This window comes from Lolium perenne, chromosome 6 (assembly GCF_019359855.2).
Source record: "Lolium perenne isolate Kyuss_39 chromosome 6, Kyuss_2.0, whole genome shotgun sequence".
In the NCBI taxonomy this organism is placed as follows: domain Eukaryota; kingdom Viridiplantae; phylum Streptophyta; class Magnoliopsida; order Poales; family Poaceae; genus Lolium; species Lolium perenne.
In genome coordinates this window covers 51,034,389-51,106,477 of record NC_067249.2, presented here as the reverse complement: position 1 = coordinate 51,106,477, position 72,089 = coordinate 51,034,389, and the positions used below count along the sequence as shown (strand labels likewise).

Below are 72,089 nucleotides of genomic sequence, written 5' to 3'. Positions count from 1 at the left end.
ATCAGAACGGGGGTGTGCAGAACGGGGGCGGAAGCTCCCGGCCGCGTCACGAGCTGCCGGTCTTCAGCAGCGCGCGAAATGGGTGCCCTCCAAGGCCGCCCAACTTGGGGCCTCGTGCTACCGGAAGCTCGCCTCGTACGCTATTTCTGGTGAGGGCTTGTCATCCTCCGTCCCCCGTGATTATTCACGGCGTCAGATCCATCCACCCAGTTCTTCATCTGTTAATTAGCTTTGCAATTACGATTCTACGCCATGGACGAGGGTACTCCATGATATTAGCAGGTAGTAGTCGGTGGTACTCTGTAATTGTTGTCATGGAGTGCGGGCTAAATCTATCCATTATATTATAATCGAGATGCACAATAACGAAGAACGAAAAGTAAAACACTGCAGGGGACACGAGATTTTAACGTGGAAAACCCTTGCAACACACAAGGGAAAAACCACGGGCGTCAGCCAGCAAAACTTCACTATTTTGGTGGTGTTTACAAACGCCGTGGGTGTACAATGATGCGACAAAACCCTAGCGGCGGCTTACAGGGAAATATATATAGACGGTGGCAACGCTTCGGCCCAAGCCTCCGGCGACGGGCCTCGCTCCGCTCGTCAGAAGTTAGCCTCCCTTTAGTATATGAATTTGGATCACAATATAACAAACTCCACCTTGAGACAAATTCCTTGTAACATAAACTTCAACAATCACCTGAATCAACAAAGAAAACACTTGCTGGCGCCAATAGCCACTTGGGCTAAACAGTTATACCAACCAAGCTTGAGCAAAGCTCAAACTTGGACACAGGGACAGGCTTAGTCATCATATCAGCAGGATTATCTTGAGTACTAATCTTGCATACCTTCACTTTACCTTTTGCAACCACATCTCTGATTGCGTGGTACTTAATATCAATGTGCTTTGTCCTCTCATGGAACATCTGATCTTTAGTAAGATAAATAGCACTTTGACTGTCACTGAACAACTTAATGCAAGAATTATCTCCACAAAGCTCAGCATATAAACCTTTCAGCCAAACAGCCTCTTTACCGCCTCAAGCAATAGCCATGTACTCAGCCTCGCAGTAGATTGTGCAACAGCATCCTGCAAAGTAGCCTTCCAGCTAACAGCACATCCACCAACAGTAAACACATAACCTGTGAGGGACCATCTCTTATCCAAATCGCCAGCATAATCTGAATCCACATATCCGGCGAGCCCCTCACCAATCCTGCCAAACCTCAAGCAAGCTTTTGATGTGCCGCGAAGGTACCTGAAAATCCACTGAACAGCTTTCCAATGTTCTTTACCAGGATTAGCCATGTATCGACTGACCAAACTCATAGCATATGACAGATCAGGACGTGAACAAACCATGGCATACATCAAGGAACCAATAGCACTAGAATAGGGAACTCGAGACATGTACTCAATATAATCTTCAGAGCTAGGACATTGCAAAGCTGACAACTTGAAATGAGAAGCAATAGGAGTAGTAACTGACTTTGCATCATGCATATTAAAACGATGAAGAACTTTCTCAATGTACTTTTCCTGACTAAGAAACAACAAACTAGACTTTCTATCCCTTTTAATTTCCATGCCTAGTATTTTCTTAGCAGGACCAAGATCCTTCATCTCAAACTCACTACTTAATTGATTCTTTAAAATAGTGATCTCTTTCATGCTCTTGGCAGCAATCAACATATCATCAACATATAGCAGCAAATAAATAGGTGATCCATTAACAAACTTGATATACACACAACTATCATACTGAGATCTCTCAAAACCATGTGTAAGCATAAATGAATCAAACCTTTTATACCACTGTCGTGGCGACTGTTTCAGACCATAAAGAGACCTCTTTAATTTGCAAACAAGATCCTCCTTGCCAGGCACAACATAACCTTCAGGTTGGTCCATATATATCTCCTCCTCCAACTCACCATGCAGAAAAGCAGTCTTTACATCTAGCTGCTCAAGCTCAAGATCATGCATAGCAACAATACCAAAGAAAGCACGAATAGAACTATGCTTCACAACCGGGGAGAATACATCATTATAATCAACACCTGGAATTTGACTGAATCCTTTTGCTACTAACCTTGCCTTAAACCGCGGAGGCTCATTAGGAGACAAACCTTCCTTTCTTTTAAATATCCACTTGCAGCGGACAGCCTTCTTTTGTTTAGGCAAGTGCACAACATCCCATGTGCCATTCTTCTCAAGCGATTGCATCTCTTCTTGCATCGCACCTACCCACTTCTCTTTATCAACCGAAGCAATGGCTTCAGTATATGTAGCTGGTTCAATATCATGCTCCACCTTTTCAGCACAACTCAAAGCATAATCAACAATATCACATTCTTGAATTAATCGGGTAGGAGGTGTAATATTTCTCTTAGGGCGGTCAGTAGCAATAGACCGTCCTTGTCGCTGAACTAAAGGTGGTGAAGGTGGAACATCATTATCACCATTGTTGGTTTCAGGAACCACATTTTCATTCTCCTTTGCGTGCTCCACCTGCACGCCAATTCTGTGCTGCTCATCATCAGAAACATCAGGAGAATCAATAGCATCAGAAATATCAGTAGACGGACTATCATTAAACATAACCGCCTCATTAAAAACGACATTCCTGCTCAACACAATTTTCTTAGTTTCATGATTCCATAATCTATATGCCTTAACTCCTGAACCATAACCAAGGAAGATGCACTTAACAGCCCTTGGCTCCAACTTTCCATTATCAACATGAGCGTAAGCAGTGCAACCAAAAACTCTCAAATCTGAATAATCAGTAGGCGAACCAGACCATACCTCAATTGGAGTTTTCTTATCAAGTGGAACAGAAGGTGACCTGTTGATGAGATAACATGCGGTGGAGGCTGCTTCAGCCCAAAAACTTCTATGCATCTTTGCATTAGACAACATGCAGCGAGCCCTCGAAATAATAGTCTTGTTCATGCGTTCAGCCACGCCATTCTGTTGAGGGGTGTACGGAATGGTATGATGTCTTACCATCCCATCATTGCTGCAAAACTCATCAAATTCATTTGAACAAAATTCCATACCATTGTCGATTTAGTATCTTAACCTTCTTTTCAGTTTGGGTTTCTACCATAACTTTCCACTTCTTAAAAGCATTAAAAACATCAGATTTATGTTTCAGGAAATATGGCCACACTTTCCTTGAGTAATCATCAATAATAGTAAGCATGTAATTAGCACCACCATTAGAAGTTCTACGGGACGGACCCCAAACATCAGCGTGTACATAATCTAAAATGCCTTTGGTGGTATGAACGGAAGCATTAAATTTTACTCTTTTATGCTTACCAAAGATGCAGTGCTCACAGAACTCAAGATTACCTAAATCGCAGCCATCAATTAGCTCTCTCTTTGCCAATTCTGCCATGCCAAGCTCACTCATATGTCCAAGGCGCTTATGCCAAAGGTTAGTCTTACTAGTTTCATCAGAACTAACAGCAGCAGCAATACCAGGCAAAGTGCTACCTCTAAGGACATATAATTTCGCAGAATTCATATCACCAATCATAATAATGAGAGAACCTGATGATACCTTCAAAAGTTTGTTCCCACCTTTGTACTTGTACCCGTCACAATCAAGGGTACTCAAAGAGATCAAATTCCTTGCCATGGAGGGTATGTGTTTCACTCATGTCAACGTGCGTGTCATCCCATCATGGGTCTTGATCTGAACAGAACCAATGCCAACAATGCTGCACTGGTTGTCATTCCCCACACGTACAAAATCTCCACTCTGCACAGACTCATAAGAACTGAACCAATCTTTGTTACAACAAATATGAAACGAACATGCAGTATCAAGAATCCATTCATCATCACGTGAAACACATGCAGCCAAGACAGCTAAGCAATCTCCATCAGAACTATCACTACCAGCAACAACAGCAGCCTCACCCTTACCGGTGACAACGGCAGCCTTACCATTACCATCATTATTTTTCGGTTGGTAAGTTCCGTTCCTTTTCTCCTTGTTCTGCAGCTTCCAACAATCATCAATATTGTGGTTAGATTTCTTACAATACCTGCAGAACTTGTCACGTCCTTTGGACTTTGAGCGACCTCTGTCGCCCTTGCTCTTATCTCTGTTGTTGTGGTAGTAGTTATCTCGCCGCTCAGGTCTGCCACGGACCTCTAATGCCTCCGCCTTGGAGGACGAACTTTCAGCCTGCACCATAGATTTCATTTTCTCCTTTTGTTGGAGAGCATCATAAACTTCCGCGAGAGTTAGTTTGTCATGGCTCAATAATATGGTGTCACGAAAATTACTGAAAGAATTAGGCAGCGAGCATAAAAGAAGAAGACCTAAATCCTCATCCTCATACTTAACTTCTATAGACTGCAAATCAGAAACAATCTCTTTCCAGGAAGATAGGTGATTCATTACCGAACCTCCCTCTTGCAACTTATGCGAGAACAGCTTCATCTTCACGTGCAATCTGCCCGTGAGATCCTTGGACAAACATATCTCCTCTAGTTTGACCCATAACTCGGCGGTGGTTTTCTCCTGCAGCACTTCCTGCAGAATATTATTAGACAGATGGAGTTGAATCAACGATAAAGCCTTATGGTCTTTCCGCTTCTCCGCATCAGTCCAGGTATCCTTTGCTTTCTCGCCGAAAGCATCGATCGCTTCATCCAGATCTGAAGATTGGGCGAGAATCGCCCTCATCTTCACTTGCCACAAAGCAAATCTCGTGGTGTAGTCCAGCTGCGGTAGATCGAACTTCAGTGGCGACATCTCGTAAACCCTAGATCCAAAGAACACGGGCTCTGATACCACTTGTTATAATCGAGATGCACAATAACGAAGAACGAAAAGTAAAACACTGCAGGGGACACGAGATTTTAACGTGGAAAACCCTTGCAACACATAAGGAAAAACCACGGGCACCAGCCAGCAAAACTTCACTATTTCGGTGGTGTTTACAAATGCCGTGGGTGTACAATGATGCGACAAAACCCTAGCGGCGGCTTACAAGGAAATATATATAGACGCTTCGGCCCAAGCCTCCGGCGACGGGCCTCGCTCCGCTCGTCAGAAGTTAGCCTCCCTTTAGTATATGAATTGGGATCACAATATAACACATTAGATCAGAAGAAATAGACGGTTTGTATTAAATTGTGGGTACTGTAAAACTCCTCGCGGCTGGAGCTACTACCCGAGAACGAGAAGTTCAGCGATGTGCTGAGAATTGTGATATGCCTACTGGAATCGATTCTGATATTGATGGATGATGATGGATTTCAACTGTGAGAGGATAAATGGGTCTTAGAAGATTATATGGTGTTAAGAAGAATCGGCCAAGGTTATCAGCAAAAATCAACAGGTTGATTTGAGGAGATATTCATCAGAGGAAGAAGAAAAACAGTGTAAATTAATGGTTTTTATTTTTACGTTATCATGCAGTCCTGGGTTCCTATAGACATCTCAAAGGACGACCCCATGCAGGAGCAGTCTTTTTGCCTGTGTGTAGATGGCATGGAGCAGCATTGCAGACAGCTGTCTAAACCATTGAACACACCCTTACGCAATGCACTATGTGGTATCGGTTCAGATTTAGAAACCGATGGTGTTTGGCTGCTATGCTACGATCCGCGTTGGCCCGTACTACTTGCATGCAGATATGTGCCAACTTCTCTCTCACTACGGGAGAAGTCGTGGTTGCCGTGCGGCACTTTGCACGGCAAAGGCTGCTATATGCACGGCAAAGGCTTTACCGTACGTGCACGCACGGCAAAGGCTGCCCTGTAAAGCGAGCGACGGCAAAGGCAACATTGCCGTGCGCACCGCCTATTTGCACGGCAAAGACCGTTGCCGTGCGCCCTATTCTTTGCCGTGCGTGCGGTACTTTGCCGTGCGGCAGAGCGTTGCCGTGCGTGCGGTACTTTGCCGTGCGCGGTAATATTGCCGTGCGGCGCCTCCTTTGCCGTGCGTAGCAATGTTGCCGTGCGCTATTTCTGTGCCGTGCCGTTGGCTTTGCCGTGCGGCAGAAGGCCAGCCCACACGGCAAAGGCCTTGCCAGCAGACCCTCCAGGACCTCCCAGGCGCACAGGTGAGCGCCACGTGGCCCCTTTGCCGTGCGTGTGTGCACACACACGGCAAAGGGGCCTGATTTTTTCATTTTTTTGCTGTTTTTCATTTATCCCTGCAGTTCAAATATTGCATTTCACAAATATAGCATATATATCAACATATGATAACCAAACACATCAACAACACCACAAATACGTCGAGCACACATAGTTCATGCATACAATCCGTTACATAGAGTCCATAGTCCATCCACACAAGTTACATAGAGTCCATAGTGCAATGTCTAATATTACAATCCATTACAAGCATACAATCCGACAAAGTGCACGAAGACCATGCCATCAACCATGTCCTCCTCCATTGCTAGCGCCCGCCTCATCGTCATTGCCTTGTGACACATAATCTACAAGGTTTGATGGAATTGACATTTGTCATTTGCATAATGATCACTTGAACACGCACAAGTAGCGGGTTGGGCACAAGTGTAGGAGGACTCACCGCGGTTCATGCTCCGGATGATGTTCAAGTTGTTCACGGTGACAGGTGTCCCCGGGCTCTGAGTGGGCGGTGGCGACATCCACGGCATGGAGTAAGGTGGAGGAGCAGGAATACTCCCCGGTGGAGAAGACAGAGCCGTCTGGCTCATCAGCCAGCTCATCTATGCCTGTTGCTGCTGCATCATCTGCTGCTGCTGTTGCATCTGCAGCATCATCTGTGTCTGCTGCTGCTGATACTCCAGAATCTGCCGCTCCATGTTCCGTGCGTGCTCCTGGGCCGCCTGCTCCTTTGCTGCCATCTCCGCCTACGATGTGTTGTCGCGATGTCATTAACATTTCAATGGAAAGCATGTAAAGGAAAGGTAGAGGCCACTTGTAGGAACATACCCGTAACCGCTCGACAGCTAGATCCGAAGCCCGTGGCCGGGACTCTACCTCAGGCTGGCCGCTCTTACGACCACGACGGATCTGGCGGAGAGAGGGAACCTTCGCTGGGTCGACAACCTCGTCACCAAGCCATAGGCGGCCATGCTTCAAGCCTTCTCCCGCAAGCACCGCAACCTCAGGGTCAAAGTCCTCGGCCTCTGGGTTGGCGTCCTCGCCGTACTTCTGCTTGAACTTGGAGACATACGACGTGCACTGGGTATCGGATTGCGGGTTAACCCACACGGACCCCGTCTCAGGATGCGGCGTCTTCCTTTGCTTCATCTTCTTTAGCACGGCAAAGACGTTAGGCTTCGCTCCTGTCCTCACTTCCTGCAAAAGAGAACATGTAATAAAGTGAAGTGGCACACCCTTGCAGAGTTAGCAAATATATAACATGAATTCAAAGAATGAAGGAACCATTAATTTGCTCACCTCGTTCTGCAGGTGAAGAGAGATGGGGATGCTGCCTTGGATATGCGATCCACCTCGCATCTCTGCCCGCTTCTTCTTGCCCTCCTCGTGCTTCTTGAGGTACTGGGGGCATGTCCACCACATGACCATCGCAAGAAAGCACCTGTCGTCTGCGCCGACGTATTGAGGAGGGTTCTACATGCACAAGATAAACCCATTATGGTAAAATAAACTACATGGCGATAAAGAAATCAATAACACACAAATGCAAATACCTGCATGTACTGCCACGGTTGCATGAGCGTGTCGCGAGCGTCCTCCTTAGTCATGTGGACGAAGCGGTCGGCGTGCCAGTCGCGGACGCACTGAACACGTGCCTCGTAGTGCATGCCAGTCACCCTCTTCCTTGCAAGCTGGTGAAGGACATCATCGCACATATTTTCCTTGCCCTCGGCCTTCTTGAAGTATTTCTGCAACCATGCACATAGGTAAAACAAGGGGCATTAGTGCAATTATTGTCAACTAATGAGAGTGTATGAATGGTAAGAAGTCAAAAGTCACGTACCCAAAATTTGCCAACAATGCAGTCCACCAAGGTGCCGCGGCCAAGAGCATGTTCCGCGAGGCTGTACTGCGCTCACCTCCAAGCTACGTCGCAGCCACCAGTAGGGAGATTGACTATCCCAGGGAAATACCTTCTAAGTAGGCCCCCAAGGATGTTCGAGTACCCACGTGGCGGCTTCTGCGACGGGTCTTCATACCTGAACGAGCTGCACCATGAAACGACAACATCAATATGTATGTGATAATAATTTTGATAATGACAAAATTGCGATAACGAAATGCCAAAAATTAACATGTACCTCCTTCCATAGGGCTCTAGAACAACATGGCTGTAGCGCCAGTGCTTCAGCGCGGGGAGCTATGTTATCCCACGCCGATATGGCCTCCTATCACGTGGCCTCAGCATCTCCACAGCTGGAACGTACTCGTAATCTAGCGGCGCATTCCAAACTAGATTTGGATCAGGATCGAACGGTAAGTTCCCCAACCCCTCATCCTCCGAGAGGTCCTCCTCGTCCCCCTCCTCCTGGTCCTCCCCACCCCCTCCTCCTCCTGGTCCTCCCCACCCCCTCCTCCTCCTGGTCCTCCCCACCCCCGTGGTGCTCCTGGTCCTCCACCTCATCATCATCATCGGCTGCGGGAGGGGGGCTAGGACTAGGAGTGAGTACCCGCGTCGGATTCTTCCTACGCGGTCGCACGTGCACTGGGGGAGCGACGGGAGGGGGGCTAGGAGGGGGGGGGGGGTAGTAGCTCGGCCCCGCCTCGAAGTCCCTACCAAGTCCTTGAGCTTCTTTGTAAGACCGCCACCCCCTTTTTTTTGGCGGCATGCTTCAATCACCTGCAAACACACTATGTGCCAAAGGGTCCCAATCTTGGTTCTCCATGTGTATATGTCCTAAACAAACCTAAAAGAATGAAAAAGTACATTTGTGCACCCTCGCGCGGAGAAATCTAGGGGGGTAGACCCGCCGGGGCACACGTTCCGCTGTTTTGGGGGGAGGAGGGGGAGAACGACCGCCGGAACATCGGAACCCCACCAAATCTTGCATGTGGACCTATGATATGTGTCAAAGTGTGATGCAAGGTGTAATGGTGCAAAAGTAGCTCCCCTAAACCCTAAACCCTAGCCCTAACCCTACGCCTAACCCTAACCAGTAGATCAGGCACACCCTCGATCGTGTGATAATGGCTCGAGCTGCGGGTGTATGTGCCAAAGGGTACCAATCTTGGTTCTCCATGTGTATATGTCCTAAACAAACCTAAAAGAATGAAAAAGTACATTGGTGCACCCTCGCGCGGAGAAATCTAGGGGGGTAGACCCGCCGGGGCACACGTTCCGCTGTTTTGGGGGGAGGAGGGGGAGAACGACCGCCGGAACACCGGAACCCCACCAAATCTTGCATGTGGGCCTATGCTATGTGTCAAAGTGTGATGCAAGGTGTAATGGTGCAAAAGTAGCTCCCCTAAACCCTAAACCCTAGCCCTAACCCTACACCTAACCCTAACCAGTAGATCAGGCACACCCTCGATCGTGTGATAATGGCTCTAGCTGCAGGTGTACTATGTGCCAAAGGGTCCCAATCTTGGTTCTCCATGTGTATATGTCCTAAACAAACCTAAAAGAATGAAAAAGTACATTGGTGCACCCTCGCGCGGAGAAATCTAGGGGGTAGACCGGCACATGGGAACTGCGTTAAACTTTGGGGGAGGAGGGGGAGAACGACCGCCGGAACACCGGAACCCCACCAAATCTTGCATGTGGACCTATGATATGTGTCAAAGTGTGATGCAAGGTGTAATGGTGCAAAAGTAGCTCCCATAACCCCTAAACCCTAGCCCTAACCCTACACCTAACCCTACACCTAACCCTAACCAGTAGATCAGGCACACCCTCGATCGTGTGATAATGGCTCGAGCTGCGGGTGTATGTGCCAAAGGGTCTCAATCTTGGTTCTCCATGTGTATATGTCCTAAACAAACCTAAAAGAATGAAAAAGTACATGTGTGCACCCTCGCGCGGAGAAATCTAGGGGGGTAGACCCGCCGGGGCACACGTTCCGCTGTTTCGGGGGGAGGAGGGGGAGAACGACCGCCGGAGCACCGGAACCCCACCAAATCTTGCATGTGGGCCTATGCTATGTGTCAAAGTGTGATGCAAGGTGTGATTCACCAAATGGTGCATGGCATGTATCCCCGGTCTGACATTCCTCACCTTCGGGCGATAACACTTAACAGATTCTTGGACGTGTAGTACGGTGAAGTGTCCCGCCGCGGGTATATCAGGGGCTAGACTGTGCCAAAGGGTGCCACACATGGTTTTCCATATGTCCATGGACTAAACAAACCTAAACCTATGAAAAGGTATATTGGTGGAACCTCGCGCGGAGAAATCTAGGGGGTAGATCATCCGGGGCCCACAGACAGCCGTTTTTAGGGGGGAATGACCCCCGGAGCACCGGAATGGCACCAAAACTTGCAAGTGGACCTAAAACCTAACCCTAACAAACTAAAAGAATGAAAAAGTACATTGTGCACCCTCGCGCGGAGAAATCTACGAGGGTAGACCCGCCGTCCCGCTGTTTTTGGGGGAAGGAGGTGGACGGCCGCCGGAGCACCGGAACCCTGATATATGTGGGGGGATGAACATGGAGACTAATTTTGTATTGCACATTGTGTAATAAATAGTCATCAAAAAGAAAAACTAATTAACAAAATAAATATAAGTATTAGATGAAATAAAATAGTTAGGAAAACAAAAAAAATGTATATTGGCGCACGGCAAAGTGCGCAGCGCACGACAAAAGACCCTTTGCCGTGCAACTAGTCTGTCTGCACGGCAAAGGGGCGAGCCACGGCAATGCCCAGGCCTTTGCCGTGCATTGTTTCTTTGCCGTGTGGCTTGTAGGGACTTTGCCGCCCGCCTATCATTGCCGTGCGTTTTCTTTGGACTTTGCCGTAAGATATTGCTTTGCCGTGCGCCAAGTCTTTCTTTGCCGTGCTTGATTTCATTGCCGTGCGCTGCTCCCAGACTTTGCAGTGCGTATTGTCGTTGCCGTGCGTTCTGCCTGCTGCGCACGGCAAAGGGCAATGATAGGCTGCACGGCAGCGCCTGATTTTCCCGTAGTGTCTTCATTATCCTCTCTATGTCAGATTGTCAGGTGGGACATGCTTGCATATTGATTCATTTGAACCGAACCGATAAGTTGGTTCGTTGTTTGTGTTAGAACCTTTGGTACTCCACTATGTATAGAACCGGTTCAAAAGCCAAAATAAATCGCTTTTGACACACATAGTAGATGGTCTTAGCAGGATAGAAGGAGCCATCTCATCCCGATAGATAGTTGGAGATATATTGATCTCTCGCACGCTGTCCTGCAAATTATGGTTTCCTCACAGATCCCAGGAATGCAAAGGAGATGCCGCACATAAAATCAATGTACACCCTTGATGAACATAAACATACAATAGAAATAACTAGTAGTACATTCGTTCCAAAAAATTTCTCAACTTTTTCTAGATACGGATGTACCTATAGCTGAAACATGTCTATATACCTTCATGTCTAGACAACATTGAGAAGCTTTTTTAGAAATGAAAGGAGTATCAAATTGCAGTTCCAAATTTGTTCCCCCTACGGGAACAAATTCCGCCAATACAGTCCTGAAATGTTATTCCCTTTAGGGTCTGCTTGGATTATCGGTAAGTTTTCCAATCCTAATTTTTTTCTTCGAAATAGCAGCATAGCCTCTGCATCAATACTAACTGCCCCATTTTATTGTTCCCCGAGTATCAGTTGGATTTTCAGTGGAACCTCATGTGGTCCGTGAAATTCTATCCGCCCTCCATGCAGCAAAAAGTGAGAGGGAAAAAACAGGCCACCCGAAAAAAAAGGCTAACCAAGTGAGATTGCGGAAACAATTTTTTCTTGTGACGTAGAAATCGTATTCCATTACCCAAGGTGCACAGTGGCAACCAAATCGAAAATAAATTCTGGTGCTTCTCCCTTCCAACCAGCCGTTTTATATCCATCTAGCTTTGTACTTTCATAAATCTTTAAGTCTTAAAATAATGTAAACCCTCGAAAGGTATAGTGGTATCATTTAATCTGAGTCATCCTACCTCTAATCCAAAAAGGTATCATTTAATACTATTTGTTCTTGTGTTTCACCTAGAAAAACGTTTTAGTCTTCAGAATCTATGGAAGCACAAGCCATCTAACACTACGGGAAAAAGTCTCACTGCCGTGCGCGCCTCTTTGCCATGTGCCTTTGCGACCCTTTGCCGTGAGGCAGTTCTTTGCCGTGCGCCGCGCGCACGGCAATGACAGCTTTGCCGTGCAGCAGGGGAACGACGCACGGCAAACAAAAGGCGCACGGCAACGATACAGCTCGGCACTCGGCAAAGCATACCCGCACGGTAAAGCAGCCAGATGGCGCACGGCAAAGTAACCCCACACGGCAAAGAGGCCACGAAGGCGCACGGCAAAGATGCAGGCAGGCAACGACGGCTTTGCCGTGCAGGCCACCCCTTTGCCGTGCGTTTTTGCACGGCACAGAGTACAGTTTCATTTCTTTCCCCTCTTTTGTAGTATTCATATTTATATTAATACTTATATTTGTTGTAAAATTAGTTTTTACTTTTTGTAGACTATTTGTTAGTGTTACTTAATACAATCTGTATACCGATAAAACAAGTAATCTACATCTTCATCGACCCCTCCCCCCAACATATCAGGGTTTCGGAGCAAATTAACGGGGGCTCGGTGTCTGCTAAGTGTTATCGCCCCCACATATTTGGTGCAATTTCTTGCAGCTTTACACCTTACACGATCGACACTTCCAAACATATTCTAGGTCCACATGAAAGTTTGGCTGGGATTCAAGTGCTCCGGAGGTCTTCCCCCCCCCCAAAAGAGCGGTCTATATATGGGCCCCGGCGGTCTACCCCCCCTAGATTTCTCCGTGCGAGGTTCCACCAATGTACTTTTTCATATGTTTAGTTTTGTTTAGACCATATACACATGGAAAGCTAGGTTTGGCACACTTTGGCACATTATAGCCACTCGTTACCCGCAGCGGGACACTTCAGCCTACAAGTCGAGGAATCTTCCAAGTGTTATCGTCTGAAAGAGAGGAATGCCACACATGGGAGCTATGCCTTGCACCATTTGGTGAATCACACCTTCCAACACACTTTGACACATATCCTGGGTCCACATGGAAGTTTTGGTGGCATTCCGGTGCTCCGGCGGTCGTTCCCCCCCGATAACGGCGGTCTACGTGCCTCGGGGGGTCTACCCCCCTAGATTTCACCGCGCGAGGTTTCACAAACATACTTTTTGATAGGTTTAGTTTTGTTTAGGACATATACACATGGAAAGCTAGGTTTGGCACACTTTGGAACATTGTAGCCACCGGTATACCCGCAGCGGGACACTTCAGCCTACAGGTCGAGGAATCTTCCAAGTGCCGTCGCCCGAAAGAGAGGAATCTCACACATGGGAGCTATGCCTTGCACCATTTGGTGAATCACACCTTCCAACACACTTTCACACATATCCTGGGTCCACATGGAAGTTTTGGTGGCATTCCGGTGCTCCGGCGGTCGTTCCCCCCGAAAACGGCGGTCTGCGTGCCTCGGGGGGTCTACCCCCCTAGATTTCTCCGTGCGAGGTTCCACCAATGTACTTTTTCATAGGTTTAGTTTTGTTTAGACCATATACACATGGAAAGCTAGGTTTGGCACACTTTGGCACATTGTAGCCACCGGTATACCCGCAGCGGGACACTTCAGCCTACAAGTCGAGGAATCTTCCAAGTGCTGTCGCCCGAAAGATAGGAATCTCACACATGGGAGCAATGCCTTGCACCATTTGGTTAATCACACCTTCCAACACACTTTCACACATATCCTAGGTCCACATGCAAGTGTTGGTGGCATTCCGGTGCTGCGGCGGTAGTTCCCCCCCGAAAACGGCGGTCTGCGTGCCTCGGGGGGTCTACCCCCCTAGATTTCACCGCGCGAGGTTCCACCAACATACTTTTTGATAGGTTTGGTTTTGTTTAAGCCATATACACATGTAAAGGTAGGTTTGGCACACTTTGGAACATTGTAGCCACCGGTATACCCGCAGCGGGACACTTCAGCCTACAAGTCGAGGAATCTTCCAAGTGCTGTCGCCCGAAAGAGAGGAATCTGACACATGGGAGCAATGCCTTGCACCATTTGGTGAATCACACCTTCCAACACACTTTCACACATATCCTAGGTCCACATGCAAGTGTTGGTGGCATTCCGGTGCTCCGGCGGTAGTCCCCCCGAAACGGCGGTTCAAGGTGCCTCGGGGTCTACCCCCCTAGATTTCACCGCGCGAGGTTCCACCAACATACTTTTTGATAGGTTTAGTTTTGTTTAGGCCATATACACATGGAAAGCTAGGTTTGGCACACTTTGGAACATTGTAGCCACCGGTATACCCGCAGCGGGACACTTCAGCCTACAAGTCGAGGAATCTTCCAAGTGCCGACGCCCGAAAGAGAGGAATCTCACACATGGGAGCAATGCCTTGCACCATTTGGTGAATCACACCTTCCAACACACTTTCACACATATCCTAGGTCCACATGCAAGTGTTGGTGGCATTCCGGTGCTCCGGCGGTAGTTCCCCCCCGAAAACGGCGGTCTGCGTGCCTCGGGGGGTCTACCCCCCTAGATTTCACCGCGCGAGGTTCCACCAACATACTTTTTGATATGTTTAGTTTTGTTTAGGCCATATACACATGGAAAGCTAGGTTTGGCACACTTTGGAACATTGTAGCCACCGGTATACCCGCAGCGGGACACTTCAGCCTACAAGTCGAGGAATCTTCCAAGTGCTGTCGCCCGAAAGAGAGGAATCTCACACATGGGAGCAATGCCTTGCACCATTTGGTGAATCACACCTTCCAACACACTTTCACACATATCCTAGGTCCACATGAAAGTGTTGGTGGCATTCCGGTGCTCCGGCGGTAGTTCCCCCCCCGAAAACGGCGGTCTGCGTGCATCGGGGGGTCTACCCCCCTAGATTTCACCGCGCGAGGTTGCACCAACATACTTTTTGATAGGTTTAGTTTTGTTTAGGCCATATACACATGGAAAGCTAGGTTTGGCACACTTTGGAACATTGTAGCCACCGGTATACCCGCAGCGGGACACTTCAGCCTACAAGTCGAGGAATCTTCCAAGTTCCGTCGCCCGAAAGAGAGGAATCTCACACATGGGAGCAATGCCTTGCACCATTTGGTGAATCACACCTTCCAACACACTTTCACACATATCCTAGGTCCACATGCAAGTGTTGGTGGCATTCCGGTGCTCCGGCGGTAGTTCCCCCCCGAAAACGGCGGTCAGCGTGCCTCGGGGGGTCTACCCCCCTAGATTTCACCGCGCGAGGTTCCACCAACATACTTTTTGATAGGTTTAGTTTTGTTTAGGCCATATACACATGGAAAGCTAGGTTTGGCACACTTTGGAACATTGTAGCCACCGGTATACCCGCAGCGGGACACTTCAGCCTACAAGTCGAGGAATCTTCCAAGTGCTGTCGCCCGAAAGAGAGGAATCTCACACATGGGAGCAATGCCTTGCACCATTTGGTGAATCACACCTTCCAACACACTTTCACACATATCCTAGGTCCACATGCAAGTGTTGGTGGCATTCCGGTGCTCCGGCGGTAGTTCCCCCGAAACGGCGGTCTCCGTGCCTCTGGGTCTACCTAGATTTCACCGCGCGAGGTTCCACCAACGTACTTTTTGATAGGTTTAGTTTTGTTTAGGCCATATACACATGGAAAGCTAGGTTTGGCACACTTTGGAACATTGTAGCCACCGGTATACCCGCAGCGGGACACTTCAGCCTACAAGTCGAGGAATCTTCCAAGTGCCGTCGCCCGAAAGAGAGGAATCTCACACATGGGAGCAATGCCTTGCACCATTTGGTGAATCACACCTTCCAACACACTTTCACACATATCCTAGGTCCACATGCAAGTGTTGGTGGCATTCCGGTGCTCCGGCGGTAGTTGGCCCCCCCCCCCCGAAACGGCGGTTCATAGTGCCTCTGGGGTCTACCCCCCTAGATTTCACCGCGCGAGGTTCCACCAACATACTTTTTGATAGGTTTAGTTTTGTTTAGGCCATATACACATGGAAAGCTAGGTTTGGCACACTTTGGAACATTGTAGCCACCGGTATACCCGCAGCGGGACACTTCAGCCTACAAGTCGAGGAATCTTCCAAGTGTCTTGTCGCCGAAAGAGAGGAATCTCACACATGGGAGCAATGCCTTGCACCATTTGGTGAATCACACCTTCCAACACACTTTCACACATATCCTAGGTCCACATGCAAGTGTTGGTGGCATTCCGGTGCTCCGGCGGTAGTTCCCCCCCGAAAACGGCGGTCTGCGTGCATCGGGGGGTCTACCCCCCTAGATTTCACCGCGTGAGGTTCCACCAACATACTTTTTGATAGGTTTAGTTTTGTTTAGGCCATATACACATGGAAATCTAGGTTTGGCACACTTTGGAACATTGTAGCCACCGGTATACCCGCAGCGGGACACTTCAGCCTACAAGTCGAGGAATCTTCCAAGTGCTGTCGCCCGAAAGAGAGGAATCTCACACATGGGAGCAATGCCTTGCACCATTTGGTGAATCACACCTTCCAACACACTTTCACACATATCCTAGGTCCACATGCAAGTGTTGGTGGCATTCCGGTGCTCCGGCGGTAGTTCCCCCCCGAAAACGGCGGTCTGCGTGCCTCGGGGGGTCTACCCCCCTAGATTTCACCGCGCGAGGTTCCACCAACATACTTTTTGATAGGTTTGGTTTTGTTTAGGCCATATACACATGTAAAGGTAGGTTTGGCACACTTTGGAACATTGTAGCCACCGGTATACCCGCAGCGGGACACTTCAGCCTACAAGTCGAGGAATCTTCCAAGTGTCATTGCTTAGAAGAGAGGAATCTCACACATGGGAGCAATGCCTTGCACCATTTGGTGAATCACACCTTCCAACACACTTTCACACATATCCTAGGTCCACATGCAAGTGTTGGTGGCATTCCGGTGCTCCGGCGGTAGTTCCCCCCCGAAAACGGCGGTCTGCGTGCCTCGGGGTCTACCTAGATTTCACCGCGCGAGGTTCCACCAACATACTTTTTGATAGGTTTAGTTTTGTTTAGGCCATATACACATGGAAAGCTAGGTTTGGCACACTTTGGAACATTGTAGCCACCGGTATACCCGCAGCGGGACACTTCAGCCTACAAGTCGAGGAATCTTCCAAGTGCCGTCGCCCGAAAGAGAGGAATCTCACACATGGGAGCAATGCCTTGCACCATTTGGTGAATCACACCTTACAACACACTTTCACACATATCCTAGGTCCACATGCAAGTGTTGGTGGCATTCCGGTGCTCCGGCGGTAGTTCCCCCCCGAAAACGGCGGTCTGCGTGCCTCGGGGGGTCTACCCCCCTAGATTTCACCGCGCGAGGTTCCACCAACATACTTTTTGATAGGTTTAGTTTTGTTTAGGCCATATACACATGGAAAGCTAGGTTTGGCACACTTTGGAACATTGTAGCCACCGGTATACCCGCAGCGGGACACTTCAGCCTACAAGTCGAGGAATCTTCCAAGTGCTGTCGCCCGAAAGAGAGGAATCTCACACATGGGAGCAATGCCTTGCACCATTTGGTGAATCACACCTTCCAACACACTTTCACACATATCCTAGGTCCACATGCAAGTGTTGGTGGCATTCCGGTGCTCCGGCGGTAGTTCCCCCCCCCCGAAAACGGCGGTCTGCGTGCATCGGGGGGTCTACCCCCCTAGATTTCACCGCGCGAGGTTCCACCAACATACTTTTTGATAGGTTTAGTTTTGTTTAGGCCATATACACATGGAAAGCTAGGTTTGGCACACTTTGGAACATTGTAGCCACCGGTATACCCGCAGCGGGACACTTCAGCCTACAAGTCGAGGAATCTTCCAAGTGCTGTCGCCCGAAAGAGAGGAATCTCACACATGGGAGCAATGCCTTGCACCATTTGGTGAATCACACCTTCCAACACACTTTCACACATATCCTAGGTCCACATGCAAGTGTTGGTGGCATTCCGGTGCTCCGGCGGTAGTTCCCCCCCGAAAACGGCGGTCTGCGTGCATCGGGGGGTCTACCCCCCTAGATTTCACCGCGCGAGGTTCCACCAACATACTTTTTGATAGGTTTGGTTTTGGTTAGTCCATATACACATGGAAAGCAAGGTTTGGCACCATTTGGCACATTATAGCCTCCGGTATATATACCCGCAGCGGGTCACTACCCCCTAGATTTCACCGCGTGAGGCTTCATTCGTGTAGTTTTAAAATACCATGATAATTATATTATTAAATAATACACATGTTAAAATAAAGGTTTAATATAATTTTGAAATATATTTGAATCTTAACGATAATGAAAATGGTGAAGAAAAAATTTATATGTGCCAACGCACACGGCAAAGGTGAATCTGCACGGCAAAGAGCTGTTTGCCGTGCAAAGCCGCACGGCAAAGCCTAGTGCGCACGGCAAAGGCCGCAAAGCGCACGGCAAAGGCATTTTGCACGGCAAAGAGCTCTTTGCCGTGCACCTTGCACGGCAAAGCTGCGGGCATGGCAAAGGCTGGGCCTTATCCTTTGGCCCGCTCGACCGGCCACAGCCACACACACGACACACACACGCGCAGCTCCCTCTGTCCCCCGTGCGCACCGCCGCCGCCGCCGCCTCGCCGCCCCGGCTCGCGCGCCTTCTCGCCCGCCCGGTCGCGCCGCCGCCTCGCCTCCCGGCCACCGCTTCGCCTCCGCCTCGTAGCCACCGCCCGACGCCCCTCCCGGCCGCCTCGCAAGCCGCCTCGCCGCCCCGGCCCGTGCGCCGCCTCGCCGCGGCCGTGCGCCGCCTCGCGGCCCCGGCCCCGCGCGCCTCGCTGCCCGGCCCGCGCGCCTCGCCGCCCCGGCCCGCGCACCAGGCCCCTCCTCCGGCTCGCCGGCCGGCACCAAGGTGCGTGTGCGCCCCGGCCTGCCCTCCTCCGATTTGATCCCTGCATATGCATAGTGTAGAAATTAGTGTAGGATTTGTAGTGTAGGGATTTAGTGAGTAGTCTAGTAGTGTAGGGATTTAGTGTAGTAATTTAGTGTAGGATTTGTAAAATTGGATTTAGTGTAGGATTTTTTAAAATAAGATTTAGTGTAGGATTTGTAAGAATAGGTTAAAAATAGTCCAATGTAGGAAAAAAGATAATGTGCAGCAAGCAAATTATAAGTAATAGTTGTCAAATAAATTGTGTTCGCTTGCAATAATTAGTAATTCATTTTGTCGCTATGCAGGCGATGCTTACAGGAGGACACGGGGGGCGGCGTCGCGAGGGTCTCTGAGGGGGCGTCCCGGATCTTCTTCGAGGTGGTCACGGGGGGCGGCGTCGCGGTGGTCTTTGAGGGGGCGTCCCGGATCTTCTTCGCCGATTCGCTCACGCGTCAAGGGTAAAAATCTCACCCCTATGTACCTAGGTTTTTTTGTGGGTCTAGATCACCAAGTCTGTCGCGATACCTAGGCATCTCTTCCCGACCGTAAGGGTTACGCGGATAAATATGCATTAGTGGTCTCGCATATTATGAAGCGTAACTCTTACGGCATTTATCGGGACAGTCGGCGGATGCGTAGTTGGGTACGTTCTCCCTGCTCTACCCCGATCCGAGAAAGAATTTCGGCAGCGCCTCCCCGTTGTTCTCCGGATGCACACCCCTCTCGGCTTTTTGGCGAGACGTGTATCGGGAGAACAGCGGGGAGGTGCTGCCGAAATTCTGTCTCGGATCAGGGTAGAGCCGGGAGAACGTACTCAATCTACGGATCCGGCGGCTGCTAGGAGCCCACCTAGTAGAGATTCAGGTTGATGCATGCGTAAAAAAGGAAAAATTAAAATGCGGATCATGTTTGATATAAATTCTAAGTTTGTCAGTTTTGGTGCTTGTTAGAGGATGGATAATCGTGACTGGATGTACGATGGCAGAATTGGTCCGTGGAAATATACTGAGGAATGGGGAGAAAAGACCAAGCAGTTCGTGGACAGAGCGTTTGACATCCCTAGCAGACCCAGGACAGTTTTTTGCCCTTGTAGTAAGTGCAACAACCAAAAAACACAGGACAAGGAAACTATGAGTCTTCACCTGATCAAGTCTGGGTTCAAACCGTCCTACAAGATTTGGACTTTTCATGGAGAAAAGGCGAAGAAACGTGCTAGGAAGGAGGTGCGGCAGATTCAGCCTACGAGAGAATATGATACTGGGTTTGATAGGTGCCTAGAGAACTTGGCTAATGGTAATGTGCCTGAAAGCCCTCATGTAGAGGCGGAGACATCTAGGGATGCGGAGACAAGTGAGGAGCCAGAGGAAAACACAAAGAAGTATTACGAGGCTTTGTTTGCTTCGCAAAAACCCCTACACGTAAATACAGATGTTACCCAACTAGATGCCATCGCTCGCCTTTTGGCCTTTAAGTGCCACAGGAACCTGTGCAGAGATGGGTTCGATGAACTTCTGGTCCTTGTTGGCAGCATTCTGCCGAAAGGGCACCTCTTGCCGCAAAACTTCTACTATTCGAAAAAATTGCTCAGTGACCTCAAGATGTCATCTCAGCAGATACACGCTTGTCCAAAGGGATGCATGCTATTCAGAGAGGAGCATGCTAACACAAACTATTGCATCCATTGCAAAAGCTCTAGGTACTTTGAGGTTGACACCAATGGTGATGGTCAGAAGAGGCAGACCACGGTTGCCAAGAATATCCTCCGCTATCTTCCAGTCCTACCGAGGATCCAGCGGCTCTTCATGACCGAGGATACTGCCCAGCAGATGAGGTGGGCTGTAGAAGGGATCAGACCAGACAGTGGCAAGATGATACATCCGTCGGATGGTACTGCATGGAAGAACTTTGTCAAGAAATATCCCCTGAAAGCCGGTGACCCGAGGAGCGTAGCAATTGCGATATCAACCGATGGGTTCAATCCATATGGTATGTCGGCTGCGGTATACAGTTGTTGGCCAGTGTTTGTTATTCCCCTGAACCTACCCCCTGGCGTCTGCACGAGATCAGAGTACATGTTTGTGTCGATGATAATCCCAGGACCAAAATACCCGGGTAAGAACATGAACGTGTATCTGGAACCACTGATTGATGACTTGCTTCTTGGCTGGGAAGATCGCGGGATCCGAACTTATGACGCGGCAAAGAAGGAACACTTCGATATGTATGTCCGTACCACACGTCTCGCATGACTTGCCGACGTGCTTTGTTCTGCGGGTGGTGTACACATGGGAAGTGGCCTTGTCCGGAGTGCAGGCAAGCCGTGACTTTCTTCTGGCTAAACAAGGGTGGCAAGTATTCCTGCTTTGATGAAGCTCGACAGTTCCTTGAGCAGAATCATGAATACAGGAGTGATGTAAAGAGCTTCAAAAAAGGCCGTGTTGTCCATGCACCGAAGCCAATTCCGAAGACCGGACAGGAAACCAAGGCCGAGTTAGACGCTCTCCAGCCTAACCCTGATGGGAATGGTTTCTTGGGATATGGGGAGACACACCAATGGACCCACAAGCCGTGCTTCTGGAAGCTTCCTTACTTTGAGTTTCTGGAGCTCCCGCATAACATTGATGTAATGCACACCGAGAAGAATATCAGTGAAGCCATTTGGAGCACCATAGTGGACACTGAGAAGACGAAGGATAACATAAAGGCTCGAATTGACCAAGAAAAGTTGTGCGATAGGCCAGAGTTGAACATGAAGCCACCTCATGGTGCCAAAAAAACTTGGACTAAGCCACACGCTCCGTTCTGCCTCACAAAGGCCCAAAAAAGGGAGGTCTTCCAATGGATGAAGGACTCCTTGTTTTTCCCTGATGGGTTCGCAGCCAACTGGATGAGGGGTCTTAACATTGAAACGTTGCGAGTACAAGGACTGAAGAGTCATGACTACCACGTATGGATTGAGCGGATAATGCCGGTGATGATTCGAGGCTATGTCCCTGAGAAGACTTGGCGAGTGCTAGCGAGGTTGAGTTATTTCTTCCGCCAGATTTGTGCTAGGGAGTTAGACACTAAAGTGATTGAGAAGCTGGATGAACAGGCACCCATGTTGCTTTGCGATCTAGAGAAGATCTTTCCTCCAGCGTTCTTTAATCCGATGCAACATATGATCCTCCACCTCGCGAAGGAATGCTTAAAGGGGGGGCCGAATTGGGGCCGTTGGCAGTTTGGTCCCGAGAGAGAAACACAAAAGCTTCATCAGATGACTGGCAATAAATGCAAGATCGAAGCATCCATAGCCGAGGCAGTCCGAACGTGGAGGTGGCAAACTTCACCACTAAGCACTATGATCCCAACATTCCCACAAAGCACAACCCGGTCCTCCGTTACAATGCCGCCAACAATGAAGATGTACCCAAGCTTAGCATCTTCATAGGGCTTGGCGGCAAGTCAAGTGGCTCGAAGCCGTACACAACGAATTTACATGAGCGGGAGTTGATCCACTCATATGTCTTGAACACCATGGTGGAAGTGAAGCCGTACATCAAGTAAGTGCTAACCATTTAGTTATTCGCAAACATTCATCGTATGTTCGTGGCTAACTCTTCCTCCGTTCACTGTTGTAGACAATTCACGACTAAATATTGGAGGTATACCCACAGGGATCCTACCTCGGAAGAATCCAAGGATATTTTCGATAAGGGCGGCGGTCACGGTTTCAGTAGCTGGTTCTGTGGTTTGGTACTATCCTATCCAAATTTGTTTGTACACTGTCGACATTTCGGCCGACATTTCTTGTTCTAAACTTGTCGTCCTAATCTTGTAGGCAAGAACTGACAAAGACATGAATCCCTTGCTACGAAAAATTGCTAGGGGCTTCAACCATTCCGTCGACTCGTTCAATTCTTATGACGTGAACGGGTATCGCTTCCAGACCCATCAATACACAACAAGCCATCCAAACAAGAAGACAATAAATAGCGGGGTGGTATGTCAAGGTGATGATGGACTCCATTACTATGGAAGAGTCGAGGGTATATACGAGCTGAATTACGGGTTTGACAAAGGGCTAAATCCCGTCGTATTCAAATGCCATTGGTTCGACCCACGCCGCGTGAGACGGGATCCTGAAATTGGATTGGTCGAAGTTGAAAGAAGCTCTGTTTATAAGGGAGATGACGTGTACATTATGGCCACCCAAGCCTTCCAAGTATTCTATCTCCCGTACGCGTGCCGAAACCCGACCAAACGTCTACATGGATGGGATGTTGTGATGACGGTTCCTTCACGCATTAGGCCACCCCCGCCAAACAAGGATGATTACCGCCGCGTAGACCCCTCAACAAGGAGTGTTGATTTTTATCAAGAAGAAGGGCTCCCCGGTCATTTCACTATCGACTTGTCGGCCGTTGTTGATAACATGGTCGTAGACGATGAGCAAGAAGAAGATGCGGTTATGGAGGAAGACAATGAAGAATATGAAGCTGAGGATGTGTGTGCCGTAGAAGACCTAAGTTTGCTCGAGGCGTTCAAAGCAGGCATTGACCTAGGTCCAAATGGACCACCTCCAGGTTTCATCGATGATTATTGGTTCGCTGAGCCTGATGATGATGAAACATGTGGTCCGATTACGGATGTCGACAACGGCTACTGATCTATGTAGTTGTAATTGTGAGGCTATCCTATGTAATAAACCATGTGCTATGTAGTTGTAATTGTGAGGCTATCCTATGTACTGAACTATGTGCTATTTGTAATAAACTATGTGCTATGTAGTTGTAATTGTGAGGCTATCCTATGTACTGAACTATGTGCTATTTGTAATAAACTATGATCTATGTACTGAACTATGTGCTATTTATTGTTGATTTCACTAATATTCATCTGTTTACATTGCATACTAATAAACCACTCTTTTCATTGTGTTTGCAGGTGATTGAAACATGCCGCCAAGAAAAAGAAAGGGAGGTTTCAAAAAGAAGATCAAGGCCGTGGCTGAGCTTGTGGGACTTTCGAGTGGTTCGTCGTCGCAGACACGTCCTCCTAGCGCTCCTCCTAGCCCTCCACCACGGAGGAAGAATGCCCAGCCACGGCGACTTCGTACCCCTTCTCCTAGTCCTCCCCCAGCCATAGTTTTAAAAACCGGACCGGACCGGCGGTCCAACCGGAAAAAACCGGAACCAGCGCCACCATCGGTCTTTTAGGCGCACAGGACCGGACAAGGAAGTGAACCGGGAATTTTGTGGTCGAACCGCCGGTTTTCAATGCGTGAGTGCTGGGAATCGAACCATGGTACGACAGGTTGAGTGCATGAGCTTCGCCTGTACCATGTAACCACCTAATCCAAGCTAGTTTTGTGATTAAAACACGGAAGCCATCCTATTTGATCGCTATTTCTCTATTATATAACTAAAAATAATAATTAATCTTTAATTACCGGTCCAGCTGCTTAACCGAGTGAACTAGCGGTTGGACCAGTGAACCATAAACCAAGAGCCTCACCGGTTCGGTTACCGGTCCGGTTTTTAAAACTATGCCCCCAGCCGAGGATGATGACGAGGAGCAGTGGGGTGGGGAGGACGAGGAGGACGGTGAGGAGCACGGTGGGCAGGATGAGGAGGATGGTGGGGAGGATGGTGGGGAGGACGGTGGGGAGGACGGTGGGGAGGACGGTGGGGAGGAGCTCGAGGAGGATGAGGGGTTGGGGGGCTTGCCACAGGAGCTAAACAAAGACCTAGCTTGGTATCCGCCCGAGGAGGAGGTGTACGTTGCAGCCGAGGAGAGGCTGGAACCACGGGACAAGAAGCCGTATAAGCGCGGGATTACGAAACTCCCCAAGCTAAAAACTTGGGCCTTCCGCGATGTTGTTCTCGTGCCCGCTGGAAAGAGGTACATGCTGATTTTGGCATTCCATTATTGAAATTTTTATCATTATACAATTTTTTTATCACATGCATACTGATTTTGGCAATTCGTTGTGCAGCATGTTCAAGTATGGTGACCCGAGGAGGCTCCCGACACGTGAGTACTCGAACATCCTTGGAGGCCTAATTAGGAAGCATTTCCCTGGGATTGTCAATCTCCCTAGTGGTGGCCGCGATGTGGCTTGGACTTGGAAGCACTACAGCTACGCGGAAGATCCTAGCGGCAAGTGCGCCAACATGCAAGAGCGGGTTGTCCGCCACTTCTGGGTACGTGACTTTTGGCTTCTTAGCATTCAAACACTTCTTGACTACCAATAGTTGCTCTAATTCCTCTTGTTTTACCTATGTGCATGGTTGCAGAAATACTTCACGAGGGCTGAGGGCAAGGAAATTGCGTGCGACGTTATCTTACACGAGTTGTGCAGGGTGAGGGTGACTGGCATGCACTACGAGGCACGTGTCCAGTGCGTCCGCGACTGGCACGCCGAGCGCAAAGTTTGGATGAGTAAGGCTGATTGTCGGGATACGCTCATGGCACCGTGGCAGTACCTGCAGGTATTAGCATCGATGTGTTATTTACTTCCGCATTTTCATGTAGTTTATGTTCTAATAATGGGTCTATCTTGTGTATGTAGAACCCTCCTCAGTACGTCGGGGAAGACAAGGCGTGCTTTCTTGCGATGGTCATATGGTGGACATCCCCCGAGTACGCCCGGAAGCACGAGGAGGGCAAGCAGAAGCGTTTAGAGATGGGAGGTGGATCACATGTCCTGGGCAGCAAGAACTTGGCCCTTACCTTGCAGCAAGAGGTGAGCAAATGGTTTCTTCATTCTTTCGTTTCATGTTATTGTTAGCCCCGCAAGGGTGTCCCTCTTCACTTACTTGCATGTACTCTTTTGCAGGAAGTGAAGACAGGCGTGACACCAAACTTGTTTGGCCTTTTCCAAAAGTCCAAGACCAGGAGGGAGCCGCATCCTGAAACGGGGTCCGTGTGGGTCAACGGGCTAGCGGAGGCCCAGTGTGGCGCGTACCGCTCGAAGTTCAAGGCCAAGCACGGCAAAGACGCCGACCCAACCACCGAAGACTTTGACGTTGAGGTTGCGGTGCTTGCGGGACAAGGCAAGAAGGGTGGCCGCCTATGGATTGCTGACGGGTTAGTCGACCCAACGACCATTCCATCTCTACGCCAGATCCGTCGTGGGCGTACGAGCGAGCAGCCTCGGGTAGAGACCCGCCCACGGGCTTCGGACCTAGCTGTGGAGAAGTTACGGGTAAGTTCTTCGTCGATCCTCTACGCTTCATTACATGTTTTCCATTGCAATGTTACTGACATCGCGGCAACACAACGTAGGCGGAGATGGAAGAAAGGGAACGGAGGCACCAAGAGGAGCAGATGCAGATGCAGCAGCAGCTTAGGGAGAACATGCAGATGCAGCAGCAGATGTTGCAGCAGATGCAACAACAGCAGCAGATGTTCCAGCAGATGTTCATGAACCAGGCCGTGCTGACTTCCCCACCGGGGAGTAGTGGTCCTAGCACGTCGTGTCCTCCTATGTTCCCACATTTTGTAAGTGGTTAACTTAATATCTCCGTCTCAATCTTGTTTGTTGTCTAACCGAACTTTGGATATTGCAGATCCCCACGCCCGATCCGGCTGTGATGGCGCTCCTCCAGCAAGCGCCAAGTCGAGCCGCCGACACCTGGCTTGACCGTCAACAATACGGGCATCATCCGGAGCCTGCAGCAGTTTCTAGGTGAGTTCTCCTACACTTCTAATTCTTCCATACCATGTCACTTGTGAATTTTAGCCATTCAACCATGTCAATTTTAGCCATTATGTTCAATTTTACCTATTCCATGTTAATTTTAGCCATTCCATGTCATCCTTAGCCATTATGTTGAATTTTAGCCATTTCATGTCAATTCTAGCGATTATGTTCAATTTTAGCCATTCCATGTCAATTCTAGTTCTTCCATGTCAATTCTAGTTCTTACATGTCAATTTTAGCCATTCCATGTCAATTCGAGTTCTTCCATGTCAATTTTAGCCATTCCATGTCAATTCTACTTCTTCCATGTCAATCCTAGTTCTTACATGTCAATTTTAGCCATTCCATGCCACTTATGCATCTATGAACTTGTAGGAGGACAAGGAGGTGGAGAAGGACAAGGAAGTGGAGAAGGACAAGGAAGTGGAGAAGGACAAGGAAGTGGCGAAGGTTGATGTTGCTTGTGTATGAACTTGTTGTGCGACTTGCCGCATTCTATGTTGGAGACTTTGTTGTTGATGTTGGACTACTTGTTGTATGAACTAACTATGTGACTTGGAACTATTGTATGGACTTTGGTGGACTACTCGTGTATGAACTTTGTTGTTGATGATGCAAATACTCTATATATTGTGCTATATGTGTATCTGGATGATTATTGGTATTTGTCAATTGCATATGCAGGGATTAATGGGGAAGCAGGGAAATTCTGGAATTTTGTCAGCATCTTTGCCGTGCATATGCACACGGCAAAGAAACAAGCACACGGCAAAGGGCTTCTTTGCCGTGCACACACACACGGCAAAGAGCCTCCAGCTGTGCACTGCGTTGCGCCCTGTGTGCTGGTCTGTTTCTTTGCCGTGCGGGGTGTTGGTGAAGCACACGGCAAAGCCCACCCTGTGCCGTGCGGGTTGGAGGCGGAGCGCACGGCAAAGATAGCCGCACGGCAACCATTTCAGCCGCACGGCAAAGAAATCCGCACGGCAAAGCAGGGACAGCGCACGGCAAAGCACGGTTGCACGGCAAAGGCCTTTGCCGTGCCACTTGCCCGCGGCGCACGGCAAAGCCGTCTTTGCCGGGCGGGGCGTTGCCGTGCAGTCTTTGCCGTGCAAGCCCGCACGGCAAAGGCGTTGCCGAGCTGATTTTGACCTTTGCCGTGCGTTTCGGCTGCACGGCAAAGCTCTGTTGTGCCGTAGTGTAAAAAAGAAACGTTAAACCTAGCGTTGCTTTAAGTAACGTTGTCCGGACTGCCAACCTATGTTTCCAAAGTGTAAGAATTGGTTTCTATGGTTACTTTAGTTTCAATTGTTCTTTTATATTGCATCATATGCTTACCACTGTTAGCGACCAATGTTTTACCCACCCAATAAGAAGTTACAATATTCTGCATCTGAATTTCAGGATAGTCTCCTTTTCCCCTAAACAAGGTAATCGAATCACCAATTTTCTTTTGAGCTTTTGTGTTCTACGTTTGGTTTGTACACATACTTTTGGTTGATTGCACCATGATAAACCATTGGTCAACTCTGGATATTTTCCAAGCTACCGGTATACCTATGGTACCGCTCCGGTGGCACGCCGAGCCAGGCGAAGCGTTCCCCATCGACACGTACAACTGGAAGCTGATCGGGCTCGCTACTCCCAGTGTCGCCATCTCCATGAACTCGACGCGTGACACGGTAGGCCACGATGCCCACCGCCAAGGGTAACCCTGTGCAGTGCGCCCACATCTCTGCTTACAAGCAGTGGTGAACCCAGGAACTAAGCTCCGTCATTTCATATACTCATGTTCCCATTGAATCCCCTCTTATCCACTCACAAGCAAGTTATACTCCACCTATTTCCAAACTCATCTCCATTGCCAAGATTGATTGTCGAGCTGGGTTGAGTTAACATTTAATTTTTTGTGTGTCAAAATGTGTGCATGTTGTTTAAGTATGGAAGACCTTTGTGATTGGTCAGGAGTGTTTAATGAGGTGGATACCTTGCAAATTCAAAAAAATACTCCCTCCGATCCATATTAATTGACTTTAATATGGATGTATCTAGAACTAAAATGTGTCTAGATACATCCATATTAGAGTCAATTAATATGAACCGGAGGAAGTACCTCTATTGGGTTGCTAGGTGGGCTGTTGTTGCAGTGAGCATGAAAGCTTATTGGTTTAGCTAGCTACCGCTGCATATGTAGATAAAATGGGGCAGCGGTGGTCCTAAACTTTGCTTGATAAAGATAAATTTGCGCTAAATGGTACATAATAAGTTGCACAAACTCTAATAGTTTCGAAAGAATTGAAGTACTGAAAACCTTGGAGGAATTCATTCTTGCTAAAGAAATACGCATGCGAACTTGATAGTTGAGATTTAAAATGTGTTGAAAAAAAATGATGAACCACTTGCATCACTACCACCATGACCATGTCCGCCATGATGACCACCACGATCAGGGTCAACAACACGCCCTAGCCGATCATCGATGCCCACATCAACGACATTGTGAATGTGCAGGGCTTAGGCCAACTGCGCGTTGATCCTAGCCTTGTGTTGGACGCTGGTCCTGCGGATTTCGTTGGACTCCTACATGCCGCCAACTACACAGAGGACCAGACCGTGAAGACTACTCCTCCAACTCGTCAAGCGATGTCAATTATCCGTCCTTCATTGCCACATTCAACGCGAACGCCAATTCCAGAGAAAAACTCTTCAAGAGAAAAATTACCGGCATCGGGTACGGTGCGGTGCCGATGTACCGTGTGTCATGGTCTTCGTGAAGCAATGTGGTTGTGTTCGTGACTCTGCCGACGATGGAATTCGCTGGTGTCGGGTAGAAGGCAAAGTTCGAGGTGGTGATCAGGCTCGCCACGCCCAACAGTGGTGAGCCGTCCTTCGGTGCTCTCGTTTGGACCAACGACAAGACGGTAGGTACCGATTGAAGTTCGTACCGAGTGCCCCAAGTTATGTTGTTTCATCCTAATAATGTTGTTTACGAGCTCTATGTTGACTGGGGGTTTATATGAAATAACTACTACTCCCTCAAATCCACAATAAAGTGGTGCATCAAGGTCACTTGAGCTGCAAATCAACCCCTGTTCTATTTCACCACAACCGATAAGTTAAACACATAATCACATATATATTTATACTGAACTTTTTTATCTCATCCTAAATTATGGTGTCCTTAATATTGTTTGTTTATTGATAAGTTATTTGATATATTATGTAGACAACATTTTGGTATTACTAGTAGCAATACTAACTCAAAATACTAACTTAATGTAGAAATCGGTCACAAGTTCACATAGTGCTGATGTAGAACTGTATTTTGTTGTAAAGTTTTTTCTATTATTTAATTTTGGATATTTAGGAAATACCTCTATTATAGTGGGTTTCACTATAAATCTAAGCAAACCAATATTTTCAAATGATTCCACCAATTTATTTATGCTCCTGGATGTATTATTACATGAATTTGTATGTATTTTTATGATATCATTAAATATCTATAGAACGGGAGCCTCAAAATGCAGGTGTATTTTCTAGAGTGCATTAGCCATCAATTCTTGTCTATCCTTATCCCAACTTCTGAAGTGTTAATTACACTCACTTCTCATCTCGTCTAAAAAATCCTTCAATTTTTAAAAGAAATTAACTTTGCCTACCAACACCGTTCCGACATGACCCTATACCCGAGCCAGCACGGTCTCTAAACATAGCCGCTTTCACTCTCTCACCCTCTCCCTCCCTCTCTCTCTCTCGTATGCTACAAGGGGTTTCACTTTCACCCATGGTGCTCTCCATCTCCCTGGTCACCTTGCACCTCCTCCTGTTGTGGCTGCCTCCCATCCCTCGTTTGCCGCCTTGCGTTCCTACCACCGTAGGACACGTCCTAAACCTCCTACCATAGCTGCTGGCAGTTGCGGCCCTATGAGTAGGAGGTTCAACATGTGTTTTCACAGCAGTGCATGTGTTACCAAATTATAATTAAAAACTGGTAAAACACAAATGAACTAATGTTGCACACATGGATTTTTTCATTTTGCTTGACATCACAAACAACACACCCAGCCCCTCCACTCCACTGCCTATATTGGCCATGTCTACCAGTCTTTATGCCAGTTGATTGACAATGTCGGACCTATTCACTATACCTCGTCGCTAGCCTGTGACATGGGCATACCCTTTAGGGTACCCATTATTATCATACCTGGCTCGGTTCAAGAAGAAAACTCCAGTGTATAGTTGAATAGGACTCGTGTACATCCTAACCTGGTTGCATATATAAAACCAGGCGGGGGCACCCCTTAAGGGCACGCAGTATTACAACGCAACATAGACAACATAGAATCAACATAGACTCAACATAGATAGACTAGGTATAACTCCGCCTACGGCGGCACCCTGTAACACAACCATGTTCATATACTGAATTGATAACATGACGTAGCGATCCTTCACCGTGGGGACGTGAACCTGGGTACATCGTGTACCTATTCTCGCTCCCAAAATCTTCATCGTCGTTTTCCCCAAAACCCTAAGTCCATATCAATAGACATTGCCGAGGTGAACGCTCGTCAGCCTATTCGACCTCAAAACTTAAATTAGTTTGGTTCAACATTTAGTTAAATTTGAACTAAAATCATGAAACTTTTTAAAAATTGGAGTGAGTACTAGTTTGTTTCAAGATTTAAGTTTCTCGGTCAACTTTGTGACCCTCGTTAGCCCCCAACTCACCTGCACCACCAACTTGACCTTCAACGCACCGTAGTTTATTGCCATGCCAATTCATCTCCAACTTCGGTGAAGTGAAGTAGACCACCCTCTAAATTGTGCGCTCGCATTGCCTGTGTTCCCCCCTTTTTTTTTTCTTGAACGCAATATCAGTTTCTGCCAGCCATTGCTCTATTCGTCTTCGTCGTTCACTTGAACCAAGATCCATAGAAAAGGCAAGAGCTGGTATAGCCCGCTTCTAGCTAGCAATAGCATGGGCTCGTATATTGCAGACATTTGATCTGGCCCATTAACTGGTATTGTTTTTTCTTAAATCCCACAACTATACTTATTCATTTATTTTATAAATAAGTATAATGATTAACTAAGAATACATCGACATTAAAATTCACATATCTCAAGAAATATGCTCATGCGGTTTTTAGAAAAAAATTAACTTCGCCAAAAAATATATCTGTAAGTACACATAAATTTCTAGAGTGCATTAATTGTCAATTCTTGTCTATCCTCATCCCAACTTCCAATTTTTTTTGAAACCTCCCAACTTCCGAATTATCAATTACACTTCTCATGTCTTCCTACCACAGACGGCACATCCTAAAACTCCTACCATAGCTGCTGGCAGTTGCGATGCTAGGAGATTCAACATGTGTTTTTACGGCTCCATATACATTGCATATGTCAACAAATTACAATTAAGAAATAATAAGACACAAGCGCACTAATATGCAGGCATGCAGCATGCCTAAATTTTGTGACTTTGCTTGACATCATAAAAAAACACATAGCTCTTTCATTGGCTATTGGCCATGTCTACCCTTCTCTATGCCAGTAGATTGCAATTGTCCAACTCATCCCGTGTGTGCCTAGGTTCCAACTCACCGCCAACTGACTACTGAATATTTTCTATCTAAGTAGGAGTCCCCCAGCTGGCTCCTCATGCAGCCACGTCACCCTTTAGTTTTCACCCACATTTGGTTCAGCCGTTCCTACCTTCTTGCACTGGGTTGTGCATGTATCCCACGTTCAACGTCACAAAATAAAGGAGCCCAACATTGTCATCATTGCGTCGTCCCTCTACCTCCGTGGCACAACATTTGACTCTCCCGTCTCATTTTCCCTAACTACTGATTATGACTCAATTAAATATCGGCACTATCGCTGCGATCCATCACCTCCCGGCCAGAAGTGTACAGAAACGAACTCACGCAGCATTCATCAAAATTTATTACCTTGCAAATGAGGAAGAAACTGCTCAATCTAATTGAGTCCCTGCTGCCGGTGCTTAAAAACCTGCATGTACCTAGCGCGCTAGCCTATTCGCATCTTCATCTTCGATATTGGCCTCCTCGGAAGGTAGCTGGATGCTCCCGGTTTTCAGCCTCCCTTGAATATTTGTAACCCCCAACTCATGTTTTGGAATTTGTCTGGATGCTCCCGGTTTTCAGCCTCCCTTGAATATTTGTAACCCCCAACTTATGTTTTGGAATTTGTCAGATCGTGTTCCAGCTACCAAGAAACTCAACCTTTTGCCGACAAGGATCATTGCTCCTTCGCTTCTGTAATGTGATCCTCCATTTCTTCATAGGTCTGATTGCACTGGTAAAGATCTCATCTTTTAAATTTCTTTTATTTACGTTGGATGAGCACATGCACGTATTACTCTCTCTGCTCGCATCAGTCTCCCAGCTCTGAATTTCATTAGCTAGATTGGATGTGCATATGCACCTTTTTTTCCATGCGTGGTAGATTCAATAGGAATTATTCTGTGTAATATATTTGCAAATTCAGATTGGCTAGCTACTACTGTAAATCGAGCCAACCGTAGATGTTTTGTTTCAAGTCAATTTACTTATTTACATGTGTATGATTTGCAGATTTGAATCACGCCTGGTTGGCATTCAGTCCCGCGGAGTCGGTGACCCCTTGCCCGGCGTTAGTCACGACATGTTGTCACCCCTCAACTAAACTAATTAGCATCTTCCAAATAATTGGCGCTCGGCGTACACAACATAGAAACAAAGGTCCATCAGTTAATTGTGTCCCTTCAAATCTTCTGTCCTACTTCATGGTATATCTTCTGATGCATATCTTATAACGAATCATTTCATTGCCGTACCGATCATATGTATGTATTGATATTAAACAACAACATCTACGGAAGAACCTCAGATGTTTCTCAAAAAAAGGGAAAACCTCAGATAAAACACATATATGTCAGAGCGCTACGATAGATAGTCACCCCTGGCTTCAGTTGAGTCAGATCATCTCGGACGGGCCGTCGTGACAGTAGTTGGTACACGTGCACCCAACGTCCACTACAGGCTTGCAGTACCCGCCCTTGTAGTCCTCGGTGATGCAGGCCGCTTTGCACGGGGCATATTCGCATTCAACTCCTTTGAAGATCTTGCTATGTTCTTCACATGGCTTTTCCTCCTTTCCTGCTAGAGCTCAATCAACAAAAAATATCAGCTCAACTAGCTACGGTACGTGCTTAAGAATTACAAGGAGTACATGAGAACTTTACTGGTAAAATGGGGTCACCAAAACACAAGGTCAGGAGGAGGAGGAAGCACAGGGAAGTCGCTGCGATCTTGGAGTGCCCCATGCCTGGCAGACTGGATCAAGGTGAACTAATGGATTGTAATTACTCGGTGAGGTGAGGCCTCGGTGTCTATTTGCATAGGTAGAGTGCACCTAAAATTGGATAGAAATCGTATCCTTAATTTTGGATATTAAATGTCCTGTTTCATTGTTTGGCAAGTAATCTCACACATAAATATCATTAACTAATATTAATACTTTATTCCCAAAATATAAAGGGTCCTTAAATTTGGTTGATAGACGACTTATAATTTTGATTACAATTTATAATTAAAATATACCCACAAAATTTGAATAAATATAGTATGTTGAAAGAAAGCATGGAATTGAAAGATGAATGCAATGAGTAGCACAATAGTCTCCAAAAATCGTCGAACGTGCCATACGTCGTGGATGCTACGTGATCGCATGTTGGTGCGACCGCTCGGACGAGGAGGCTTTGTCTTGCATCACATGGTGGACGCGCCCTCATTGGATAGAGAATTGGAGCCATGAGGATGCAGCACAGGGCCGACGGGCGTGGCTTTCTGTGTGATTCTCTCATGTGATGAGACCGGCTCCTGAAGTTTCACATGCAGGGATGCAGTAGAGCTGCAGATCGTGTCCGAACATGTCTGTTACTACTTGTGGCTACGAGAAGCACATGGCGTGGGCACGCAGCTCGCCCGTTCCTTCCACCGTTTTACCTCAGATGCATTTTTTTTTAGAAATATAGGGGCAGCAACCCCCCCCCCCTCCAGGCCCCATTTTTATTGAAACGAAGCCAAAGGTTCACATTGTAGTATGCAACAGACTCCTAGGTAGAGCTCCACACTACTTATTACAAATCTATCATATCCTTTCTCAAGTTAGAGCTTGGCTCTGGTGGTTAGGTCCCCTGTGGTGGAACCAGCCCACCCAGGTTCAAGTCCTAGACTTGGTATGGGTGTTTGCATTTACCTGGATTATTCCAGGATTTAACCGGCGCTATGCTTTCAGTGGTAGGTGACGTGCCCGTCAACAGCGAGGCGCCAGTGGTGACTTCGTCAACCTCAAGATATGCCGGCTCAGTCCCTCGAAGGTGCTCATAGGGGTAGGGTGTGCGTGCGTGCGTTCATAGGGGTATTTGTACGTGCGTGTTTGTGAGCGTCTGCGTTGTACTGTGTTCTCAAAAAAAAAAAAAGTTACAGCCAGCATACAACAACAACTAGGTAGAAAACCAGTTGGTGTTGTCGATGAGGAACTGTCGGCGATCTGCATCAGTCTTCAAGCTAGCCAAGCAATATGTAGTAATTCTCCCCTCTTGAAGTTCAGTAGCTGCAAGTTTCTATCCATCAGTCGCGAGTTTTGATTCTTAAGCAATGGCCGCCATCTCCTTAGCACTGAGGTTGCACGATCCCAGACCATCAGTAAGCACATGTCATTTCGATTTTTTTTCATAAGGACAATAAGAAAGCAGCAGTAGTAATGGAGTTACTAGCAAGCCGTATATGATTCCCAGTAAAAATCTCATAACCATCAACCAAACATGCTTAGCAACCACACATTCAATAAACAAGTGAGGAACGGTTACATTTTCATCACAAAAGAAACAAGATCCATCATGTAATGCACGGTGTTTTGCAAGGTTGTCTCGAGCTAAAAGCCGATTTTGCACTAGAAGCCACAGAAACACTCGTCCGGCCTGGAACAATGATACAAGACAATTAATATCCAAAGTCAATATTAATTGATGGTATTTATGTTAATTCCATTAATTAATGATATCTATAATATCTGAATAGGAGCAACACACTAAGGGTAATTCTCTCAACATGCAAATATGCCACATCATCACGTTGCCATGTCATTGTTTTTACTATATTTTTCCTTGAAAATTTATCACGTATATATTCATTAAATACTCTCTTTGATGCAACACACCATCAACAACTATTAACAGCACCTTCTGCCTCCTGTACGCACCCTCAAATTTTACATCTTCTTCTTCGGGCCACAAGTACTAAGCCGGTTTGCCTTCCCTTATCTGACCGATGGTTCTTGGCCTGCTATAACTCACACCTGGAGGTTTTCATTTGATTACGGCGCATCATGGATTAAGCCACTTTGCCTTCTTTCATCTTCCTAATGGTTCTTGGTCTCCTGTAATTGACAACTGGATGCTTCCATTTGATTACATTGATGAGGTCTGTCACATGACATTGGATGTCTTGCTCAATCCTAATGATCTCAATGCAGCATGTAAAAATAAAGATCTCAATGCAAAGTCCGTATTCTTTTCTCTTGTGTGCTCCCATCTTACGATGATTCTCTCGCAAGGCATCTCCTCCCAGCAAGAAATATTTGCTTTTACTCATCTGTCCTAATCACATATGCAGGTGATCAGCTAAGCCAGTAAGCCATTTCCCCTTTTGTTTGTTCTCGCACCCCTGCTCTTTTTAGTTGCTCGAATCCTTTTTTTTGGACATGAAGGAAATTAAGCAAAACAGTGCACATGTATGGATTCAACCTAACAGGCCACGGAATTTCAGTTCTGCCCGCTACAGTCTGGTACTTTCGTCGAATTTGTCTTCAGCTATGGATGAGAAGGTTTATTTTGTGTTTCAATATCTTAAAATTCCTCAGAGAAATGGAGACGATTTATCACTGGGCAACACCTTGATTTATTTTGTGGTTGTGAAGCTTGAGTTTGGCCAGTTTGAGGATGCTAAGGAGACTACAAAACCGGAGTTTGTATTCGTCAGGTTCTATTGTCAGTTGGAAAAGATCAAATCACATTCGTTCGTGCTTTTCCTGCATCAAACTGCATGAAATTTCTCCCGCATCAAATCAGTTAATTGGTTGCTAATATTTTAGAGTGTAAGTATATTTATCGACATAGTTCTCCCGCATCAAACTGCATGGAATTTCATTGTCCTACTACATATCCTATTGTTTTCCTTTTGCTCCACATCCATTCACTTCTCTGCAGGAGACTTTGAAGTAACAAACTGAAGGTGCTGGCTTTTCACAAAAACTCTTTCATTTTGTGAAGCTCAATGAAATCCACGTAATTAAAAACACAATTTGGCCACCACAGCTGTAACATCCCAATTTTTCAAACAAAGAAGAAAATGAATTCTCCCTTTTCCAAAAATTGGAGCCAACAAAAACTTTATTTAAGTTCTATAATGTGCATAGTGCTCATGACCAAGTGTTGTGAGTTTTGCTAAGATGCTTGGGTGAAGTATTTTGGAAATGTTTCTAAAACCCTACCCCTTTTAAATCGAAAGAGGAACTTTTGAAAAAGAAAACAAAATAAGGGGAGGCATATGTGGGCTTATGGCCATTTCACAAATAATGACCTATGCCCTATTTACCTTACCCAAATGGTGAAACCCTCCATCAATCCAACCTAACACCAAATGAACCCAAAACCATGATCTTTTGGATCAAAGAGGAATAAAGAAAAAGAAAAGAAAAATAAATTAACACTACATATGGGCCTATGGCCATTTTTGAAAATCTTTAACCTAGGCCATATTAATTTGTGCCAATGGTTTGGAAACACATCTAAACTCAAAAGAATCCCTTTTGCATCAAAGAAACCCAAATCAAATCAAAGAAAAATTCAAAAACTAGCCACATGTGATAAGGGTCACATGCGCCATTTTTAACAACATACCCACTTTAAGCCCCTGGATTAAGAGATTCTTAAACCAAACTCTCCCAACTCTTTGCACCTCATCCAAGACCTCATCAAGATGAACACTTTTGATGTTGACCACTTTGACTAGTTCCTTTTCTATTGATTATTATAAGGATGCAAAGTGGTAATGTTGAATCAGATTCTAGATTACCCCCAACTTTTAGAATTTTCACAAAACATTTCCAAAATTCAAACCAATGCCACCAATAGTTGCCAAACATTATTTAGATCACTCCTATGTAGAATTTTGGCCAAATTCAAAAACAAGTGAGACCTTGGCTTATGATCAATTTGTTTACATAGAGGTACAACCACTATTTCAACCACTTTGTACCACCTCACCCTCCTCTCTCTTGTGCTCATCTATAGTGCATTGTACCCTAAAGTATCCCAAATGACCTCACCTAGCAATGCATGCTCACCATGACACAAGACCATGCCAAGGACATTGCATATGTCACCCAATTCTTGCATAGATCCAATTGTGCACACTCTAGCCCTCTCTCACCTTGCCAAACATGTCACACACCTTGGTCTCACCTCACAGAAGCTTGCAGTACCCCTTTAGCCCAAGAGAACTGCACAAAGTATCCAATGCCAAACCATGCCAACCACCATGATTACCACCATGTCACACCTGCTCCCTCTCTTCCCCTCTCTCTCTCACCATGTCAACTAAGCTGGCCTCACTCCCCTGAAACGCGACGCGCCCACGACGCCCAGGACACGCCAGAGCGTGCAAGGACGCGCCCTCGACGCGTCAGTACACGCACGTGCCCCGCTGACTCTGACCACCTCGCGACCTCTCCTCTCGCCCACAGCTCCGCCACGATGCTACCAACAACGGCGGAGCTTCACGGGGGCGAACCTGGGCTGTCGCCCCCCCAGCGAAAATTATTTTTCTGGAGTACCCCGTAGTATGTTCAGTCCATGAGGTCGATTTTCCCTACCTCGTTGTACCTGGCAAGGTCGAGTGCATCCAGACGAACAGCGAAGCCATCCTCTGTCGCTCGTCTCTAACAGCGAATGGTGAGTGGACGGTGAGGCCGTAGGCATGACAGTATGGCACGGGGTGACGGCGGTAGTCTGCCGGCGACTAGCTCGTCTTGTCCTGGCGCCGCGCCGAAGCGCGGAGAAGATCAGGAGCAGACAGCAGGGACTAACAGGCAGCTTGAATCGCATCCTCGCCTACAAGTTCCAAGGGTGTAACCTACATCTCCGCCACTCTGGCCGTCCGGCGAGCGAATCCTCTCCTTACCTTTAATTTTCTTCTTTCCTGCTGTAGCCGCAAGCTCCCAATTGTAGTTCTTGCTTTTTAGTTCTGATTTTTGCATCTTATAATTGGGGGAGAATCCTAGCTAGATCATAGGTTTTGCACTACATTAAAATTGTTCGCTAGGGAATGTTGTTTCACTACGCAGGTAGAAAGTAAAGATGGTCAAGTGCAAATAGATTGAGTCATTTTTAAGAAGACGCTTGCTCCATTTCGGGGCAGGAGATTGTACCAGAGCAAATGCCTTTTCAGAAAAAAAAAGAGCTGAATGTGAACCTAATAAACTAGCGGTCCCTGAACTAGCATGTGCATCAAAATCAAACAGAAGAAGAGCTGATCTATAGTGAGAGTTGATCTGTAGTGATTAACTAAGTGATTCTACAATGACAAATGAAAATACATGGTGATGAAATGTATTTTGTTGACAAGAATAATCTAATTGTAAAAGTTTCTGAAAATACTACAAATTCTAACATGTGGCTTTCGTATGCTTTGACAACCCAAATAAAATTACAAGTTTCGCCCCGTCAAAGATTTTGTTCAAGCTCCGCCACTGGCTACCAACCTCCCAGACATCCTCATTGGCTCGCTCGAGCCCTATCACCGACGCCATCATCATGCTCCTCCGCCACGGTACCGCACGGCCATGATACGTCTCCAACGTATCTATAATTTCTTATGTTTCATGCTAGTTTTATGACAATACCTACATGTTTTATTCAAACTTTATAATGTTTTTATGCACTTTCTGGGACTAACCTATTAACAAGATGCCATAGTGCCAGTTCCTATTTTCTGCTGTTTTTGATTTCAGAAAAGTTGTTTTACAAATATTCTCGGAATTGGACGAAACAAAAGCCCACGGCCCTATTTTCCACGGAGTGTTCCAGAAGACCGAAGAGGAGTCGAGGAAGGCCAGCAGGGGGCCCTCCCCATATGGCGGCGCGGGGGGCCCCACTGCCGCGCCGAGACGTGGGGAGGGAGCCCCCTGGCTCCCCCGACGCTGCCCCTTCGCCTATTTATTCCTTCGTCCCCGAAAACCATAGTACCGAGAGCCAAAATACCAGAACAGTTCCAGAGACACCGCCACTGTCAACCCTAACTCGGAGGGTTCATAAGATCTCCTCCGGCACCCTGCCGGAGAGGGGAATCATCACCGGAGGGCTCTACATCACCATGCCTGCCTCCGGACTGATGCGTGAGTAGTTCATCCTTGGACTACGGGTCCATAGCAGTAGCTAGATGGTTGTCTTCTCCTATTGTGCCATCATGTTTAGATCTTGTGAGCTGCCTATCATGATCAAGATCATCTATTTGTAATGCTACATGTTGTATTTGTTGGGATCCGATGAATATGTAATACTATGTCAAGTTGATTATAGATCTATCATATATGTGTTGTTTATGATCTTGCATGCTCTCCGTTGCTAGTAGAGGATCTGGCCAAGTTGATACTTGTGACTCCAAGAGGGAGTATTTATGCTAGATAGTGGGTTCATGTCTCCATTGAATCTGGGGGAGTGATAGCAACCCCTAAGGTTGTGGATGTGCTGTTGCCACTAGGGATAAAACATCAATGCTTTGTCTAAGGATATTTGTATTGTTTACATTACGCACAGTACTTAATGCAATTGTCTGTTGTTTGCAACTTAATACTGGAAGGGGTGCGGATGCTAACCCGGAGGCGGACTTTTTAGGCATAGATGCATGCTGGATGACAGTCTATGTTCTTTGTCGTAATGCCCTAAGTAAATCTCATAGTAGTCATCATGATATGTATGTGCATTGTTATGCCCTCTCTATTTGTCAATTGCCCAACTGTAATTTGTTTACCCAACATGTTATTTATCTTATTGGAGAGACACCACTAGTGAACTGTGGATCCCGGTCCATTCTTTTACATCTGAAATACAACCTACTGCAATCATTGTTCGCTTTTGTTTTCTGCAAGCAAACATCATTTTCCACACCATACGTTTAGTCCTTTGTTTTTAGCAAGCCGGTGAGATTGACAACCTCACTGTTAAGTTGGGGCAAAGTAGTTTGATTGTGTTGTGCAGGTTCCACGTTGGCACCGGAATCCCTGGTGTTGCGCCGCACTACACTCCTTCACCAACAACCTTCACTTGATCTTCATCTCCTACTGGTTCGATAATCTTGGTTTCTTACTGAGGGAAAACTCGCTGCTGTACTCATCATACCTTCCTCTTGGGGTTCCCAACGGACGTGTGCTTTACCGTCACAAGCAGCTACTTTTCTGGCGCCGTTGCCGGGGAGATCAAGACACGCTGCAAGGGGAGTCTCTCACACCCAATCTCTTTACTTTGTTTATTGTCTTGCTTTATTTTATATTCTGTCTTGTTTGCTTTCTTTATATCAAAAACACAAAAAAATAGTTACTTGTTTTACTTTATTTAATTCGGTTTTGCTTTATTTATTTTTATTATTGCTAAAATGAGTAGTCCTGAGAACACTAAGTTGTGTGACTTCACTAGCAAAAATAGTAATGATTTCATATGCACTCCTATTGCTCCACCTGCTTCTACAGCAAAATTTTATGAAATTAAACCTGCTTTACTAAATCTTGTTATGAGAGAGCAATTTTCTGGTGTTAGTACTGATGATGCTGCTGCCCATCTTAATAATTTTTTTGAACTTTGTGAAATGCAAAAGTATAAGGATATAGATGGGGATATTATAAAACTGAAACTGTTTCCTTTCTCCTTGAGAGGAAGAGCTAAAGATTGGTTGCTATCTTTGCCTAAAAATAGTATTAGTTCATGGACTAAATGTAAAGATGCTTTCATTGGAAAATATTATCCTCCTGCTAAAATTATATCTTTGAGAAGTAGCATTATGAATTTTAAGCAATTGGATAATGAACATGTTGCCCAAGCATGGGAGAGAATGAAATCTTTGGTAAAGAATTGCCCTACCCATGGACTAACTACTTGGGTGATCATCCAAACCTTTTATGCAGGATTAAATTTTTCTTCAAGGAACCTATTGGATTCAGCTGTTGGAGGTACTTTTATGTCCATCACTTTTGGTGTTGCAACAAAGCTTCTTGATGATATGATGATCAACTACTCTGATTGGCACACTGAAAGGACTCCTCAAGGTAAGAAGGTAAATTCTGTTGAAGAAACCTCTTCCTTGAGTGATAAGATTGATGTTATTATGTCTATGCTTGTTAAGGGTAAATCTCATGTTGATCCTAATAATGTTCCTTTAGCTTCATTGGTTGCTCAAGAAGAGCATGTTGATGTGAACTTCATTAAAAATAATAATTTCAACAACAATGCTTATAGGAATAATTTTGGTAACAACAACTATAGGCCATTTTTTTCTAATAGTGGTAATGGTTATGGTAATTATTATGGTAATTCTTACAAAAATAGTAGGAGTGTACCCTCTGATCTTGAAGTCATGCTTAAAGAATTTATTAATACACAAACTGCTTTTAACAAATCTGTTGAGGAAAAGTTTGGTAAAATTGATGTTCTTGCTTCTAAGGTTGATAGTCTTGCTCTGGATGTTGATCTTTTGAAACTGAAAGTTATGCCTAATGAAGTTAAATATACTAAGTCATTTTCTACAGCAAATGCTATCCAAGTTCAAATTAATGACAATATTAGAATGATGGCTGAATTGCATGCTAGGTGGGAAAGAGAAGAAAAACTTGCTAAAGAAAATAATATAGCTAGAGTTTGGACTATTACCACCACTAGTAATGTTGATGCTTCACATGTTGCTAAACCTCCTACTATCAATGGTAAAATAATTGGTGTTGGCAATGTTTCTACTTCTACTACAAAGCGTGCAAAATTGCCTGAAACTGCTGAAACTGTTTGTGATAAAAGTGCTGAATTTTTTCAAAGTGTTGGGGATAATGGTCCCATTGCTTTAGATCATAATGGTTTTGATTTTGATAATTGTCATATTTCTAAAGTTATTAAGTTCTTGCAACAACTTTCTAGAAGTCCTAATGCTAGTGCTATAAACTTGGCCTTTACAAAACATATTACAAATGCTCTCATTAAAGCTAGGGAAGAGGAATTAAAACTTGAAGCTTCTATCCCTAGGAAGTTGGAAGATGGTTGGGAGCCCATCATTAAAATGAAGGTTAATGATTTTTATTGTAATGCTTTATCTGATCTTGGTGCAAGTATTTCTGTTATGCCTAAGAAACTTTATGATATGCTTGACTTGCCACCTTTGGAATGTTGTTATTTGGATGTTAATTGATACGTCTCCAACGTATCTATAATTTCTTATGTTCCATGCCAGTTTTATGACAATACCTACATGTTTTATTCACATTTTATAATGTTTTTATGCATTTTCTAGGACTAACCTATTAACAAGATGCCACAGTGCCAGTTCCTATTTTCTGCTGTTTTTGATTTCAGAAAAGTTGGTTTACAAATATTCTCGGAATTGGACGAAACAAAAGCCCACGGCCCTATTTTCCACGGAGTGTTCCAGAAGACCGAAGAAGTGTCGATGAAGGCCATCAGGGGGCCCACACCATAGGGCGGCGCGGGGGGCCCCACTGCCACGTCAAGGTGTGGGGAGGGAGCCCCTGGCTCCCCCGACGCTGCCCCTTCGCCTATTTATTCCTTCGTCTCCGAAAACCCTAGCACCGAGAGCCAAAATACCAGAACAGTTCCAGAGACGCCGCCGCCCTCAACCCTATCTCGGGGGGGGGGGGGGGGTTCAGAAGATCTCCTCCGGCACCCTGCCGGAGGGGGGAATCATCACCGGAGGGCTCTACATCACCATGCCCGCCTCCGGACTAATGCGTGAGTAGTTCATCCTTGGACTATGGGTCCATAGCAGTAGCTAGATGGTTGTCTTCTCCTATTGTGCCATCATGTTTAGATCTTGTGAGCTGCCTATCATGATCAAGATCATCTATTTGTAATGCTACATGTTGTGTTTGTTGGGATTCGATGAATATGGAATACTATGTCAAGTTGATTATTGATCTATCATATATGTTGTTTATGATCTTGCATGCTCTCCATTGCTAGTAGAGGCTCTGGCCAAGTTGATACTTGTAACTCCAAGAGGGGGTATTTATGCTAGATAGTGGGTTCATGTCTCCATTGAATCTGGGGGAGTGACAGCAACCCCTAAGGTTGTGGATGTGTTGTTGCCACTAGGGATAAAACATCAATGCTTTGTCTAAGGATATTTGTATTTTTTACATTACGCACAGTACTTAATTCAATTGTCTGTTGTTTGCAACTTAATACTGGAAGGGGTGCGGATGCTAACCCGAAGGTGGACTTTTTAGGCATAGATGCATGCTGGATGGCTGTCTATGTTCTTTGTCGTAATGCCCTAAGTAAATCTCATTGTAGTCATCATGATATGTATGTGCATTGTTATGCCCTCTCTATTTGTCAATTGCCCAACTGTAATTTGCTTACCCAACATGTTATTTATCTTATTGGAGAGACACCACTAATGAAGTATGGACCCCGGTGCATTCTTTTACATCTGAAATACAACCTACTGCAATCATTGTTCTCTTTTGTTTTCTGCATGAAAACATAATTTTCCATACCATATGTTTAATCCTTTGTTTTCAGCAAGCCGGTGAGATTGACAATCTCACTGTTAAGTTGGGGCAGAGTAGTTTGATTGTGTTGTGCAGTTTCCACGTTGGCGCCGGAATCCCTGGTGTTGCGCCGCACTACACTCCTTCAACAACAACCTTCACGTGATCTTATCTCCTACTGGTTCGATAACCTTGGTTTCTTACTGAGGGAAAACTCGCCGATGTACTCATCATACCTTCCTCTTGGGGTTCCCAACGGACGTGTTTTTTACCGTCACAAGCAGCTACTTTTCTGGCGCCGTTGCCGGGGAGATCAAGACACGCTGCAAGGGGAGTCTCTCACACCCAATCTCTTAACTTTGTTTATTGTCTTGCTTTATTTTATTTTCTGTCTTGTTTGCTTTCTTTATATCAAAAACAAAAAAAATAGTTACTTGTTTTACTTTATTTAATTCGGTTTTGCTTTATTTATTTTTATTATTGCTAAAATGAGTACTCGTGAGAACACTAAGTTGTGTGACTTCACTAGCACAAATAATAATGATTTCATATGCACTCCTATTGCTCCACCTGCTTCTACAGTAGAATTTTATGAAATTAAACCTGCTTTACTAAATCTTGTTATGAGAGAGCAATTTTCTGGTGTTAGTACTGATGATGCTGCTGCCCATCTTAATAATTTTGTTGAACTTTGTGAAATGCAACAGTATAAGGATATAGATGGGGATATTATAAAACTGAAATTGTTTCCTTTCTCCTTGAGAGGAAGAGCTAAAGATTGGTTGCTATCTTTGCCTAAAAATAGTATTAGTTCATGGACTAAATGTAAAGATGCTTTCATTGGAAAATATTATCCTCCTACTAAAATTATATCTTTGAGAAGTAGCATTATGAACTTTAAGCAATTGGATAATGAACATGTTTCCCAAGCATGGGAGAGAATGAAATCTTCGGTAAAGAATTGCCCTACCCATGGACTAACTACTTGGATGATCATCCAAGCCTTTTATGCAGGATTAAATTTTTCTTCAAGGAACCTATTGGATTCAGCTGCTGGAGGTACTTTTATGTCCATCACTTTGGGTGCTGCAACAAATCTTCTTGATGATATGATGATCAACTACTCTGAATGGCACACTGAAAGGACTCCTCAAGGTAAGAAGGTAAATTCTGTTGAAGAAACCTCTTCCTTGAGTGATAAGATTGATGTTATTATGTCTATGCTTGTTAATGGTAAATCTCATGTTGATTCTTATAATGTTCCTTTATCTTCATTGGTTGCTCAAGAAGAACATGTTGATGTGAACTTCATTAAAAATAATAATTTCAACAACAATGCTTATAGGATTAATTTTGGTAACAACTATAGGCCATATCCTTCTAACAGTGGTAATTCTTATGGTAATTCTTACAACAATAGTAGGAGTGTACCCTCTGATCTTGAAGTCATTCTTAAAGAATTTATTAGTACACAAACTGCTTTTAACAAATCTGTTGAGGAAAAGTTTGGTAAAATTGACGTTCTTGCTTCTAAGGTTGCTAGTCTTGCTCTTGATGTTGATCTTTTAAAACAGAAAGTTATGCCTAATGAAGTTAAAGATATTAAGTCATTTGCTACAGCAAATGCTATCCAAGTTCGAATTAATGACAATATTAGAATGATGGCTGAATTGCATGCTAGGTGGGAAAGAGAAGAAAAACTTGCTAAAGAGAATAATATAGCTAGAGTTTGGACTATTACCACCACTAGTAATGTTGATGCTTCACATGTTGCTAAACCTCCTACTATCAATGGTAAAATAATTGATGTTGGCAATGTTTCTACTTCTACTACAAAGCGTGCAAAATTGCCTGAAACTGCTGAAACTATTTGTGATAAAAGTGCTGAAATTTTTCGAAGTGTTGGGGACAATGGTCCCATTGCTTTAGATCATAATGGTTTTGATTTTGATAATTTTCATATTTCTGAAGTTATTAAGTTCTTGCAAAAACTTGCTAGAAGTCCTAATGCTAGTGCTATAAACTTGGCCTTTACAAAGCATATTACAAATGCTCTCATTAAAGCTAGGGAAGAGGAATTAAAACTTGAAGCTTCTATCCCTAGGAAGTTGGAAGATGGTTGGGAGCCCATCATTAAAATGGAGGTCAATGATTTTGATTGTAATGCTTTATGTGATCTTGGTGCAAGTATTTCAACTTTATGATATGCTTGACTTGCCACCTTTGGAATGTTGTTATTTGGATGTTAATCTTGCTGATAATTTTATAAAGAAACCTTTGGGGAGAATTCACAATATTCACATTACGGTTAAAAATAACCTTGTCCCTGTTGATTTTGTTGTTTTGGATATTGAATGCAATACATCTTGTCCTATTGTTTTGGGAAGACCCTTTCTTCGAACCGTTGGTGCTATTATTGATATGAAAGAAGGAAATATTAAATATTAATTCCCTCTTAAGAAAGGTATGGAACACTTCCCTAGAAAGAGAATGAAGATGCCTTTTGATTCTATTATTAGAACAAATTATGACTTCGATGCTTCTTCTCTAGATGTTACTTGATTTTCACTTTCTGGGCCTAGCTGAAAGGCGTTAAAGAAAAGCGGTTATGGAAGACAACCCATTATTTTATTTCTGCAATTTTTGTTTTATATTTGAGTCAAGGCGCATGTTACTACTGTAGAAATACCTTTGTATCTTTATTTTCTTGCATTGTTGTGCCAAGTAAAGTCTTTGATAGAAAGTTGATACTAGATTTGGACTTCTGCGCAGAAGCAGATTTTTAGCTGTCACGGTTTTGAGTTTTTCTCTATGTAGAAAAATCTAAAAATCCTGAAAAAATTCATGAGCAATCCTCAGATATGTACGCAACTTTCATTCAACTGGAGCTTTTCCATCTGAGCATGTTAAGTGCCACGAAAAAATTACTCTTTACGGACTGTTCTGTTTTGACAGATTCTGCCTTTTATTTCGCATTGCCTCTTTTACTGTGTTTGAGTGGGTTTCTTTGCTCCATTAAATTTCAGTAACCTTGGGTAATGTCTAGAAGTGTTGGGAATGATTGTGTCCATGCTGAACATGTGAATTTTTGATTATGCACTAACCCTCTAATGAGATTGCTTTGAGTTTGGTGTGAAGGAAGTTTTCAAGGATAAAGAGAGGAGGATGATATAATTTGATCAAGAAGAGTGAAAAGTCTAATCTTGGAGATGCCCCCGTGGTTCATCCCTGCATATTTCGAGAATACTCAAGCGTCTAAGCTTGGGGATGCCCAAGGCATCCCCTTCTTCATCAACAACTTATCAGGTCACCTCTAGTGAAACTATATTTTAATTCCGTCACATCTTATGTGCTTTACTTGGAGCGTCTGTGTGCTTTTATTTTCATTTTGTTATCTTAGTTCTCTGAATAAATCGGATCCTAGCATGCTTGTGTGGGAGAGAGACTCGCTCCGCTTTTTCATTTGAACACTGGTGTTCTTCGTTTTACTTTTAATGTTCATGGCAAAAGCTGAAAGCCGCCTTATTGCTATTTGGTTGGAAACAGAAAATGCTGCATGTGGTAGTTGATATATTGTCTTGAATAATTTGATACTTGGCAATTGTTTTGAGCTCTTGATACGTCCAATTTGCATCACTATTTTATATCATAATTTGCTGTTATTCATTGATATATTTCATATTAGGACACAATACTTATGTTATTTCATCTATTTTGCATGTTTCATCATTATTGGAGGATCAAGCACCGGAGCCAGGATTCTGCTGGAAAAAGCACCGTCAGAACGCAATATTTCGGAAGATCAACTGTGGAAGGAAATTATACCAAAAATCCTATTTTTCAAGATGACGAAGGAAGCCAGAAGGAGGAGCCAGGTGGACCCAGGGTGGGCCCACACCATAGGGCGGCGCGGCCCATGGCCTGGCCGTGCCACCATGTGGTGTGGGGGCCCCACAGCCCCTTTCGCCTCCTTTTCTTCGCGAAACCCTTCGTCCCGAAAACCTAAGCCACAGAGGGTACCTCGCGAAGAGTTACAGCCGCCTCTGCGGGGCGGAGAACACCAGAGAGAAAAGAGCTCTCCGGCGGGCAGGAATCCGCCGGGGAAATTCCCTCCGGGAGGGGGAAATCGACGCCATCGTCACCGTCATCGAGCTGGACATCATCACCATCACCATCATCATCATCTCCACCATCATCACCGCCGTCTCCACCGCTGGACACCGTCACCGCCGTAGCAATTTGGGTTTGATCTTGATTGTTTGATAGGGGAAACTCTCCCGGTATCGATCTCTACTTGTTGTTGATGCTATTGAGTGAAACCATTGAAACAAGTTTATGTTCAGATTGTTATTCATCATCATATCACCTCTGATCATGTTCCATATGATGTCTCGTGAGTAGTTCGTTTAGTTCTTGAGGACATGGGTGAAGTCTAAATGCTAGTAGTGAACTATGGTTGAGTAATATTCAATGGTATGATATTTAAGTTGTGGTGTTATTCTTCTAGTGGTGTCATGTGAACGTCGACTACTTGACACTTCACCATTTATGGGCCTAGGGGAATGCATCTTGTATTCGTTTGCCAATTGCGGGGTTGCCGGAGTGACAGAAACCTAAACCCCCGTTGGTATATCGATGCAGGAGGGATCGCAGGATCTCAGAGTTTAAGGCTATGGTTAGATTTATCTTAATTACTTTCTTGTAGTTGTGGATGCTTGCAAGGGGTATAATCACAAGTATGTATTAGTCCTAGGAAGGGCGGTACATTAGCATAGGTTCACCCACACAACACTTATCATAACAATGAAGATTATTTAGCCGTATGTAGCGAAAGCACTAGACTAAAATCCCGTGTGTCCTCGAGAACGTTTGGTCATTATAAGTAAACAAACCGGCTTGTCCTTTGTGCTAAAAAGGATTGGGCCACTGGCTGCAATTGTTACTCTCGCAATTTACTTACTCGTACTTTATTCGCTTGTTATATCAAAACCCCCTGAATACTTGTCTGTGAGCATTTACAGTGAATCCTTCATCGAAACTGCTTGTCAACACCTTCTGCTCCTCGTTGGGATCGACATTCTTACTTATCGAAAATACTACGATACACCCCCTATACTTGTGGGTCATCAAGACTATTTTCTGGCGCCATTGCCGGGGAGTGAAGCGCTATTGGTAAGTGGAATTGGTAAGGAAAACCTTTACTGTTTGTGCTGATTTTATTTCTGCCTGCTGCTGTAAGTCATTATGGAGAGATCTTCTCTTCAATTTTTATTTGGGAAATCTACTACTACTGCAACGGTAGTGGATGAGGCGCCAGGTGAGGAAGTGATACCATATAAAATACCTATGAAAATTATTGAACGTGTTATGGATAACCGCTATGAAGGGGATGGAACTGTTCACCCTGGAGATCATTTATTGTTCTTACATGAATTATGCGGTTTATTCAAGTGTGCAGGTATTTGATACGTCCAATTTGCATCACTATTTTATATCATAATTTGCTGTTATTCATTGATATATTTCATATTGGGACACATTACTTATGTTATTTCATCTATTTTGCATGTTTCATCGTTATTGGAGGATCGAACACCGGAGCCAGGATTCTGCTGGAAAAAGCACCGTCAGAACGCAATATTTCGGAAGATCAATTCTGGAAGGAAATTATACCAAAAATCCTATTTTTCAAGATGACGAAGGAAGCCAGAAGGAGGAGCCAGGAGCAGCCAGGGTGGGCCCACACCCTAGGGCGGCGCGGCCCGAACCCTGGCCGCGCCGGCTTTGTGGTGTGGAGGGCCCACGACCCCTTTCGCCTCCTTTTCTTCGCCAAACCCTTCGTCCCGAAGACCTAAGCCACAGAGGGTACCTCGCGAAGAGTTACAGCCGCCTCTGCGGGGCGGAGAACACCAGAGAGAAAAGAGCTCTCCGGCGGGCAGAATCGCGGGAAATTCCCTCCGGGAGGGGGAAATCGACGCCATCGTCACCGTCATCGAGCTGGACATCATCGCCATCACCATCATCATCATCTCCACCATCATCACCGTCGTCATCACCGCTGGACACCGTCACCGCCGTAGCAATTTGGGTTTGATCTTGATTGTTTGATAGGGGAAACTCTCCCGGTATCGATTCCTACTTGTTGTTGATGCTATTGAGTGAAACCATTGAACCAAGTTTATGTTCAGATTGTTATTCATCATCATATCACCTCTGATCATGTTCCGCATGATGTCTTGTGAGTAGTTCGTTTAGTTCTTGAGGACATGGGTGAAGTCTAAATGTTAGTAGTGAACTATGGTTGAGTAATATTCAATGGTGTGATATTTAAGTTGTGGTGTTATTCTTCTAGTGGTGTCATGTGAACGTCGACTACATGACACTTCACCATTTATGGGCCTAGGGGAATGCATCTTGTATTCGTTTGCCAATTGCGGGGTTGCCGGAGTGACAGAAACCTAAACCCCCGTTGGTATATCGATGCAGGAGGGATCGCAGGATCTCAGAGTTTAAGGCTGTGGTTAGATTTATTTCTTAATTACTTTCTTGTAGTTGCGGATGCTTGCAAGGGGTATAATCACAAGTATGTATTAGTCCTAGGAAGGGCGGTACATTAGCATAGGTTCACCCACACAACACTTATCACAACAATGAAGATTATTTAGCCGTATGTAGCGAAAGCACTAGACTAAAACCCCGTGTGTCCTCAAGAACGTTTGGTCATTATAAGTAAACAAACCGGCTTGTCCTTTGTGCTAAAAAGGATTGGGCCACTCGCTGCAATTATTACTCTCGCACTTTACATACTCGTACTTTATTCAACTGTTACATCAAAACCCCCTGAATACTTGTCTGTGAGCATTTACAAGTGAATCCTTCATCGAAACCGCTTGTCAACACCTTCTCGCTCCTCGTTGGGATCGACATTCTTACTTATCGAAGATACTACGATACACCCCCTATACTTGTGGGTCATCAAGACTATTTTCTGGCGCCGTTGCCGGGGAGTGAAGCGCTATTGGTAAGTGGAATTGGTAAGGAAAACCTTTACTGTTGTGCTGATTTTATTTCTGCCTGCTGCTATAAGTCATTATGGAGAGATCTTCTCTTCAATTTTTATTTGGGAAATCTACTACTACTGCAATGGTAGTGGATGAAGCGCCAGGTGAGGAAGTGATACCATATAAAATACCTATGAAAATTATTGAACGTGTTATGGATAACCGCTATGAAGGGGATGGAACTGTCCACCCCGGTGATCATTTACTGTTTTTGCATGAATTATGCGGTTTATTCAAATGTGCAGGTATTGCTATGGATGAAGTGAGGAAGAAACTATTCTCTTTGTCGCTGTCTGGTAAGGCGGCGCATTGGTATAAATTACTGGATAATGGGGATTCTCTTGAATGGAATGATATTGTGCCCCGGTTTTATTCTAAGTTCTATCCTCCAAGTGAAATTCATAAGGATCGGAATCGCATATATAATTTTTGGCCTCATGATGGAGAGAGTATTGCCCAAGCTTGGGGGAGACTGAAGTCTTTAATGCTCAAATGCCCCATTCATGAGCTTCCTGGTAATGTTATTATTGATAATTTCTATGCAAGACTTTCTTTTCAAGACAAGACCTTGCTGGATACTTCTTGTTCTGGATCATTTACACGCAACAAAGAAGAGTTTAAAAGGGACCTTCTTGATCGAATCCAAGAAAATACTGAAGGATGGGAGAACGACAAAGATCGAGAATCAGGTATAATTTATGATTATAAATGCATTGAATCTTTTATGGATACTGATAAATTTCGTAATATGAGTGCTACATATGGTCTTGATTCTCAAGTTGCTGTAAATCTTTTTAAAGCTTTTGCCTCTCATTATGAATTGCCAAAGAAGAACTTTGATAAGTATCATGAACCATATAAAGATAAAATTGATTCATCTATTAATAAATGTGTTGTAGTTGAAACTGCTGATCATGTTATTCCTGAGGTTTATATTGAAAAAAACTCCTTTCCCTGCTAAAATGAAGGAGTACTCTGTTATAAATAGTGCGGTTCATAAAAGTGAAAAGAAACCTGTAGAACCTGAAGAACAAATAAAAGTTGAACCTCTTTGTTGCAATAGTTAAAGATCTTGTGACTGAAAATGTGGAGGATGGTCATATTATTTTTACGTGAAGATGCTTCACATATTGTTTCACATCATATTAAAAACAAACAAGCTAGTTTTCATATGCTATCTGTTAGAATTGGTGATCATTGCTATTATGGATTATGTGATATTGGTGCAAGTGTTAGTGCTATTCCGTATGAGCTTTACACGGAGATTATGCACGAAATTGATTCTTGTGAACTTGAAGATATTGATGTGGTTATTCAGCTGGCTAATAGAGAAACTATTTCTCCAATTGGTATTGTTCGAGATGTGGAAGTTTTATGCGGTAAGATTAAATATCCTGCTGACTTTTTGGTACTTGGATTACTGCTTTGCTAGTGATTATTGTCCTATTATCTTTGGTAGACCTTTTCTAAATACTTGTGGAGCTATTATAGATTGCAAGAAAGAGAAAATTTTGACTAAATTTGCTGGTGAATCTTATGAGTTTAACTTCTCTAAATTTACTAAAACTCCTTATAAAGCTGATTTGCCTAGTAATGATATTAAAATGGAGCAATGTGCATCTATTGTTCTTGTTCCTAATAATCCTTTGCAGCAACATTTGGAGGATAGCGAGAGCGAAATTTTTAGGAAAGAAAGAGATGAGCTTGAGGAAATTTTTCTTCGCCAACCTATTCTCAAGCATGATTTACCGGTGGAAGATTTGGGTACAACACCGCCACCAAAGGAAGATCCTGTTTTTGATCTAAAGCCTTTACCTGATAATCTTAAATATGCTCATATTGATGATAAGAAAATATATCCTGTTATTATTAGTTCTAAGCTTTCAGAGATTGAGGAAGAAAGGTTATTGGAAATATTGAAGAAGCATCGAGGCGCTATTGGCTACACTCTTGATGATTTGAAGGGGATTTCTCCTTCTATTTGCCAACATGCTATTAATATGGAAGATGATGCAAAGCCTGTTGTTGAACCTCAGCGTCGTCTAATTCCAAAGATGAAGGAAGTGGTAAGGAATGAGGTACTACGACTCCTTGAAGCTGGTATTATATATCCTATTGCTGATAGTAGATGGGTTAGTCCTGTGCACTGTGTTCCCAAGAAAGGAGGTATGACTGTTGTGCCTAATGATAATGATGAGCTCATTCCTCAAAGAGTAGTTGTAGGGTATAGAATGTGCATTGATTTTCGAAAAGTTAATAAAGTTACTAAAAAAGATCATTACCCTTTACCCTTTATTGATCAAATGCTAGAAAGATTATCTAAAAATACTCATTTTTGCTTTCTTGATGGTTATTCTGGGTTTTCACAAATTGCTGTTAAAGCTAAAGATCAAGAGAAAACCACTTTTACCTGTCCCTATGGAACTTATGCTTATAGACGCATGCCTTTTGGTTTATGTAATGCTCCTGCTACTTTTCAAAGATGCATGTCTGCTATTTTTCATGGTTTTTGTGAAAGTATTGTAGAGGTATTCATGGATGATTTTTCCGTCTATGGGAATTCTTTTGATAGCTGCTTGCGAAACCTTGATAAAGTTTTGCAGAGATGTGAAGAAACTAACCTTGTTCTTAATTGGGAGAAATGCCACTTTATGGTTAATGAAGGAATTGTATTGGGACATAAAATTTCTGAGAGAGGTATTGAAGTTGATAGAGCTAAAGTTGAAGCAATTGAGAAGATGCCCTATCCGAGGGACGTTAAAGGTATTCGTAGTGTTCTTGGTCATGCTGGGTTTTATAGGAGATTTATTAAAGACTTCTCCAAGATTTCAAAGCCTCTTACTAATCTTCTTCAAAAAGATGTACCATTTGTTTTTGATGATGATTGTAAGGAAGCGTTTGAAACTCTTAAGAAAGCCTTAACAAGCTGCTCCTATAGTTGAACCCCACGATTGGAATTTACCCTTTGAAATTATGTGTGATGCTAGTGATTTCTTTGTAGGCGCTGTCCTTGGACAGCGAGTAGATAAAAAACTGAATGTTATTCATTATGCTAGTAAAACTCTTGATGCTGCTCAAAGAAATTATGCTACAACTGAAAAGGAATTATTAGCTGTAGTTTTTGCTTGTGATAAATTTAGATCTTATATTGTTGATTCAAAAGTTACTATTCATACTGATCATGCTGCAATTAGATACCTAATGACAAAGAAAGATGCTAAGCCAAGGCTTATTAGATGGGTACTTCTGTTGCAAGAATTTGATTTACATATTGTAGATAGGAAAGGTGCTGATAATCCTGTTGCTGATAATTTGTCTAGATTGGAAAATATTGCTTATGATCCTGTTCCTGTTAATGATAGTTTTCCAAATGAACAATTGGCTGTAATAAAGGTGAGCTTGCGAGACAGTCCTTGGTATGCTGATTATGCTAACTTTATTGTTTCCAAGTACTTGCCTCCAACCTTTTCAGCTCAGCAAAGGAGGAAATTCTTTTATGATTTGAGGCATTATTTCTGGGATGACCCACACTTATACAAAGAAGGAGTGGATGGTATTATGCGAAGATGTGTTCCCGAATATGAACAACAGGAGATATTGAGTAAATGTCATGGTAGTGCTTATGGAGGACATCACGCCGGAGAAAGAACCGCGCAAAAGGTTCTACAATCAGGTTTTTATTGGCCAACCCTCTTCAAAGATGCGAGAAAGTTTATTTTATCTTGTGATGAATGCCAAAGGGTTGGTAATATCTCCAGACGTAATGAAATGCCTATGAATTATACTCTTGTTATTGAACCGTTTGATTGTTGGGGATTTGACTTCATGGGACCTTTTCCGTCTTCAGAAGGTAAGACTCATATACTTGTTGCTGTTGATTATGTTACTAAATGGGTGGAAGCTATACCTACAAAAAGTGCTGATGGTGAGACCTCTTTAAGAATGCTCTTAGACATTATTTTTCCTAGATTTGGAGTGCCTAGATATATTATGACTGATGGAGGTTCTCATTTTATTCATGGAGGTTTTAGAAAAACTCTTGCTAGGTATGGTATTAATCATAGAATTGCTTCGGCTTATCATCCTCAAACTAGTGGTCAAGTAGAATTATCAAATAGAGAGATTAAATCTATTTTGGGAAAGACCGTTAATAAAACTAGAAAGAATTGGGCTAGTAAATTGAAGGATGCACTTTGGGCTTATAGAACTGCTTATAAAAATCCCATGGGAATGTCACCTTATAAAATGGTTTATGGGAAAGCTTGTCATTTACCTTTAGAACTAGAGCACAAAGCTTATTGGGCTGTTAGAGAATTAAATAAAGATCCTAAACTTGCCGGTGATAAGAGGTTGTTGCAATTGAGTTCCCTAGATGAATGGAGAAGTGAAGCTTATGAAAATGCTAAACTCTTTAAAGAGAAAGTTAAAAAATGGCATGATAGGAGGATTATCAAAAGAGAATTTAATATTGGGGATAAAGTCCTATTGTATCGGTCTCGTCTCAGATTCTTTGCAGGGAAATTACTCTCGAAATGGGAAGGACCATATGTTGTCGAGGAGGTGTATCGTTCAGGAGCAATCAAAATTAGCTCTCTCCAAGGCAATGCTACGCAAGTGGTGAATGGACAAAGACTCAAGCATTATATCTCAGGTGATTCCTATAATGTTGATGTCGATATTATTCAAGTGGAGACACCGGAAGATTTCATCAAAGGGCAAATTGACAGTCCGCCAGAACTCGACTTTGAATAGGTAACGATCGGTAATGAAAAGTACGCAATTTACCTTCCGAACTATATTTTTGCTGTTTTTGGAAAATATGAGAAATTACGAGTTCGAAACGGAGTGGAAAGGACGCACGAGGGGTGCCACCATAGGGCGGCGCGGCCTGACTGGGCCCGCGCCGGCCTATGGTTTGGCCGCCGTCGCTCCTTTCCGACTCTGGTTCGATCCGGTACTTTCCTTATTTCGCGAAAATATTTGCTATATAATCTCCGGACCCGGAGGTCCGTATATCGTGTTTTCGACGTGTTTTGTTTCGAGCTGTTTCTGCCAGGATTTGTTTCGGATCTAGAGTCATCATGTCTTCGTCGGAAACTCCGAAGGACGGCTCCAGCAAGGATGTTGGCAACTTGTACATGGAGGAGCTGAGGATGCACCCCAAGGAGTTGCTTCTCGTTGAAGGAGAACTGCAGGTCAAGGATGTCCAGGGTCCTAAAGGAGAAGGAAGCCTGGAAGACAGGATGGAGAAGTTAGAACAAGAGGTTTTCAAGTACAAGAAGATGGCTGAGCGTGAGGTGGATATCTTCCACAGGATTGTGTCTGAACTCATTGCTGAACATGAGAAGGAAACTGCAAAGCTTTGGAGCGACATCCTCTCGCTTCACGACACCACCAACAAGCTCCAAGCACAACTCTATGATTTTCAGAATCAGAACTGTGAGTATGAAAACAGGTTTAAATACATAAGCCGTGCTGCTAGTTTCAGGATCCCCGAGACCAAGACGTCGTTTCTTGATGGAGAGCCTCTTCCTTGGAAGTTTGATGACGGGAGTTCATCACCACCATCGCCGCAGGAGTAATTCATCATCGGTATTGGCATCCCCTTGGTTTGTTCCAAGCTTGGGGGAGTGCCACGGTATCACATCATCACTACCTTTTACTTTTATTGTCAAGTAGTGTCATATCATGAGTAGGAAAGTTATCATATAAGATGGGTTGCAGTTTGGAAGTATCTCTCCTTTAGTTGGTTGTCTATGTATCCCTTGGTGTGAGTTATCGTTATGGAATATTAATGAGAAGTCTTATCATTTACATATTGCACATCTTATTTTAGTTTGCAATCTCTACTATATGATTTACCTTGTCATTAGTATTGGTATCACTTTGGGAGCATTGAATAAATCTATTTGGTTTTGGCAAACTTAGCATTGGTCATAGCAACAACACTTTGAGGTTTAAGTAGAAAAGAGAAATACATGTAGATGTTTCATTGTCTTTCTTTCTTGTTAGCTCATAGCTTATTATTCTGAAGTTAAAATTGTTTGTGCTTACAAGGAAGATGCATGATTGTTTCTATCACATGTATATTTGTTTGTTTTCCTCGACTCTTATGCTTGCTAATCAACCTTGCTAGCCAAAGACCTGTACTGAGAGGGAATACTTCTCGTGCATCCAAACCTTAAACCAAACTTATGTCATTTGTGTCCACCATACCTACCCAATACATGGTATTTTCTGCCATTCCAAGTAAATACTTCATGTGCTACCTTTAAACAATTCAAAACTTAGTATCTCTTATTTGTGTCGATGTTTCATAGCTCATGAGGAAGTATGTGGTGTTTTATCTTTCAATCTTGTTGGGCAACTTTCACCAATGGACTAGTGGCTTCATCCGCTTATCCAATAATTTTGCAAAAAGAGCTGGCAATGGGATTCCCAGTCCCAAATTAATTAAACTAAATAGACACTCCTCCATGGTATGTGATTGATGGACGGCACCCGAAGGATTCGGTTAGCCATGGCTTGTGTAAGCAAAGGTTGAGGGGAGTGTCATCATCATAATAAAACTAAAATAAAAAGGCACTCCTTCATGGTATGAGATTGTTGGCAGGCACCCGAGGATTCGGTTAGCCATGGTTTGTGAAAGAAAGGTTTGAAGGAGTGCCACACAAAATAAAAATAATATGGGAGCCGCTCTTTGAAGGTTGTCTGGCAAGGGGGTTAGAGTACCCGCTACCAGTCGTTGACAACAACAAACACCTCTCAAAATGTTACTTTTATTTTCTTTATATGATTGCAAAACTGAAAAAGCTCTAGCACATGATTTAATCCCTGCTTCCCTCTGCGAAGGGCCTGTCTTTTACTTTATGTTGAGTCAGTAAACCTATTTCCCTCCATCTCAAGCAAGCATTTGAGTAGTTGTGATCAAACCATTATATTGTGATTTGCTTCGTCATGTCTTTTATTCTTCCTTGTTTAGTACAAGTTTTATCTGAATGAATATAGCTTTGCGAGTTATCAATGATCATGAAGAGACCATTATGATTGAGTATGCAAGTTGTGCCTTATAAACTTTAACATGAGAGCGCTGCTCAATGAGATAAGTATAATCTGTTAATTGTTCTCTGACCAAGAACGAAGTTTGCCATCACCAATTATGATTTCCTATGCACCTTTATTTGTGATTACCTTATACTTGTTTCAAGTTGAGTTATATGAGGAAGTTGACTACTATAATGTCTTGTGCGAATGAATATGATGCTTCTTGTCCGTATTTTATTTATCGACTCTTCACTCCATAAACATGTGGTCCTGTTTATCGAGCTCAGTTTCGCTTGGGGACAAGCGAAGTCTAAGCTTGGGGGGAGTTGATACGTCCAATTTGCATCACTATTTTATATCATAATTTGCTGTTATTCATTGATATATTTCATATTGGGACACAATACTTATGTTATTTCATCTATTTTGCATGTTTCATCATTATTGGAGGATCAAGCACCGGAGCCGAGATTCTCGCTGGAAAAAGCACCGTCAGAACGCAATATTTCGGAAGATCAACTGTGGAAGGAAATTATACCAAAAATCCTATTTTTCAAGATGACGAAGGAAGCCAGAAGGAGGAGCCAGGTGGACCCAGGGTGGGCCCACACCATAGGGCGGCGCGGCCCATGGCCTGGCCACGCCACCATGTGGTGTGGGGGCCCCACAGCCCCTTTCGCCTCCTTTTCTTCGCGAAACCCTTCGTCCCGAAAACCTAAGCCACAGAGGGTACCTCGTGAAGAGTTACAGCTGCCTCTGCGGGGCGGAGAACACCAGAGAGAAAAGAGCTCTCCGGCGGGCAGGAATCCTCCGGGGAAATTCCCTCCGGGAGGGGGAAATCGACGCCATCGTCACCATCATCGAGCTGGACATCATCACCATCACCATCATCATCATCTCCACCATCATCACCGCCGTCTCCACCGCTGGACACTGTTACCGCCGTAGCAATTTGGGTTTGATCTTGATTGTTTGATAGGGGAAACTCTCCCGGTATCGATCTCTACTTGTTGTTGATGCTATTGAGTGAAACCATTGAAACAAGTTTATGTTCAGATTGTTATTCATCATCATATCACCTCTGATCATGTTCCATATGATGTCTCGTGAGTAGTTCGTTTAGTTCTTGAGGACATGGGTGAAGTCTAAATGCTAGTAGTGAACTATGGTTGAGTAATATTCAATGGTATGATATTTAAGTTGTGGTGTTATTCTTCTAGTGGTGTCATGTGAACGTTGACTACATGACACTTCACCATTTATGGGCCTAGGGGAATGCATCTTGTATTCGTTTGCCAATTGCGGGGTTGCCGGAGTGACAGAAACCTAAACCCCCGTTGGTATATCGATGCAGGAGGGATCGCAGGATCTCAGAGTTTAAGGCTGTGGTTAGATTTATCTTAATTACTTTCTTGTAGTTGCGGATGCTTGCAAGGGGTATAATCACAAGTATGTATTAGTCCTAGGAAGGGCGGTACATTAGCATAGGTTCACCCACACAACACTTATCATAACAATGAAGATTATTTAGCCGTATGTAGCGAAAGCACTAGACTAAAATCCCGTGTGTCCTCGAGAACGTTTGGTCATTATAAGTAAACAAACCGGCTTGTCCTTTGTGCTAAAAAGGATTGGGCCACTCGCTGCAATTGTTACTCTCGCAATTTACTTACTCGTACTTTATTCGCTTGTTATATCAAAACCCCCTGAATACTTGTCTGTGAGCATTTACAGTGAATCCTTCATCGAAACTGCTTGTCAACACCTTCTGCTCCTCGTTGGGATCGACATTCTTACTTATCGAAAATACTACGATACACCCCCTATACTTGTGGGTCATCAGCTCTCAAGTAGATCATGTTTAAGCTCTTGCATGTAGTTTACACCTATTAGTGGAGAACTACCGTAGAGCTTGTTGAAATTTGGTTTGCATGATTGGTCTCTCTAAGGTCTAGATATTTTCTGGTAAAAGTGTTAGAGCAACAAGGAAGACAGTGTAGAGTCTTATAATGCTTGCAATATGTTCTTATGTAAGTTTTGCTGTACCGGTTTATACTTGTGTTTGCTTCAAACAACCTTGCTAGCCAAAGCCTTGTACTGAGAGGGAATGCTTCTCGTGCATCCAAAACCTTGAGCCAAAACCTATGCCATTTGTGTCCACAATAACTACCTACTACGTGGTATTTTTCTGCCATTCCAAGTAAATACTTCATGTGCTACCTTTAAACAATTCAAAACTTTATTACTTCTTATTTGTGTCAATGTTTTATAGCTCATGAGGAAGTATGTGGCGTTTTATCTTTCAATCTTGTTGGGCAGACTTTCACCAATGGACTAGTGGCATATACATCCGCTTATCCAATAATTTTGCAATAAGAGCTGGCAACGGGGTGCCCAGCCCCAATTAATTAACTTTCATTAATAATTCTCTTCACATGTTTTGCCCTCATTTATCAGTAAGCAACTTAATTTTGCAATAGACACTCCTCCATGGTATGTGAAATGTTAGAAGGCACCTGAGGATTCGGTTAGCCATGGCTTGTGAAAGCAAACGGTTGGGAGGAGTGTCATCTATAAATAAAACTAAAATACATGTGTAAACAAAAGAGAAGAGGGATGATCTACCTTGCTGGTAGAGATAACGTCCTTCATGGGACCGCTCTTTGAAAGTCTATTTGACAAGGGGGTTAGAGTGCCCACTACCATTCGTTGACAACAACAAACACTTCTCAAAACTTTATTTTTATGCTCTCTTTATGATTTCAAAACTTGAAAAGCTCTAGCACATGATTTAATCCCTGCTTCCCTCTGCGAAGGGCCTTTCTTTTACTTTATGTTGAGTCAGTTTACCTACTTCTTTCTATATTAGAAGCAAACACTTGTGTCAACTGTGTGTATTGATTCTTACATGCTTGCTTATTGCACTCATCATATTACATTGTGTTGACAATTATCCATGAGATATTCATGTTGAAAGTTGAAGGAAATTGCTAAAACTTAAATCTTCCTTTGTGTTGCTTCAAAACCTTTTATTAAGAATCTATTGCTTTATGAGTTAACTCTTATGCAAGACTTTTTGATGCTTGCCTTGAAAGTACTATTCATGAAAAGTTTTTGCTATATGATTCAGTTGTTTAGTCATTATCTTTTTGTTAGCAAACTATAGACCATTGCTTTGAGTCACTTCATTCATCTCATATGCTTTACAATAGTATTGATCAAGATTATGTTGGTAGCATGTCACTTCAGAAATTATTCTTTTTATCGTTTACCTACTCGAGGGCGAGTAGGAACTAAGCTTGGGGATGCTTGATACTTCTCCAACGTATCTATAATTTCGTATGTTTCATGCTAGTTTTATGACAATACCTACATGTTTTATTCACACTTTATAATGTTTTTATGCATTTTCTGGGACTAACCTATTAACAAGATGCCATAGTGCCAGTTTCTGTTTTCTGCTGTTTTTGATTTCAGAAAAGTTGGTTTACAAATATTCTCGGAATTGGACGAAACAAAAGCCCACGGCCCTATTTTCCATAGAGTGTTCCAGAAGACCGAAGAAGAGTCGAGGAAGGCCAGCAGGGGGCCCACACCATAGGGCGGTGCGGGGGCCCCACTGCCGTGCCAAGGTGTGGGGAGGGAGCCCCCTGGCTCCCCCGACGCTGCCCCTTCGCCTAATTATTCCTTCGCCTCTGAAAACCCTAGCACCTAGAGCCAAAATACCAGAACAGTTCCAGAGACGCCGCCGCCGTCAACCCTATCTCGGGGGGGGGGGGGGGGTTAACTCTTATGCAAGACTTTTTATGCTTGTCTTGAAAGTACTATTCATGAAAAGTTTTTGCTATATGATTCAGTTGTTTAGTCATTATCTTTTTGTTAGCAAACTATAGACCATTCCTTTGAGTCACTTCATTCATCTCATATGTTTTACAATAGTATTGATCAAGATTATGTTGGTAGCATGTCACTTCAGAAATTATTCTTTTATCCTTTACCTACTCGAGGGCGAGTAGGAACTAAGCTTGGGGATGCTTGATACGTCTCCAACATATCTATAATTTCTTATGTTTCATGCTAGTTTTATGACAATACCTACATGTTTTATTCACACTTTATAATGTTTGTATGCATTTTCTGGGACTAACCTATTAACAAGAGGCCACAGCGCCAGTTTCTGTTTTCTGCGGTTTTTGATTTCAGAAAAGTTGGTTTACAAATATTCTCGGAATTGGACGAAACAAAAGCCCACGGCCCTATTTTCCACGGAGCTTTCCAGAAGACCGAAGAAGAGTCGAGGAAGGCCAGCAGGGGGCTCACACCACAGGGCGGCGCGGGGGGCCCCACTGCCGCGCCAAGGTGTGGGGAGGGAGCCCCTGGCTCCCCCGACGCTGCCCCTTCGCCTAATTATTCCTTCGTCTATGAAAACCCTAGCACCTAGAGCCAAAATACCAGAATAGTTCCAGAGACGCCACCGCCGTCAACCCTATCTCGGGGGGGGGGGGGGGTCAGAAGATCTCCTCCGGCACCCTGCCGGAGGGGGGAATCATCACCGGAGGGCTCTACATCACCATGCCCGCCTCCGGACTGATGCGTGAGTAGTTCATCCTTGGACTATGGGTCCATAGCAGTAGCTAGATGGTTGTCTTCTCCTATTGTGCCATCATGTTAAGATCTTGTGACCTGCCTATCATGATCAAGATCATCTATTTGTAAGGCTACATGTTGTGTTTGTTGGGATCTGATGAATATGGAATACTATGTTAAGTTGATTATTGATCTATCATATATGTTGTTTATGATCTTGCATGCTCTCCGTTGCTAGTAGAGGCTCTGGTCAAGTTGATACTTGTAACTCCAAGAGGGGGTATTTATGCTAGATAGTGGGTTCATGTCTCCATTGAATCCGGGGGAGTGACAGCAACCCCTAAGGTTGTGGATGTGCTGTTGCCACTAGGGACAAAACATCAATGCTTTGTCTAATGATATTTGTATTGTTTACATTACGCACAGTACTTAATGCAATTGTCTGTTGTTTGCAACTTAATACTGGAAGGGGTGCGGATGCTAACCCGAAGGTGGACTTTTTAGGCATAGATGCATGCTGGATGGTAGTCTATGTTCTTTGTCGTAATGCCCTAAGTAAATCTCATAGTAGTCATCATGATATGTATGTGCATTGTTATGCCCTCTCTATTTGTCAATTGCCCACACTACAAGAAATCTGCCATAATATGACTTTTTTTTTATGACTGGAAATCAAAATGTCATAGCTTTATGACGTTCCTAGCTTTGACTGTCGTTGGCCACTCGGGAGGGGCAAAACCCTAGAAAATCGTGACGTTATTGGGAAAAAACGTCATTGGCAATTTAGGTCAAAACGTCATTAGCCGTTGGAGGAGGGCAAAAACCTAAAAAAATAATGAAGTTCTGGTGAAAAACGTCGTTACCTATTTAAATCAAAACGTCATTAGAATGCCAAAAAAAATTAGCCAATCAGAAGACAGGAAACAGCCTACCAAGGATCAGCTCCAAACTTGAATCTCAACCGTCCGAAGCATCCAACGCACGAAACCACGCGCGGGATTTTCCCATTGGCGCCTAAAATTTTTGGGTCACGCGCTCGACCGACCAGACCACCAAACCACGCGCGCGACCGACAAAACCAACCCAGACCGCCCCGCAGGCCAGAAACCCTAGCCATTTTCCTTCCGCCGCCCCCTCCTCTCCGGCCTAGATCCCGGCCAACTCCGGCGACCCAGGCTCTCCCTTGGCTTTCCCAAGAAATCAAGCCGCCGGCGGCCGCGTCCGACGTGCTGCGCGACCACCCGGGCTTCCAGCTCCTCGAGGCCGACGAGGTCAAGCTCCTGGGCGCGCGCGCCCGCCCTCTATCCGCCGACGCGCCGCTCCACCGCGGCCACCTCTACTTCCTCGTCGCGCTCCCACGCCGCCCGGCCTCGCGCGCGGGGCCGCCGCGCCGCGCCTGGTCCGGCAACCTCCAGGTCGGCGCGCGCGAGCGGCTCGAGTCGCTCAAGCTCTCGTGCCGCTCCACCTCCGACCTCTCCTCCTTCCAGGGCCACGCCGCCGCCTCCGCGCCCACCTCCCCGCTCAACGCCATCTCTGAACAATTATTGTACTGTATGGGGAGGCCGCCGTGCTGCGAGCAGGCCGGGGTGAAGAAGGGGCCCTGGACGCCAGAGGAGGACCTCGTGCTCGTCTCCTACATCCAGGACCACGGCCCGGGCAACTGGCGCGCCGTGCCCACCACCACCGGTACGTTCTTGACTTCCTCGGTCCCCATCTCGTTTCGCGTTTCCTTCTCTGATTCGGATCGATCGGCCCCTTCTCGCGATCCTACAGGTCTCATGCGTTGCAGCAAGAGCTGCCGCCTCCGGTGGACCAACTACCTCCGCCCCGGGATCAAGCGCGGCAACTTCACCGACCAGGAGGAGAAGCTCATCGTCCACCTCCAGGCACTCCTCGGCAACAGGTAACACATCTCACTCGCTTGGCTGGTTCTTCCGCCTAGAATTTAGTTCACGTGTTCTTGCTCGTGCCAGCGAACGATTCAGCCCACCCCTCTAGATTTGTTTCATGAACTTGGTAATACATACATTGCACATTGCGTGAAACAATTGCGACACATCCATCTCTGAACAAGATCTACATCTAGATTGCAGATGATACGATTCTCTGTTTTTTCACATTGAAATCATGCTTACATGTCACAACAGTATCTTCCTAATTGATGCCCTGCTAGATGTTTGCAAGATCGAAGGTAACATGGAGTTGCTCTTACAGTACAATAATACAGCTTGCTTTTTTGGTAGTGCTTCATTGGGAAAGGTGTGACAGATTATGTGTTTCATTCTCTTATCTGTCAGTTTTCCCCGCTGACTTGAATTGAGTATTGATTGGATTCGTTAGTTCTTCCTACTATCCTAATTGATTTATATGCATAAATTGTTATTTGAGCAGGAGATTAGCTGATGTGTCTAGGTGTGCCATTCTGTCATATATATATAAACTAATACTTGCATCTTTATCATCTTGGATCGTGATTCCTATTTTGTGCATTAAGGAAACAATACGTATGAAAATATGCACTTTTATTTACTTTAAAAATATTGACGAAGTGCTTCAGTTTTAGCTACAATTTTAGTTCCCTTTTGTACTTCAGTTAGGTCCTTATGTCTACAAGGAGAGCAGTTATTACTTAAAGTTCTGAATTGGTGTGCATATAGTACAGTGATATGTACCTCTAACTGGTTCTTCCATTTCATTTCTGTCCTCCCTTTAGATTGAGTAAATTGATGAAAACCTGCTTCTTTTTTTGCTTTATCTCTTCCTTTACTGTATGACATGAGAAGACAAAAAATCAACCAGCTGATGCCATTTAAACGACGTTTGTGGTTTGTAAAATAATATAATTAATGCATCAGATATAGAATTGGTCCCGGATTAACTCCAAATAGTCTGTTCTCCAACTTTGTTACTTAGGTTTTCCCCCATGATCAAGTGGGTCGCTGATTTGATCCTGGTGAAGTGTGTTGGGCTAGGAGGGGGGCGGTGACATTGATGCTTACTTGAGGACAAAGATCGCTTGAGAACGGATAGAAGAGCTGATGCATGCAAGATAATAGTAGCTTGCCAAGGTGAGCCCAATCTTCTTGGTTCTGTTACTAGCCGTTGCAAGATTATTAGCATTGGTATGACCAATACACATGAGGTGAGCTATCTGCCATCTTTTTAGTATTTTCATTTGGGTTTGAATAAGTATGCAGATTCCAGAAAAACTGTCTGTGTCTACATGTAGTTTGAGAGAATTCCAGTAGTTATGGTGCATTATAACTTCCTATTCATTAGCACGAGAACATTTACATTTTTTCTTTCTGAGAACCACCAAAATTGTACTTTCACTTCAACATTAGCAGGGTGACAGACTTCCATTTCTTTTATACATACATGTAACTTATTTCATCATTACCACTAACTGACAAATAAAAAAACTTAGACAGTGGAGATTGTTACTTCCATATATGTAAGAAGAGTTTTGTTCTTCCAAGTTCTTCTGTTACCGGTGCAACTTAGTCTAGGCAAAATATGAGGGAGACGATATTGGTCTTGGATGCATGCAAAACCAACAAGTACTCTTTGCTAGCAAGCTCGATTGTTTCCTATATAGAATGACTCATAAGATTATTTGTTTACATTTCAGGCAAATACAATGTAAGACTTCACACCAGACAATTCCATTGATAATTTCAGAGGACGGTTGAAGGAAGGTTCAGTTTACATGTTTGAGATGTTCAACGTGTGATTCATATTTTCCGTCTCATGTACATGAGTTTGCTTCTTCGCTGGCGTGGTATTATGTGCTTTCGGATTTACCATCTGGTCTGCATTGAGATGGGCATGAATGCGTGATGTTTGGGTCAATTTCTAGTTGTCAACAGACGTTACCTGTGTGTTATAGTAGTCTTTTAACTTTACCTGTGTGTTATAGTAGTCTTTTAACTTTTAAACTTGTTGCATGATCTGGATGCTAGTTATTAAGTAGTCCCTGAATTATTTACTTTTGCTAAATGATTTCAATGCTTGTTTCTAAAGAAAATGATCTGCATCTAGTGTTTCATTTCGTTACTGTTACACATGTCCTACTCTAAATAGACTAGGCCTTCCGTTTTAAGTTGACTTAATTGCACAGTTCTGCCAGTCTACTACTATACAATCCAGTTTCAGTTCTTTTTGCTATTTAATTCCTTCTATTGTATTATATGCCATCTATAATAAGCAGCAACTTGTTTTACATTTCTTCTCTTTATTTACATAAGCTTGTGCTTTCATTTCTATACATGCCTTCTGTAATAAGCGTTACAGGACCTTCTTTTGAATATGACATGATGTGAAGTTAATTGAAAATTAACTTCTCATCATGTCATATTCAAACAGTGCAATAGTATATATATATTAACTCTCTGATTGGTGTGTCTTGCTGTGCAGAAGAGTTTGCTGTGTACGTTCGTTGATGCTTATTTTACTTGGGTTGACCTGAAGCGTTGTTTCTGGGTGGTGTAGGATGAGTTGCTGCGGAACAACCTGGAGGTGGGGAGCCTGAAGATAACTCGTGCAACATCATTGTCTGGCAAGATGCATGCTGGAGAACCTGAAGACAACTCTAATGAATCTGTAGTACAAATATGAATCTGTTGTCAGTGTCTTTCTTGTATATATATCTGATTTGTGGAAATATTGTAATATATTCAGTTACTGCTCTTATATGGAAGATTTCATCATGTGTTGATGTTTATATATTGTCTAATCTTGTTAATATAAACCTGACCAACCCAAAAATAAATGGATCGTAAAAGGCTAAGGCCCAAATAGAGAAAGGCTGTAAAAATGGTGAGGCCCAAAATAGAAAAAGGGTGCAAAAAGGCTAAGGCCCAAAACAGAAATGGACCAAAACAAAGGCCAATGCTTACGGTAAAAGGCTGGAATTATTGGGCTCGGCCCATGTAGAATACAGAATTGGACCGGGCTGATTTCGAATTAAGACGTTTTGGTTTCGTCATAATTTTGCCACGTCGGATTGCCATACGGACTGGGGCAAGGTGTGCCCATGACGTTTTGGGAATGTCATGCCGTCAGTGACATTTTAAAACGTCACAAAGCTCTACGACGTTTTCAAGTGGAACGTCTTAAGCAGTCACTGCTGACTCCCAGCTTTCGACGTTTTGAAAAGCGTCACCGTAACGTCACAAGTAGCCATTACTGACGTTTCAGTGACACCATATTTTTGTCAACTTATGGCAGATTTCTTGTAGTGCCAACTGTAATTTGTTTACCCAACATGTTATTTATCTTATTGGAGAGACACCACTAGTGAACTGTGGACCCCGGTCCATTCTTTTACATCTGAAATACAACCTACTGCAATCATTGTTCTCTTTTTTTTTCTGCAAGCAAACATAATTTTCCACACCATACGTTTAATCCTTTGTTTTCAGCAAGCTGGTGAGATTGACAACCTCACTATTAAGTTGGGGCAAAGTAGTTTGATTGTGTTGTGAAGGTTCCACGTTGGCGCCGGAATCCCTGGTGTTGCACCGCACTACACTCCTTCACCAACAACCTTCCCGTGATCTTCATCTCCTACTGGTTCGATAACCTTGGTTTCTTACTGAGGGAACGCTGATGTACTCATCATACCTTCCACTTGGGCTTCCCAACGGACGTGTGCTTTACCATCACAAGCATTAATCTTGGTGATAATTCTATAAAGAAACCTTTGGGGAGAATTGACAATGTTCACTTTACGGTTAACAATAACCTTGTCCCCGTTGATTTTGTTGTTTTGGATATTGAATGCAATGCATCTTGTCCTATGGTTTTGGGAAGACCCTTTCTTCGAACCGTTAGTGCTATTATTGACATGAAAGAAGGAAATATTAAATATCTATTCCCTCTTAAGAAAGGTATGGAACACTTCCCTAGAAAGAGAATGAAGATGCCTTTTGATTCTATTATTAGAACAAATAATAATGTTAATGTTTTTTCTCTTGATGTTACTTGATTTTCACTTTCTGCGCCTAGCTGAAAGGCGTTAAAGAAAAGCGCTTATGGGAGACAACCCATTATTTTATTTCTGCAATTTTTGTTTTATATTTGAGTGAAGATGCTTGTTACTACTGTAGCAATACCTTTGTATCTTTATTTTCTTGCATTGTTGTGCCAAGTAAAGTCTTTGATAGAAAGTTGATACTAGATTTGGATTTCTGCGCAGAAACAAATTTTTAGCTGTCACGAATTTGAGCTTTTCTCTCTGTAAGAAAATCTAAAAATCCTGAAAAAATTCATGAGTAATCCTCCGGTATGTATGCAACTTTCATTCAACTGGAGATTTTCCATCTGAGCATGTTAAGTGCCTCGAAAAAATTCGTCTTTACGGACTGTTCTATTTTTGACAGATTCTGCCTTTTATTTTGCATTGCCTCTTTTCCTGTGTTTGAGTGGGTTTCTTTGCTCCATTAAATTTCAGTAACCTTGGCTAATGTCCAGAAGTGTTGGGAATGATTGTGTCCTTGCTGAACATGTGAATTTTTGATTATGCACTAACCCTCTAATGAGATTGCTTTGAGTTTGGTGTGAAGGAAGTTTTCTAGGATCAAGAGAGGAGGATGATATAATATGATCAAGAAGAGTGAAAAGTCTAAGCTTGGGGATGCCCCCGTGGTTCATCCCTGCATATTTCAAGAAGACTCAAGCGTCTAAGCTTGGGGATGCCCAATGCATCCCCTTCTTCATCAAACTTATCAGGTCACCTCTAGTAAAACTATATTTTAATTTCGTCACATCTTATGTGCTTTACTTGGAGCGTCCGTGTGCTTTTATTTTCATTTGTTATTTTAAGTTTTCTAAATAAATCGGATCCTAACATTCTTGTGTGGGAGAGAGACACGCTCCGCTTTTTCATTTGAACACTTGTGTTCTTCGTTTTATTTTTCATGTTCATGGCGAAAGGTGAAAGCCGCAGCACTTATTGTTATTTGGTTGGAAACAGAAAATGCTTCATGTGGTAATTGATATATTGTCTTGAATAATTTGATACTTGGCAATTGTTTTGAGCTCTCAAGTAGATCATGTTTAAGCTCTTGCATCATGTAGTTTAAACCTATTAGTGGAGAACTACCGTAGAGCTTGTTGAAATTTGGTTTGCATGATTTGTCTCTCTAAGGTCTAGATATTTTCTGGTAAAAGTGTTTGAGCAACAAGGAAGATAGTGTAGAGTCTTATAATGCTTGCAATATGTTCTTATGTAAGTTTTGCTGTACCGGTTTATACTTGTGTTTGCTTCAAACAACCTTGCTAGCCAAAGCCTTGTACTGAGAGGGAATGCTTCTCGTGCATCCAAAACCTTGAGCCAAAACCTATGCCATTTGTGTCCACCATACCTACCTACTATGTGGTATTTTTCTGCCATTCCAAGTAAATACTTCATGTGCTACCTTTAAACAATTCAAAACTTTATTACTCCTTATTTGTGTCAATGTTTTATAGCTCATGAGGAAGTATGTGGTGTTTTATCTTTCAATCTTGTTGGGCAGACTTTCACCAATGGACTAGTGGCATATACATCCTCTTATCCAATAATTTTGCAAAAAGAGCTGGCAACGGGGTGCCCAGCCCCAATTAATTAACTTTCATTAATAATTCTCTTCACATGTTTTGCCCTCATTTATCAGTAAGCAACTTAATTTTGCAATAGACACTCCTCCATGGTATGTGAAATGTTGGAAGGCACCCGAGGATTCGGTTAGCCATGGCTTGTGAAAGCAAAAGGTTGGGAGGAGTGTCATCTATAAATAAAACTAAAATACATGTGTAAACAAAAGAGAAGAGGGATGATCTACCTTGCTGGTAGAGATAACGTCCTTCACGGAAGCCGCTCTTTGAAAGTCTGTTTGACAAGGGGGTTAGAGTGCCCACTACCATTCGTTGACAACAACAAACACCTCTCAAAACTGTATTTTTATGCTCTCTATATGATTTCAAAACTTGAAAAGCTCTAGCACATGATTTAATCCCTGCTTCCCTCTGCGAAGGGCCTTTATTTTACTTTATGTTGAGTCAGTTTACCTACTTCTTTCTATCTTAGAAGCAAACTCTTGTGTCAACAGTGTGCATTGATTCTTACATGTTTGCTTATTGCACTTATTATATTACTTTGTGTTGACAATTATCCATGAGATATGCATGTTGAAGTTGAAAGCAATTGCTGAAACTTAAATCGTCCTTTGTGTTGCTTCAAAACCTTGTATTAATAATCTATTGCTTTATGAGTTAACTCTTATGCAAGACGTTTTGATGCTTGTCTTGAAAGTACTATTCATGAAAAGTTTTTGCTATATGATTCAGTTATTTAGTCATTATCTTTTTGTTAGCAAACTATAGACCAGTGCTTTGAGTCACTTCATTCATCTCAGATGCTTTACAATAGTATTGATCAAGATTATGTTGGTAGCATGTCACTTCAGAAATTATTCTTTTTATCGTTTACCTACTCGAGGGCGAGTAGGAACTAAGCTTGGGCAAGCTTGATACGTCTCCAACGTATTTATAATTTCTTATGTTCCATGCTAATTTTATGACAATACCTACATGTTTTATTCACACTTTATAATGTTTTTATGCATTTTCTGGGACTAACCTATTAACAAGATGCCACAGTGCCAGTTCCTGTTTTCTGCTGTTTTTGATTTCAGAAAAGTTGTTTTACAAATATTCTCGAAATTGGACGAAACAAAAGCCCACGGCCCTATTTTCCACGGAGTGTTCCAGAAGACCGAAGAGGAGTCGAGGAAGGCC

At 44.0% G+C, this 72,089-nt stretch overlaps 2 protein-coding genes and 2 long non-coding RNA genes across 5 annotated transcripts; 3 read left to right on the top strand and 1 right to left on the bottom strand.

The window, feature by feature from the left end:
- The first annotated feature begins 23,538 nt into the window (after positions 1-23,538).
- LOC139832389 (uncharacterized) lies at positions 23,539-26,635 on the top strand. Its single transcript, XM_071822137.1, has 7 exons — positions 23,539-23,718; positions 24,838-24,971; positions 25,066-25,273; positions 25,367-25,561; positions 25,642-25,815; positions 25,909-26,277; positions 26,358-26,635. The coding sequence occupies exons 1-7, from the start codon at positions 23,539-23,541 to the stop codon at positions 26,583-26,585; spliced, it is 1,488 nt and encodes a 495-aa protein (XP_071678238.1). The 3' UTR covers positions 26,586-26,635.
- Positions 26,636-33,608: 6,973 nt separating this feature from the next.
- On the bottom strand, positions 33,609-34,132 carry LOC127309652 (uncharacterized). The gene is made up of 2 exons (XR_007857264.1): positions 34,031-34,132; positions 33,609-33,944 (listed from the first exon to the last, which is right to left on the bottom strand). It is a non-coding gene; the product is annotated as an uncharacterized lncRNA (long non-coding RNA).
- A 4,696-nt stretch (positions 34,133-38,828) lies between these two features.
- On the top strand, positions 38,829-66,228 carry LOC139830106 (uncharacterized). Its single transcript, XM_071822136.1, has 3 exons — positions 38,829-38,977; positions 64,357-64,994; positions 65,082-66,228. Exons 1-3 carry the CDS (start codon positions 38,829-38,831, stop codon positions 65,213-65,215), a joined length of 921 nt encoding a protein of 306 aa, XP_071678237.1. The 3' UTR covers positions 65,216-66,228.
- Positions 66,229-66,252: 24 nt separating this feature from the next.
- LOC127307959 (uncharacterized) lies at positions 66,253-68,031 on the top strand. 2 transcript variants are annotated; one of them, XR_011746782.1, is made up of 2 exons: positions 66,253-66,376; positions 66,940-68,031. It is a non-coding gene; the product is annotated as an uncharacterized lncRNA (long non-coding RNA). The 2 variants fall into 2 exon arrangements; XR_011746783.1 differs by having other exon boundaries at positions 66,253-66,450.
- Positions 68,032-72,089: the final 4,058 nt, after the last annotated feature.

Bases quoted from the DNA above. Each gene is read 5' to 3' on its own strand.
- LOC139832389 (XM_071822137.1), top strand. From the start codon at position 23,539: ATGGAGGAAGACAATGAAGAATATGAAGCTGAGGATGTGTGTGCCGTA. The intron at 24,972-25,065 runs GTACATGCTGAT...TTCGTTGTGCAG, and splicing joins CTCGTGCCCGCTGGAAAGAG to CATGTTCAAGTATGGTGACC. The intron at 25,816-25,908 runs GTGAGCAAATGG...ACTCTTTTGCAG, and splicing joins CCCTTACCTTGCAGCAAGAG to GAAGTGAAGACAGGCGTGAC.
- LOC139830106 (XM_071822136.1), top strand. From the start codon at position 38,829: ATGACAGTATGGCACGGGGTGACGGCGGTAGTCTGCCGGCGACTAGCT. The intron at 38,978-64,356 runs GTGTAACCTACA...TCGACCGACCAG, and splicing joins CTCGCCTACAAGTTCCAAGG to ACCACCAAACCACGCGCGCG. The intron at 64,995-65,081 runs GTACGTTCTTGA...GCGATCCTACAG, and splicing joins CGCCGTGCCCACCACCACCG to GTCTCATGCGTTGCAGCAAG.